Raw genomic sequence first — 72,089 nt, forward strand, 5'->3', positions numbered from 1 at the left:
TAACCATCGCAAAGTGACGCAACCCTCAACATCGCAGTCCATTGCGGGAAATTGACGCCATGTTAACTAGGCATTCACAACACGGCGGTACCATGTGATATTCCCCAGATAACGCGTCAACTGACCGCGATAGAATCAACGCTACGCCGCAAAAATGCAAAACGTGAACGCAAAAAAAGAAGCGATTAGGCCAATCGCCATAAAAATCTGCGAAAACCAGCTGCAGGACTGCAATTCACACGTGTCAGGCAGGAACAATCACCATAAAAGTAGAAAAAAACTGGCAAACAAATGCCAAACAACAACCAAGCACAATGGATGTTGCTGGAGCAAGTACGGAGGACAAACCCCCGGAGGACCTGCCTGGGACATCGGGGTCAGGGAAGGGCAAGGACAAGAAGAGTAGAAAGAAGCGCTTCAGTCCGCAGGAAAACCGGATCCTGATAACGGAGGTGGTCGAACACCATCAACTACAGCTCGTCACATCCACGGTGTCATTGGCAACAAAAAATGGACTATAGTAGTCCATCGTGGACAAGGTGAATGCAGTTGGAGTGCTGAAGAGGACAATGGAAGAGGTCAAGAGGCGCTGGAATGATGTCAAGCGCAAAACAAAGCTGAAACTCGCCAACAACCGGAAGGCAGCAATGCAGACTGGAGGTGGGAGTCCTGCGCCACAGGAGGAGCTGGACGACATGGAGGAATTAGTGTCCACAGTCATCAGTGGGGAGATGGTGGCAGGAGTCGGGGGACCGGACACAACAGCACCAGGGTGAGTAACAACCAGGGACTGGGGGGATGGGGGGAGATGGGCACAATGGCACACATGCACAATTGAGCTGAGCAGATTTGCGGACAAACTATGCCCCAGACCCCAACTCCCACCAAGAGAACAATGTACACAAGTATGCTACATGTCAGCACTGTACAAGCACAGACGTCAATGGCACACTGCATGAAAGGGATAAGGGGCAGTAAAACGGAGCAGCAGGGGCCACCCCCCCAATGCAGCACACACACATAATATGCAGAGCATATCAACACTGACAACAAAGTGGCACAAACCCCAACACGTCCACAACAGAACACATGACACAACTGGCGACTACTGGTTGTAGACTCTGGCCAACCACAAGTGGCATTGCAGAGAAATGTGAGTAGACAATGCACAAGGTCAAACACACATCCGTGATGTTGTCAAAATGTCCACTGTCCCACAGCAAATGGGCAGCCCCTCCAAAACAGCCATGATGTACACAGTCATGCAGTCTGTATGTGAACATGTACAATCCGACAACATACATGTTAACACATTGTCAAACTGTATCTCCCCATCACATTGCAGAGGGACAGTCAACACCTCCTGCAGAGCAGCCCAAACCTTTCTTCTCGATGACGAAGAGGACCACCACAGCTTTGACTCCGATGCCCCACCCCTGCAGAGACCACAGAGCGGGCAGCACCCACCACCACGGCTGCCTCCCAGAGAGCGGGCAGCACCCAGCACCACGGCTGCCTCGCAGGACCCCCACAAAGAACACATGGACTTCCAACGCTGTGTGTTGGGATGCCAGGAGCAGCTGGCTGAACAGGTGCGGGTGGGCTTCGACCGCATAGCAGACAAACTAGATGCCATATGTGGGTGTCTAAGTCACATCAGGGACCACTCACAGTCCCTAATTGACACCCACAGTCTGCTCCATGCACTCCAATGAACCATGGCTGACATCGCCAGAGTCCTGACTCTGAGACAAGAATGACTGTCTAGTCAGAGTGGCTCCAGTGAGCTCGCCCGGGAGTTGGGACTCATGCGGAGGCTCATGGAGAACATGGAGCGGGCCAATGCGGAAAGAGCGGCTGCCACGGCTGCACACCAGCGAGAGGTAGCTGGGTTCCATAATGACCTCAAAACCATCCTCATGGTATTGCTTCCACAAGGCCTGGCGCCGATGCATGCTGCTGCTACCACTACCTCCACATCTCCGCCCCCTGAAGTGTCAGTGCCACACAGTGCGGCAGACATTCCACCTCCGGCCCCTGAGGTGTCATTACCACACAGTGCTGGAGAAAGGCCATTACCACCCACACATGAGGCACATGACACAGCAGAGGACGATGATGCAGATGAAACCACCTTACTGGTACGGAGAAAACTGTAGCATTCATCTCCGCCACATGGCTGGTTTCAGCTTGATTCTGCCCTCTGCATCATCACCTTCCACTGTCCCCCGATACACTCTGCGACACTGACCTTGGACCTCGCAATGGACTGCCATTTTCTGAATGATCGCCAATGACACAGCTATCAGACTGTGGACTGAACTCTTTCTCTTCCTTTGGACTTGTTATTCCCTGAAGGACTCTGGCTGGACCTCCACGGGCCAACATTTGAAAGTGGGGTTTGCATGGCCCTGTACTGCTCCAGATGCAACACTCCACTGAATGTGCATTAAACATTCCGAATCACACAGATGTGTTGTGTCTATGGTTCCCAAGTGTGGTAGTATGAATGAATGTAGGGTCAGGGAATTCCTCTTACGTCCATGTGGCTCATGTCATTGGACTTGGGTCACAGGGTGACACATTACTGAATGTTGTCTGGGTGGCGGCGACACAACCACAGCGACACACACATTTGTTACTTCCTTGTACAGCCCCGTACGGAGCATTGCCCAGAGCCCCAGGGTCATTGTTCAAACCCTTACGCTGGAATGGCATACGCCAGGCCAGTCCACTCCACTTACGCTCACAGAGGGGGACGACAACGCTACATGTCCCAGGTCTTCCCTGTAGGGATCTGCTGGTCACAGGTCTAGTTGTCAGCATGCCACAGCCACTCCCTCACGGCTGGTGTACACCCACACCACACCCATCCAGCACACGCGTCACAGCACATGTGACCCTGCCAATAAAAAGGGCCGGTCGTACGTGCTCGACGCCATTTCCAACCTCTCTCGGGGTGTATCCGTGTGGTGTGCATGTAGGCATGGGGTCCCAGGGGCCTGCGACATCACATTCCGCAGGCCCGGAGGTGACATGATGGCGTCCGCACCATGGGACTCAATCATAAAGGGTCCATGGCTTGCGGTGCACAGACTTGTTGGCACCGTATACACTGCGCCAGGCACAGGCACACTGCCACGGGATGGTGACTTTCGGTGCACTGAGGTAGGGGCACCTTAAGTGCTGAGCGGGTGTGCAGGCTGCGATGATGCCCCGCACAGGCGGTCTGGACTGCTCAGGTTTTGTGTGCCCTGCTGGACCGCAGTGTAGGCCTGAGCCAGCGGATAGCGGGGGCCTACCACCACATGGCGTGGCCTCGCAGGTCACAGAGTTAGTGGCACCTCAAGGGCTGAGCGGGTGTGCAGCCTGCGATGAGGCCGAGTGCACTGGTATGTCCTCTGCCATGGCGAAATCAAGACCCAGCTCCAAAAGTGAGACCTGGTGGCCTGCGGAGCGGGGCTGCATAATGTGGAGGGTGACATGTCTGTGGGCCCCGGGCTTGTGGCTTGCAGCGGCTTGTGGTGGGCCCTCATTGCTACACGCCAAGGGCGGAAGGTGAGCAGTGAGGCCTGGGTGCGCAGGGGCAGGCATGCACCGCAGGGCAGTGGGAGGGGCTGGGGTGCAGCTGCCTGGGTATGCAGTGGGAGACAGGAGAGGATGTTGTAGTGCACTTGTATGTACTGTGCCATTCATGTACCTGGATGATGGGTCTGTCTCAGATGGGAAACCTGGTGGACTGCACTACATACCGGCACGTGGTTGGAGACACACTGGTGGCAGCAGGTGAGCAGTGTGGCCTGGGTGCACAGTGTCGGCATTCTCTCTCCCTGTCCCTCTCTTCTTTTCTCTATCTCTCTCTCCCCCTCTCTGTCCGTCTATCTCTCTCTCCCCCTCTCTATCCATCTATCTCTCTCTCCCCCTCTCTGTCCGCCTAGCTCTCTCTCCCCCTATCTGTCCGTCTATCTCTCTCTCCCAATCTCTGTCCGTCTATCTCTCTCTCCCTCTCTTTCTCTCTCTCTCCTTCACTCTCTCTCTGTCCCTTGATGTGCGCAGGACACACCTTCTCATCATGATTTTTGTCTTGCAGGCTGTGACCTATGGAATGTCATTTCTGTTCTGTGTTTATTTTAGTACATTTTCATTTGTTGCTTTGAAGGTGAATGTGTGATGCTGATTTTTGTGATGACACATGCATGTCACCAGATGTGATTGTGCGACATCAGACGGATTATTTGGTAGATGATTCCATGTAGTTGATGTGGCATGTCTTTGGGCGGGGGGGGGGGGGAGAGTGCTGGGAGGGGGGGTCCTGGGGGTGGTGGGTGTTGTGGCCCTCTTGGGTGTCCGGCATGCATGTTCAGTGGCAATATGGCATCTGTTGTTCTTCAAGTGTGGCTCTGGGCTGGGCTCCCTTTTCTGTTGCAGGCTGTCGTCCGACTTTGCACCAGGTCAGAGCAGGTGTTAGTTTTCTGCTGCTAAAGCACCTTATCACATGTTTCGTGGTCTTTTCACCGATGTGGCTGGTGGCTGAGATTGTTGTGGAGTGGTGTTGTTGCGGCTTTGTGCACAGGAACGCCTACTCTGCAGCTCATTAGCGATTGTTGCCGGGGTCATCTGTGGCGATGTTTTTTGCGGCTGCTATCGCAGGTAAACTGGTGCTATGGGCTGTTAGCACCAGCTTGTGAATCGGATGATAAATGTATCGCGAGTTTGGCCAAGTTAAAGTGCTGTAACTCAGTGATAGCTCCTTGAGAATATGGCCCAGGGTTTCTCAGTAAAGGAAGAGGGTTACAAATGTTGTAAGAAGTTTAGTACAGATACTCATCACTTCCCCTTGAGCTAAGCATGACTATTCTGAGCCAAGCTACTTGAAGGTTCAGCACAGGTTAATTAAGCGTTTGCTGGTGACTTCACCCTGGCAAGGATTGTGGTTCCTGCTTGAGTAGGGTTTCACCCCAGTAACCCAATTTCTTACATATACCCACCCTTGAAAGTCAATGAAACCAAGTGGAAAAGCACAATACTAGGCAGAGCTATGGAAGCAGCCATCTGCTACTTGTGGAATCTTTCAAAATTTCTGTTAGTGAAGTAGCATTTCTGCCCACAAATTGCAGTTTAAAAGTCAGTTTCAAGGAGCTTGTAGGTCTTTTAATGATATAATCCATCCACCAATTTAAAAATCCACTCTTGATATATAGGCACCACATGATCCCCATGGGAGAGGTTGCAGGCCCCTACATGAACGGTGGTAAGTTTAGGCACATTCCATACCTCCATTCAAAAGACTCCTGATGATTGGAGAGCATAAATGTTCTTTAGTCTGTGGTAGAACAACAGATCTGTGACACCATAGACATGAATAAAGTCATATGCATGTGACACAGAGGCATTATGACATGGCATGTGTGTCTTGCAGTTTATCAATAGCACATGTCAGCAGGAGGGAGAACCTACCTCATCTGCCAAGTTTACTGCAGCAGGAAGATTGTGTAAAAAGGCTTGGTCTTCCTCATCATCCCCACACTAATACGGTGAACGGGTCAGCCCGTGACCATGTCTGAAGCATGCTTTCTGAGAGATGTACACAGTATGGTTGACTACCTAAAAACAACTAAGTGCTCCAGTTTTACTTATTTTAACTTTACAGATCTGCATAGTCTTTGCACACTTCAGTGTTGCATATCTTTCAACACTAGGTCAGCTCTCGGAATTTCCTATCACTGCCAATGAAATCTCAAGCATTTTTGGCAACAAATTTAGACTGTGTTTCAGGTCCTCGTGCCAGCTCCCCCTGCAACAGTTATCCTGTCCAGCATGCCCCCAGTCTGCTACCCTCTGCAGCCTGTCTAACTGCTGCTCTCTGTTTTTGCCTCCTCTGCTTGTTTTGTGATTTGTTTTGCCTTTTCATCTAATTTTTCTTGCCTCTGTTTTGCCTTTTTATATTATTTATCTGACTTCTGTTTTGCCTTTCCTGCTCATTTCCTGCTCTCCATTTTGCCTTTTCTGTTTATTTGTCTACCCTATTGTTTGCCCTCTTCTGCTATGTTTTGCCTTTTTCTGCTTGTTTTAGTGCTCTCTCTTTTGCCTTTTCTGCTGGTTTTTCTGCCCTGTTTAGCCTTTTCTGGATGTCTTTCTGTCCTCTTTTTGCCTTTTTCTGCTTGTTTCTTCCCTCCGTTTCCTCAACACTTGGCTTTTCGATGGAGGCCTCGCACCCCAGCACCCAGATACACCCAGGGGTGGCAGTGCTGTGCTCCAAAAATGCTGATTGATTGATAGTGCACACATAATATAAAGAGGTATTCCAGGGTTTGTGTTGTGTATAGTTGGGGGATATGTAAGCTTTAGATTGTACATAGAATATTTCAGTGTCCGTCATATACATATGATTAGTTTTATTTCACCCATACCGTCCCTCACGTTCCACCTTAACGTGATGGCTAAGACGTCCAGACGTGGAAATTAGAAAATCTTGAAAAGGTGGTGAAGGTGTATTTCTCAGGTCTCAGAATATATTTAACTTAAACAGAAGCCACTGTCCTTGCCAGGAAAAGAGAATGTAGTGGGTAAGCTAATTACAAAAATAATGACGAAAATAAATAACACCAAAAGCTGAAGAGGCTGAAGCCCCGCCCTCTGCTCCCTGGTGGATGTTCATGAAGAGGTGCCAGGGAAAAATAGCATGTGGGTTCTTCATTGCAGCAAAGGGGTGGGGTCATAAAGGAGAGAAATAGAGAGGTGCAGGATCATTTAGGACCCCTAGCAAGCACTAGCCAATCAGAGGGGTCAGGCATTAGTGATTGGCCTTGTCACAACTTTTTTATCAACGTAGATTGCGTGTGCAATTTTAAGTATAAGAACTGATTTTAACCAAACAAAATAAAATCTGTGTTTTCGATGGAAATTGTAACTTTAAGACTACAACTTGATTCGTACCTTTTTAGTTTCATATGGCTGCTAGTCTGCTTTGTGCTGATTGATAGATATGTATCACTGATTCGGTCTTAATCAATGTGAAAAAGGATTAACCACATCCTATATGCAAATATGCAAGTCTCGTGTGCTGATACTACAACTGTGGGCTCCCAGCCTCCCACACAAACCTCGTCATCCATTTAATATTTGGCTGCAATTAACCCCTTCGGTGCTCATGACGGAATGGTTCCGTCATGACCCACGGTTGAGCTGTGCTCATGACGGAACCATTCCGTCATGACCACGCCCGCGCAAGATTCCGCCAGCACAGCGGCGGAATCTGCGCAGCATCGAAGGGGTTAAAGGGTTCAAGTATCTTTTGCCATGATACTCCCTCTATTTACATAATTTATCTTGCTCTGAATAGGTTTCATTTGTTGTCCTTGCAGAGTCTCTAATTACTAAGTTGCAGATTCTTTGTTCTATCAACTCCAGTTCAAACTGGACTGGCCAAGAAAGACGTACTATGCCACTAAAGATTCATACTTAATGTTGTCAACCCCCTGGCGTCTCCGGGACCTCGGTCTCAAGTACTCTATGCTTTATCCTGCAAGGCTCCGAGTGGAACATGAAGATCGGACTACCTTTTTTGACTCTCCTGCGACTGTGAGTGACTGGCTGGATTCGCTGCCGGACCGGGGTGACCGGACTGGGCCCTCTGCCGGTACCGAGGGTGGCGGGTCTCCTTTGGAGTGACTTATGGTCCCGGACTCTGCCATGTTGTACTGTTCGGCTGGGTTCTACTTCTTTTGTGCATTTTGTTTCACTATGTTGTGTGTGGGGAGCGGGCGGGGACGGGTCCCTTCCCTCCTCCGGGGTCTTTTCGTAGAATGGGGTTTGTAGGGCGACAGGCACACTGCAAGTTGGGGTGGTTTTTTGGACCGCAGGGGTGCAGGGTGGGGGGTGTTGGAGTTGGGGGGGGGTTGGTGGGTGGGTGGGGTTGTTTGGATTTGTGTTTTTTGTTTTCAAGGCGAAGTATTGGCTATGGTTCATCCTTGGGTGTTGAGCTCTTTGCTAGGGGGCCCTTGATCTACTGGAGGGGATGGGGGGGACGGGTTGAGATTGATGTCTTGGAACGTCAATGGATTGGGGGACCGTATCAAACGGGGTGTTGTGCTGCAATATCTGCGTCGTCTGACTCCTGATGTGGTGTTCTTACAGGAGACGCATCTGGTTGGCAATGTTTGTCGGGCTATGAACAGGGGGGGATATCGACTTGTGGCCCACTCTGGTTTCACCACTGGTTCGAGAGGGGTGGGCATTCTCTTGCGAGCTTCACTTCCGTTGGAGATCACCAGGGTGGTCCCAGACGATAGAGGGCGCTATGTGGCTCTGACTGGGAGGTGGGAGGGGCAGTCCCTTTCCTTGATCTCGGTCTATGTTCCCCCGGGCCTCCAGAACTCCACCTTTTCAGACTTGGGTCGTATGTTGCTTGGGCTTCCTGACAGTCTTTTGCTTATGGGTGGGGACTTTAATTCGGTTGTCTCGGGTGACCTGGACCGTCATCCGCCCAGGGCCATCCCTGCTGCCCAGGCGTGGCTGGGCGGGCTCCTGGAGACCTTCGGTCTGGTGGACTGTTGGAGGTTAATGCATCCGACACAGTGTCAGTACACCTTTCACTCTGGGGCCCATGGGAGTCTCTCCAGACTGGATTATTTCCTTATGCCCGCGGCCCAGGCTACTCGGATTCGAGAGGTCAAACACCTGGCCAGGGGTATTTCTGATCATTCCCCACTGTGGTTGCTTTTTGACACCGGGTCGCGGTCCGCTGGGCGGATCGCTCCTATTAACTCTTGGTACCTGCGAGACCCCAAGATCCGTGATAGCCTGATTAAGTCGATTGATCAATATTTTTCTGAGAATGAGGGGTCGGTGTTGTCCTCGGTGTCCCTGTGGGAAGCCTTCAAAGCAGTGCTCCGCGGGCATGCCCTGTCCCAGATAGTGGAGGCCAAGAGGGTTAAGAGAGAGGCGGTTGTGACGCTGGAGACTGAAATATCGGGGCTGGAGGCAGCCTTGGAGGCGGGTGTCACCCCGGATGGGCTGCATGCCCTCAGCCTGAAGCAGTTTGAATATAAGTCTCTCGTCACTGATGCTGCCAAGACTATGTATAGGGAGCAGCAGGGTAGGTTGTATGACGCCGGAGACAAGGCGGGTAAGCTGATTGCCTGGTTGGACAAGAAGGAGAGAGTGAATCGTGTGGTCCCGGAGCTTCGGGTGTCGGATGGAGTGTGTGTGACTGAGCCTGGTGAGATTGTTGAGTGTTTTGCTGACCACCTCCGTGCAGTGTACTCCCCGGTGTCTGATAGAGATGAGGACGACTCTCGTCTTCTGCTTCGGGATATTGCCCTGCCCGGCTTATCCGCCGAGGACCGCGAGCTGATGGATGCCCCTTTGTCTGTCGAAGAGATAGCTACTGCGATTCGCTCCCTCCGCTCGGGTAAGGCTATGGGCCCCAACGGTCTGCCGATTGAACTATATAAGTTGCGCCCGGATAAAATCGCGCCTTTCCTCCGTCATATGTTTCAGGAATCGCTCGAGAGGGGTTCCCTTCCTGACGACCAGCGTCTGGCTACTATAGTGGTGATTCCCAAGGAGGGTAAGCCACGTGACCGCTGTGCCTCCTATAGGCCTATTTCCCTGCTAAATGCCGATCCCAAAATCCTTGCTAAGGTCCTCGCCAATCGCCTGCTGAGCGTCATATGTGACTTGATACATCCGGATCAATGTGGCTTCATCCCACATCGTAATACCGCTCTCAACTTACGGCGTCTGCACGGCGTCCTCGCTAGGGCTGAGTACTTCGCTGAACCGGCCATATTGGTTTCCCTAGACGCCACGATGGCCTTTGATACCATTGAATGGCCATTTCTTTGGGCCGTCTTGGCGAAGTTTGGTTTTGGGGAGGGGTTCCTTAGCTGGGTGAAGCTCCTTTATGCTGGACCAATGGCTCAGGTGGTTGTCAATGGGCGGGTTTCTCGGCCTTTCGCTCTCGGGAGGGGAACTAGGCAGGGGTGCCCGTTGTCCCCGCTGCTCTTTGCTCTCGCCCTGGAACCGCTCGCTGCCTGGCTCCGTTGGGAGCCCTCGATTAGAGGGCTCCGGTGGGCCCCGGGCTTCGAGGATCGGGTTTCATTGTACGCGGATGATATTCTCTTGTATCTCACCTCACCGCGGAAGTCGCTCAATGTTCTCTTTGATGTCCTTACTTCCTTCGGGAAAAACTCGGGTCTGATAATCAACTGGTCCAAATCTTGTGTGTATCCTATCTCTGGTGGTCTTCCTCTCTTGCCGCCTCGGCTTCCGCTCCAAATATCTCAGTCCGGCTTTAAATACCTGGGGGTGTACGTTTCGTTGGATCCGGCGGTCCGCTATGAGCAGAATCTCCTGTCTCCACTCCGGCGTTTGAGGGCAGATACGGCTCGGTGGTGTAAGCTGCCCTTGTCTCCGCTTGGTCGCGCGGCGCTGTTTAAAATGATGTCCCTTCCCAGATTCCTTTATGCACTCCAGAACTCCTTCGATGTCATTCCTGCGGCCTACTTTAGGGAGGTGGAGAGTTTGCAGAGGAGACTGGTTTGGGACGGGCGATCGCGTATCGCTTTGGCCAAGCTGACTCTTTCCTGGTATGACGGGGGCATCGCGCTTCCTGATATTAGACGGTACTATTGGGCCTCCCAGCTGTCTGCCATTAATCATGCTACGTACGCTCCTGGTTCGAACCTGGCATATGAGATGGATAAATTCCTGCTCCCCGGCGGTAACTATAACCGAGCGCTTTACTCGCGGTCTGCTGGTAGGGCCCTTACGGGCCCTACCAGGATTGCGGTCCGGGTATGGAAGGCGGCTAACGTAGCGATGGGCTGGAGTGAGCGTTTAACGTGCGCCACTCCTCTATTCGACTCAGACCGCTTGGGAAGCCTCTGGACAACGAAAGGCTTCGAGCGCTTGGATACGATCGGCATCAGCAGAGTGGGGGACCTGTGGGTTAAAGGTGCGGTTAAATCCTTCGCGGCGCTTCAGCGCGAGTATGAGCTTAGTGACAGAGAGTTCTTCCGTTATGCACAGGTTCGGCACGCCCTGCTTTCGGTCTTTGGGGAGGGGACCACGGTCCCTTCTTCTTCGCCTCTCGAGGACCGCATACTCGATGGTCACGTCCCCGACAGTACTATCTCCCTGATTTACAAAAAACTGATAAACAATCGGGCTGACCTCTTGGTGCGTCTTCGGGAGGCATGGACGGGAGATGGGGTGGAGCTGGACGATGAGGACTGGCAGACTGCACTGTCATCCCCTAAGGAGGTGGCCATCCCGGCCCGTCTCCGCCTGATCCAGCTTAAGATTCTCCATCGTGTATATGTGACGGGCCCCCGCCTGGTCTCGATGGGGTTTTCAGACGACGGACTCTGTAAGCGTGGCTGCGGGCTCAGTGCTACCTTTCTCCATATCCTATGGGAATGCCGCGAAGTGGCGGAATACTGGCGTCGGGTGCATGATATTATGAGACGAGTCACCGGGGTCGCTCTGCTGCCGGAGGTGCGTCGTTGTGTGCTGAATGTATGGGAGCCCAATGACTGCAATGAGGCTCAGGCTCGGTGGGCGGCCTTGGGGAACATGATTGCAAAGAGAGATATTGCACAGCTTTGGGGTTCCCAGCGGCCTCCCACCGTGTCCATCTGGAAGGAGAACATGGACTGGTGCATGTTCAGGGAGAAAACGGTGTATGTGGCTCGTGGTAAACCGGGGGCTTGGGGTAGAATTTGGGGGCAGTGGAACGCGTATCGTGGGTCTATCTGTGCTCCCCCTTTGGTGGATACGTCCGGGGTTGCCTTGTCCCCCTGATCCTTGAGGGTTCCTTGTGTATCTCGTACTTTGGAGTACAGATTTGGTTCTCTCGTGGCCCCCCCTCCCTCTCAGGTCTTCTTTTATTGACCGCCCTCGGGTGGTTGGGTGTTGACTCCCCCGGCTGGTGTTCGCCGCCCTTCATAAGTCGTTTCGCCTTGTTTGTTGTATTTTTGTATTTTTCTTTTTTGTTGTTATTTATATTAAAAGTGTGTATTCTGATTTTCCTTATGTGCAGTCTGATCTACTGTGATAGTGCGGAGCCCCTGTGGGCCAGTCATTGTTTTCTGATATGCTGGAACACTTCGACTACTAGCGGCCGGCCCTGGTGGTTGTAGGCCCGAGTTTGTAACCCTTTTTATGCACAATAAAATCTTTTCAAAAAAAAAAAAAAATGTTGTCAACCCAGGTACCATTCAATAATCAGGATGATGTAGAATTTCCGTGTACATATAGCAAAAGTGTTACATTGCCAAAACTCAGCCCGTGCCAACTCTTTTACACCAGAGTTAATTTATGAATTTTCTTAATTTTATGTAAAGTGAAACGTGGAAATTTTTCACTTTTTCATGTAATGCAAATATTGCATGATTTTTTCCCAAAGCAGAATTGTCTGAGTAAAAAATGTATCACCGAGAGACGTTTTCGCCTCAAACCAGTTTCTGGCTTGTACTTTGCAATACTTATTTGTGAAAATTTCAGCGGTGACTCCTCTGTTAAGGCAGAGGCGCGTCACCCCACTGCTCTCCGAGCAGTTCAAAAAGGAAAAATAAAATGCTAATAATGCAACGTTATTATCTTTTTATTTTTTCGTTCTGCAGTGACTCAGTTTCATGTGGGGTGGGGATGGGCTGGAAAAAGCAGGGGGCAGGAGTGGTGGCACTCTAAGTGCGCATGACAGTTTGGCCAGCTGTCTTGGTCTGGCCAAACAGTAATGCCCACTTAGCATGTTCTCCACCTGGCTGTATTGCACAGACTAGGTGGAAAAAATGCACAGCCTCCCACTCTGGTGACAGCAGTGTCATGATTGGCTAGGGGAGTCTGGAAGCCTGTGTGCTTCCGTGGTGCTGGGAGTCGAGACAGGAAGAAGAAGAGGAGGACGGAGGAGAGGCAGGTGGCCGGCCATACCCAGGTAAGTGCTTATTTTTTCACCCCCCCCTTGCCCTCACTGTCCTGCCTCACCACCCTCGTTCGGTAGCAGCAGACACTGGAAAATGTATACAAATGTATCACTCCCTAGGAAAGAAAAAAACCATCTTACCTTTCACCGAAAAGACATTTGATCTCAACCCAAGGAAGAAGTATGATGCTAATACCCTCTGACTGCAATACCAAAAGATAGAAAGATCCCACAACACTGCTAAGTAATTCCACACACAAAGATAGTCCTGTGAAACATATAATTATTTGGAGAGTGCCTCTACCTCCAAGTGGGTGTTGGGCTATTTTCAAAGCAAAGGGTATGGGCTCTGTTTATTGAGTAAAGGATAAGAGGATGACAGGTATGGCCGTTGTAGATGCTGTCATCTTTTGCAGTACATTTTTGTAGTTTTGGGTTCAAAATTATGAACCAAAATACTACAAAAATACCATAAAGACGCAGTTATGTGCACACAAAAGATCGTGTAAGCATTTAAAAAATTAGCCAGCCTTAAATCTTTTTTTGCATTGTGATACAGAAACAATTATAAATACTAAGCTTCACCAATTGAGAAACATTGTAAAAAGCACAATCGGAACTTCCCAAAAGTAAACACTGAAATAAACAAACTATTTGTGTATTCCACATGAGTACGGTGACAAGTGGTGTAAGTGACATAATACGTTATGTACTTATGTATACAATCTGTTTTCTTGAAACACACCAAACTACACCAATATTCTCATCATTCAATCATGCCACAATCACAGAAGCCTGGCAGATGAAGGTGTAAAATATCTATACAGATGTAAGATGTGCTATTTTACATAACGGGACAGCATGCACAATGATTGAGCGCCGGTGGTGGCGATTTCAATAAAGATGTTCGGTGGCTCTTTGAGTTTATTTCTAACCTATGCATCTCAGAGCATAGATCACCTGTGAAAACATCATCAGTATAAAACTACCATATTGCCCTGCACGCATTGTGGCACATGTATGTACTGGTGCATGCATCTATTGAGATAGATGAGACAGTACTGCACCTGGTGCTGGCATCTAGACTGACTTGCATTTGCTGTGCCTGATGTAACGCTACTGGTCTCTAAAAGAGGCCCACTGCCAGAGACAAGAGTGCAGACTGTCTCTAGGCATGGACAAGGAGATCACTGGAGCAGGAAGTTTGTGATGTCAGTAATCTCTTTGAATACTTCTTAGCATTGCTTAATTTGTAAAAACATAAGTGCCAGGGCCCTAGACAGCAAGGCACTTCCGCTTGCACCGCCCATTGCAGATGGTAATTACATTTACTGCATAACTAATGACTGTCACAAGTCAAGTGTGACCATTCTGACAATTCTAGGACCCCAGAGTTAAAACAAATGGCTTTGACAGCAGGTATTAGTCATTCTTAATGCATATTGTACTAATAAACAAGTGTTCTTGTGCTGGTCTCTAAATTAAATAAACTGCGCCACCATGTGGCAGACTGCCATAGGTACCAGTGCTGACCTTTAAGTAGCAGTGCTGAGTACCAGAAACCACTGGCTCAAATTAAGCACTTTCTCTTAGTCAATTATGCCAAACGTGCTGCATTGTATGAGGACCCTCTCGTCTCAATTTGCTCGATGATGAAAGCCATCACAACACTAACTGTTGTTGACTCCGTGCAGAAAGACACAGAAAAAAGAGGAGCTGTTCTTATATATCCTATGTGTTGTGCAGTAGTCAGTGGAAAAATGGGCTGCATTTAGCAACTGGCCCGAGTCTCCTACATTAGTTCAAAGGTGTGTGTAATTTGTTGGGTGGGGTGTTCAACGTTTAGTGTGGATTACATGTGTCTCATCCAGAATTAGATTGGCATGATGTGCACTTAGCTTGTCCATGAGTGCGTTCAGTTTCTAAAAACATGGGGGCATATTATCAAGGACGGTGTTAAAATTATCGCCGGGAAACTGCCGCTAAAGCGGCGATAATGGGCTTGATAATTTGCCCTGGAGAATTCCAATTGAAGTCCAGGTTCACACCAGATCATGGGCTTCTATTGGAATTCTCTGCGGCATATTATCAAGCCCATTATCGCCGCTTTAGTGCAGTTTTCTGCCGCTAAACAGGCGATTATTTTTAACGCCGGCCTTGAGGATATGCCCCATGGACACTAATAAAAGTTGGATATGTTTCTCTCCTTTGAATCATAAACATAATATACCAAATACAAGGTGGGCTGCCTGAACCATTCTTGCATAAACCAAGCATTTCTCTCAGGAAAATTACCTTCCTTAATTATTTTTCTTTTTGTAGTGCAACCTATGCATTTCTATGCGTACCTTCCAGTGGGGTGTCAGGTCTTCCAATACTGGTGTCTAGTTACTACTGAATCCAAAAATGTGGGTGAGCATTTTAAATTTTATTTAAATAGTTGTCCATAATTGTAATTTTTAAAATACTCAAATGACATCTAAGTTAGAACCACGCCTTGTCATGCAGTTGGAGTTTCCAGATCAGTCTACGGACTGTAAATGGTGCACACAGCATCAGACCAGCCTCTGCAACAGCTTCTCCACCATCAGCACCACTGCACGACTCAGCAGCCGGGCCAGTCGAATTGGCCTTCCTGCGCTCCTGCATCAGCAACATCTCCAGCCAAGGGCACATCAACCATGGCCCTCAGCGATGCTTACTTTCAGAACAGGCGCAATATAGTGATATCACTAACAGCCTTGCACACCCTGCCATAATCTGTCATCTTCTTTCGAAGCAGCATTAGCCAACTCAACTTCAGCCTCATCAATTTCCCCCAGCCTCCTGGGAGTGCTATTCATTTACGTCATTTATGTTTTTTGATGTGTTCATCTACAATTTTTGCATAGACATTTCGAAATGTTATCACCCGTTCATTCTGAGTCCAACAAGTTGTTATTGGGAGGGGTGTGCGAAATACCCGCAATTGTCCTTTTCGTAATTATGCAACATTTTGGCAAAATTATGCATAATTGTGCAAATCTATCATTTGGCACTATGTTTTAGGGTGAAATGCATCCTCGTGACAATTTTTGATGCAAGGACACATTTTGCTAAAAAAAAAAAATACAAAAAAACACACCAGAATCGCAGCGAGCAGCACAGCTCATATTTTGCTGTTCCAGTACGTTCACTATATATACATTTTTACAGCGGACGCGCGTAAATTACATGAATTGGCATAAAGGCGTAATTTCAGGGATTTTGAGTAACAAGTATAGCGTGAAATATCCAAAATTAAGAGAATTACGACGGCTTAATAAAAATTACCCAGGTTTAGATTTTAGTAATTAGATTTTAGGCTCCACAGGCCTCAGCCCTCAGGCATTCTTTGATGAGTTTAACTGCGTGGTGCACTTTCGGTTCCCTTTCTAGGGCAGCCCATAGTCGTTTGGTGTCCTTACACTCTTTTGTTAGGATATTTGGGGGCATATTATCAAGACAGGCTATAAAATTATCGCCGCTTTGGCGGCAGAAAACTGCAGCTAAAACGGCGATAATGGACTTGATAATATGCTCTATGGAATTCCAATTGAAGCCCATGTTAGATGTTTAGGGCATCTAACCTGAGCTTCAATTGGAATTCCATAGAGCATATTATCAAGCCCATTATCGCCGTTTTAGCGGCAGTTTTCTGCCGCTTAAGCGGCAATAATTTTATCGTCTGTCTTGATTAATTTGCCCCTTGTTTCTTTCCAAGTGAACATTTTCCTTCCCGATTTTTTCGGATGTTATTCGGAGGACGGCAAGATCTCCAAAAATGTTTTAAGAAGGGAGAAGACCGATACAGGAGCCGAGCAAGGAATGATGGAAAGTTAGTTTGTTCCTTAGATTTTAAGGATCAATTTGTGTTTAAATTTAGGCTGGGTATCAATGTTCTTTCCAGACTTATCTTGCGCAATCTTCTTGCTCTGACACACACTCTCCGCACACAGCACTGCTGCCTCTCTCCAGATCCTGAATCCCTGGCAAGCCAGTGACTGATCCCATCCCCCTGCGGAGCGAGTTTGTGCGAGGCTGAGGAGCCTTCGCTTCCGGCACTGTGCCTACTGCCGGGGGAGTTCTACTCACTCTACTTCCCCATCTCCACTACATGCCCAGATCTCCACCCTTATTAGCTGAGCTCGCTTACACAGTCGTGACAGATCTATATACACTTTCCCTAGTAGACCCCACCCTGAGCCCTGCCTAGTGCACTTTGTGGCCGGTTCACTGACATAATATCGAAACCATTAATATCATGCCACCAAAATACTACGTCAAAAATAGCTTATCACAAAAATATTGTGTTTCTATGCATATAAAGTACAGTATAAAAATATCAGAAAAAACAAATATGGTTTTACATTAATATTGAAAAACGTATACAAATATATATGTATGTGAAAAATACTAAATATTAAATATTTAGTTTGTAACAGTAATATAATAGTAATTAACCCCTTCCATGCTCATGACGAGCTCAGCTCATCATGAGTCACAGTGGAGCTGTTCTCATGACGAGCTGAGCTCATCATAACGGCCGCGGCCCGCCCACGCGCGATAAATTCCCCGCCTGTGCGGGAGAATTAATCAGTGGGCGGGGTCGTGACGAGCTCTGCTCGTCATGAGCACAGCTCCACTGTGAGTAATGACGAGCTGAGCTCGTCACGAGCACAGCGGCGCCGCGGCCCCCCCATGCACCATGGGGGAATTACCCCCGCAGGGAAGGGGTTAAATATATTTAAATAATATTTACATATATATATATATATAAACATATACTAATTTAAACACACACACACATATATATTTATGTGTGTATGTTTATGTACACATATATAATGTAAAACTATAATTACAAATATTAATTTTTATTTATATTATGATTTTCTATTTTCTATATTCTTTTAATTTACTAATACTAATATATATGTGTGTGTGTGTATGTATATAGAAATAATACAAATAAAAACTATGAAAAATAAATGGGAAAAAACTTTTAAAACATTTCCAATTTAATTATACATAAAAAGAAAACAATAGAATAAATAAGTTTTACTAAAATATCTTAAACATAACATACATTACTTAATGTAAAAAATATAAAATTGAATACACAAACACATAATGATAATATATTAGGACACAGGCACAACCCATCTCCAGATTGGCACTTACATACCAGGAAGAGAGCTGCAAGTATTTAAACCTTGATAGGGAACCCAGTGTCCTGACTGTAAGTACTTCCCAGGATAATAACCCCTGCACTCTAAACACGTCCCCCCAGGTACCTATCGCAGCCTTCCTCAGGGGAGGTCTCAACCCATCCAACAAGCACTCTTGGGTGCCCAGGGAGTCCCAAAGTGGTGAAAAATCAGAGAAGTAACCAATGCCCAGTATCTTCCTGACCATAGACTAAGCGTTGCCTTTAAAGCTTTGATTGAACTTTTTGAAAACAAATTGAGGTTTCAAACTTATGAAGAAAGCCTGTGGATACCAGCTCCCTAGTCAAGCCCTGCTAAGATCACCCACAAGTTGAACTGTCCAAGGTTCCAAGGATCATCCTCCAAATTTGACATTAAAAAGCCATACAATACAAACTCAGGTCTGGTAAAGCTAGGCTACCTTTCTTCAACTTTCGCCTCACTTTTTTCCAAGCAAGCCCAGACCACCCCCGCCCCCGAGGCCCACATGTAGCTTGTTATTTTCCCCTGTATTTTAGCTATGGGCAATTTAGGGAATGTAAGTGGGAGCTTGGGGAGTATCAGCATTTCAATCAAGTTCACTCAGCCATAGATTGTCAGTGGCAAGTTCCTCCATCTGGCAAGCAACAGCTCAATCTCCTTCACCACCCTCCCTATGTTATGTGAGGGGACTGCATCCAGGGGATTTGCCTTAACTTCCACAACCCAATTAGCAATGTTCCTACACATGATCTCTGACTTAGAGTTATTCACTAAGTATCCCAAAGGAGCCCTTAACTCCTCTACCAGCCTTTCTGTTCTTGAGGTGGGTTGTGCTGGGTCTGATGTATAAACTATAACTATATTTGGCCAGTCTTTCAGCCACGATACCAGAAAAAACCTTAAAATCTGCATTTAATAGAGAGATTGGCCTGTAAGAGTCAGCCTTAAGCTTTAAAATCAAAACTAGTGTGGCTTCCCTCTATGAGTCTGGGATCTGGGTGTTCTCCAAATAAGTGGAATTAAAGGATTTCTCCCACACAGGTAAAACCACTTCCTTCAAGAGTTTGTAGGGCTCTAAGGGAAAGGCATCAGGACCTGCCACCTTCCCATTCTTGATATGTGTCAGGTGCTCCAAAATTCCCATCTCTGTAATCTGCACCTCCAGGCACTCCCTACCCGACTCTCTGAGCCCAGGGATCCAGGAGAAGAGCGTGATTTAACGTCCACCTAGAGTTTTGCTTGCTTCCTGGACATTGAAGGAGCATGGTAACTGCAGGGTGGTCAGGACTACGCCCAGGCAGGTGGTTAACCTCTTTTATCTAATCAGCTAGGTCATTATCAACAAACAGATAATCAAGCCTTGAGAAGTAACTGTTTTTCTTGCTGTGGGATATTTGCCCCCTCGTCAGGCCCTTTAGAGTAAGTCACTCATCTACCAGCCCCAGGTCCTGTAGCATACTTCTCAAAGCCTTCATAGTCCTAGGTGTATGGAGACAATCTCTCCTGGTGGATCTATCTAGGGTGATATTCAACAGAGTGATAAGTCTCCCCCAAAAAGTAGCGGTAAAGATGACTCCACCAGGATCCACTCTAGAGCCAATAAATGTGAGGGATCATCGATGTTCCGGCCACAAAATCCTGCATACAGAAATTCGTAACCAACAGATCTCATATCTGCAGAGACCCACCTGCCTGAGCTATCAGATTTTGAGGATATGACCTCCACCCCTACTCCTTTCCTCAACAGAATTGCAAGCCCTTTACAATACTCAGCTTGGTCCGAGACAACATAGCTTTCTATCCATCTACATTTAGAGAAGAGAGCCATACTCTAAATTACAGTTAGATGGGTCTCCTTCAGGATCATAACGTGGGCTGAGCTCTCTTCGAGATACCGAAGCATCAGCCTCTGCCTCCCCCCTGACATGAGGCCGTTAACATTCCAAGGTATGAAAAGTATCTCCTTACCTACCCCAATTTAATTCTAAAGGATTTCCACTCCCTTTTCCTGCAATAAGATTGAGGCCAATGATCAAAATGGAGTGCTATTTGGTGAAATTGAGGACATTGGTTTGCCCCACTGCTCCCCACCCAGTGCCCTTTCCCAAACCCCACCATAGGTAACTCTCCCCCAAACTTTAGGCGTTGTGAGTGCCTAAGAGCGTACCTGGGAAATGAAGATGTAGATGAAATCCATATACTAAACTGCAGTGTGCGAGCCCCCCACCCAACATGAATCCAGATTTCAAACATTTGTATCCCTTTTAATGGAGTCAATCAACACAGTCACATCTTCCGATGCACAATAGTTATGAATCTTATTGTTACACATAATGCGTAACGCTGCTGGTAATTTTAGTTGCACCTTGACCCCCAACTTGTGGAGTACTTCCATTCTCCTAAACCATCTCCCACTGTCGCTGGTCTGTTGCCTTACATACACCTGACCTGATGGCAAAGGAATAGCCTTTAGTGGTGATGGTTTCGCACTTCAGAGCGATACCCAGGATCTCTTTTACTGCATAAGAAAGGAAATTTACCAATATCTTCCTTGGTTTCTGTTGGAAATGGCCCTTTTTGACCAAATGGTTTGCTTCTTTCTCCTATTTTTACCTGAGCTTTTGTTGTTGGCTTTAGGACTCTGGGCACTTTACCACTGCTAATCAGTGCTAATCTGTATATGCTCCCTGTGTAAATTGTTATTATGATTGGTTATCCATGATTGGCATATTTGATTTACTGATAAGCCCCTAGTAAAGTGCACTGAGTGTGCCTGGGCCTTTAAATCAAATGCTACTGGTGGGCCTGCAGCACTGATTGTGCCACTCACATGAGTAGCTCTGAAAATGTAATACAGGCCTGCCACCACAGTGCCTTTGCACAGTTTGTAAACTGCCATGTCAACCTGGCAAGTGCACTCAGTTGCCAGGCCCTAATCTTCCTCTTTCTTACATGTTAGTCACCCCTCCTAATGGAGGCCCAAGGTACCCCTGTGGGCAGGGTACAGTGAATGTAAAAGGTAGGACATGCCCCAATGTGTGTGGCATGTCCTTATAGTGAAATACTGCCAACTTTGTTTTTCACTATTGCAAGGCTATCTGTTTCCATAGAATAGAATGGGGAGTTTGCTTATAACATCTGATAAACAGAACTACCCCTAGGAACAAGTTAGGAAAATCAAGTTTGGTATGCCAGATCACAGAATTTAAAGATGCATCTTTTAGGAATGGTGATTTTTACATTCTGTGTTTGAAAATACCACTTGTAGAAAGTAGGTATTTTCTTGCTTTTGTATTGACTGTCTGGCTTTGGAGTGACAGGGGCTGGGGAGGTGCAGTGGCTCCAGAGAGTCTGGATGAGTCAGCGCTAGGCTGAATAGGCCTCGTCTGCATTTGGAGTGGTGGGAGGAGTAGCACCTGCACCTGAATAGGGCTGTGTCTGCCTTCCACAACGATGGCCCGCCCCCCTGTGGTGTGTCTGGGGCCAGGGCTTACACTTACAATGGGGAGTGTTGTGCACTGTAAGGAGATTTTTAAGTGACCCCAGAACTGGTTTTGACTGGGCTCAGAGCCCTGGGCCAGGAGAGAACAAAGAGATTTATTGTACACAAAGAGGGGCCCAAACCCCAGACTTTTAGATCATCCCTGGAATTCAAGAGGACCCTTTGCCAAGGAGAAAAGCTGGAGAGACTAAGGAGAAGTACTGCCCCTTTGCTGTGTGGGGCTGGCCTGCAGTTGCTGTTTCTGCCTAGGAAAGAAGAAGGACTTTGCTGTTGTTGTAGGGATTCTGCTCATGCACAGAACTATGTGCAGGAAACCAGGACCTCGGTGTATGGTTGTGTACCAAAAAAGTCCCCTCTGTACCCAGAACCCCAATCCGACTAGCATTAGTGTCTCATTCGTTCTCCGTAATACAGCGAAGCTACCAATGATTAGACAGCCTAGAATATGCGACTTAGGAATAGTGGGAAACAAGAACACTCTTTCATTCACACTCATACTTGTCCACAACGTGAGAAATCAGAGACACTGCATAGTTTAAAATGTTTATTTTTAACTAACATGCTCAGAGGTGCAGTACTCTAGCCAATACGAGCAGCATAATGCATAAAACCAATATAATTAGCATTGTTACAATTCCATAAAGCACAAAATAGGAAATCATATTATAATGACAGTGGAAACAGGACTATAGCTCCTTTTACCACCCTCCCCGTGCTCATGAGCTAGTTTAGAATAATTATAGAAGACCTCTGGGCTTTGTCAGCGAGACCCCATACCTATGAGATCAGATGCAGTGATTTACATCTCAGGATCAGCACAGCTCTTCTATGTTGGAAAGGTTTTCTCCAAGTGCCTTATCATGCATGTAACGCCATGTTAAAAGCACCCAAGTTTCAGTTGGGCCGCTGTGCTTCATGTTATGTCTATGTGCGTGGGACTGACCAAAGTGAATCAACAGCATACATTTTTATTCGACCTTGAACAGGCTGTACAGGCAGAGATCGCGGTGCCCCGCTGGATATGTGAAAGGTAGACAGTTCGCATGTGAAGCAGCGCCAGCAAAGTATTTCACGAGAACAGAGCCCTGTCGTGTTGTGTGCAAAAGCAGAAGAATGGCAGCCAAGCATATACTACTTATGCTAACTTAGCAATGTCTGTAGTTAACCCCATTTCCTCACTACTGCTGTGTCTCCTGCTTGAAGGAGATCTCCAAGGGCCTGTGTGTTCTGCCCTCCTGTTCTGAAGTCTCAGGGACACAAAGACTTCAACCCCCAGCTCCCCTGAACTCTGCTGCTGTGAGGTCTGACCTGCCAGATGGTGCCTGTGCCAGTTTTGGACCTCTGAAGGTGGTTGCTGCTGTTTGGGAGCTGGAAGAAAGAAGAAAATTGAAGAACTTCAAAAACCGATGCATCGCTCTTATTGTGGCTGATATTCAGATGCATCTCCATGGCGCGAGAGCAATTTCCACGCATCGCCGTGCTGCTGCTTAAATCGACGCAGCGCCTGTCGCCGTTGCAAGAATCAATGCATCGAGGGATGGCGGCTGATGGAAAGCAACGCAGCACCATTCGACACCACCGCATTGATTACCAATGCATCTCGGATTTCCACGCATAGCACCTGTGTGGAAAGTTTACTCAATGCATCACCAGCAGACCTTAACCTTCACGAAGAATCAACACATCACTTCCCCCTACAGACCGGATTCAATGCATCACTTCTCCTGCGGGCAGCAGAACCATTGTATCGCCTCCCCAAGGTCTCAGGAACTGACGCATCTCTTTGTTTTTGACACTTCTTCACTCTGCGGCTATTTGGGCTTGTGAATTTTGATGCAACTACAGGTACTTTGTGTGAAAGTCACAAATCCATAGTTTTCTATAGTACAAGTTCTTTAAACCTTTTGAAAGTCTGTTGGATTTTTGTTGTTTTGGTCTTGTTAAGTTTAGATAAAGATATTTTATTTTTCTGAACTGGTGTGGTGTTCATATGTGGTGTTTTTACTATGTTACTGTGAGTGTTGGTACTAATACTTTACACATTGCCTTTGGAATAAGCCTGTCTGCTCATGCCAAGCTACCAAGGGGGTGAGCAGTGATTATCTAAAGTGTGTATCCCACTTACCCTGACTAGAAGCAAGGGTCCCTATTTGGACAAAGGTACCTACCTCTGCCAACTAAAGACCCCCATTTCTAACAGTTTCTGAAGTTGCAGATTCCATTTAAAAGGATTTCTGTGCTCTCTGTATCTCCTGTTCAAGGTTAACATCAGGCCTGTCCTTGAGAGCTGTATCCCATAAATGCGCTATTATGAAAGACTTCATATTGCCACCTTCCTCAGCCTCCGGGACATTTAGGATCCGGAAGTTATTCCTCCTAGAATGGCTCTCAATCCTCTCTAGATCCTCCATCAGGCCTTGATTTTGTTTGGTCAGCAGACTTATCCCGGTAGTGTTCTTCTGCACATCTTGTTTTACCAGGACGACCTCTTCTTCCGGTTTCTGGTTCAAGGTGAAACAGGAACTTTGACTCCCCAATTGATGAGCTTTGAATACCTCAAACCTGCTTTTATTTTCATTTTCCTCCTTAAGACTTGAGATGATACCTGCCAGAGATCTCTTTGTCTTCACCCCAGTCATCTCAACCCCATCTGGTCCACTTAATGCCCCAGAGTGTGGGACCGTCTACTGCTGATCTCCCTGGCAGAACTCGCCTGCCTGTTAAGGCCTCTCTAAGGAAGCTAGGATCTCAAACATATTACTAGTGGTTACTTGAGAAATGTTCTTAATAGGTCCATTCGCTCCTGGACAAGTTTCTGTGTCGAGTATGCCCATATTATTCTCACTAATCATACCTGCAGGAGCAAGAGAAGCTTCCATATTCTGACTCTGCCTTCCCATGGACTCCCCTGGGTTCCCCTTGGCACTCTGGATGGCATGAGAGGCCATAACTTTAAAGAATGAGTTCATGGAGGGTGTAACTTTAATCTGGAGGGCCAGTGTTTTTCTCCTCCTATGCCCAGATATCTTTTTTTGGCAGCTTTGCAGGCTTTCCAGATTTAGTGATTGAAGCTCCAAGGCCCCCCATGTAATACTGTGTTGAGGCTTCACTACAACTTCTGGGACTGTAGATGAAAATACACTCCAGGGCTTATACTGGAGATGGCTGAAGCGTGTGTACATAGTGTGTACCTTGAGGTCTTACCCAGACTATAGCCCCTCGTATCCATAGAAATGGGAAGCCGACTTCTCTTATTCTCCTCCACAGCCTTCCGTCTCCTCTGCTTCTGCCTCGCTATTCCCTGGGGCAAGGGGCTGCTGTGGGCCACAGTAGTCACTGGGGTACTTCTCCCCAACCCATTCATTGCAGCCAGGTTTCTTCTCCAAGTCCTCCCCTCAAGACCTGTGCTGATGGTGCCACTGTGGACTCATGCTCGGGCTGTCCTACTGTGCTGGAGTTCCTGCGCGTCTAGCTCCCAGCTCGGTATCCCAACACTGGCCGCTGTATCGAGAGACAGCGCCCCAATTATGCAGATCAGAAAAGTGAGCCTCGATCCCCCAACCCCACCGAGGGGTACTGGGGCTAATCCTTCCAGGTCGTGCTCGACAAAGCGGCAGGGGAACAAATACACCCATTGTGGCACAAAACGCTTCCCTCCCTGGAAGCTCGCAGCTACTTAGTTTACGGCCGCCATGTACCCCACTCTGCCTAATCGTGGCTGTGTATAACCATCTAGACCAAGTCCTATTCAGCTACACAAATTTTATGTGTAACCGAACATTCATTTTCCATTCAGTGTGAAATATTACTTCCTAAAATGAGCAACAAACATGCCTAATTCTGTCTTCAAGAAGATGTGCTCATGCAAAAATAAAAAAGGTGCCTTAATCTAGGGGTGGGGGAGACCAACAAATTAATTATCACGGAGAGCTCCTAGAGTCTAGCCAATGGTCTGGATATGCTCTAAATGCCCATAGAAGATCCAAGCAATGGAAATGTTTGTTGCATGAATTTTCAATTCATGCAACAAGCATCATGTAATAAATATGATGAAATCTCTTTAAAATAAAAATATATATATATTTCTTGAGCATACTAAAGTGTTTCACCTTAGTTCATTAGATTATGTCACTGCATTGAGAGGTGCTTACTAAAAGTGATCATGTTTAAGCATGACCTTAGAAACAATCACGTCCCCCCCACCATGACAATACCATTCATGAACTAAGAGGCAAGTCAATTCTCATGTGCACTCTACATGTTGCCTTGATTCTTATTATACTCAGAAGAGCAATATAGGGGCATATTCTCAAGGACGTGTGATAACCATCGCAAATTTAGCTTAACGCAACTTTGTATATCACAGTCTATCGCGGGAAAACAACGCTGTGTTAACGTTGTATTCTCAACCTGGCGGCACCATGCGATAAATTCAAAAGAAGGGGGGAGGTATTCTAGTTGTAGACATACAAAATCCGAGAACACGGATAAAGAACCTAGCAGTGGAGGTAGATTTTTTCAGTGTGATAAACATAATCTAGAAATGAAAGGAAAAATGTCCTTTCTTGAGTCCCCGCACTCACTGGGGTTTCCCCACGGTGACATGCTTCATCATAGGGGCCATCCCAACCCGCTGCGGGTTGAGACGTGCTGCGACTTGTGAAAATAAGTAGGAGCACTATAGTGAGGAACTATGTGTAGAGCAGTGGTGTATGTGGAGTGGGCTGACTTAAAAATATCTAACTAGTGGGCACAATTAACTTTATTCTGGCTCCTAGCTGATATATTAAAAACGGGGTGGGTCTCTAGGTTGCCTGGTTATAATGAATCAGGGGTCCGTGCGATAGTCCCACGATAACGCGTCAAATGACCGCATTAAAATTAATGCGACGCCGCAAAAATGTGAAACGCGATTAAAGTTGCGATGAGGCCAACCATGATGCAAAAATCTGCGATAACCAGCGACAGGTCTGCAATTCCCACGCGTCATGTGGGAAAATGCACTAAAAGCTGAACAAGAAAAACACTCTAACAACAAAATAATCTGCGTAGCAACATGGATGCACCCGGAACGACTGCCCAGGTCAAAGCGAACCCCACAAGCCCCACAGACCACCAGCAAGGAACCTCGGGTTCGGGGAACGCCAAGGAGAAGAGGAAGAGGAAGATTGGGTACAGTTCGCATGGCAACTGGATCGTCGTCACGTAGGTGACAGAACACAAACGACAGCTGTCCGTCACCTCCACCGTGTCATTGGCAACACAGACGGAAAAATGGCATTCCATTGCGAATGCAGTTGGAGTGTCAAGGAGGCCAAGATGCGCTGACACGATGTGAAAAGCAACACCAAGCAGAAATCCGCTGCCAACAGGAAGGCAGCAACGGCGAATGGACGTGGGAGCCCTGTACCACAGGAGGAGCTGGAGCAAATGGTGGCCACAGTCATCAGTGTGGAGACGGTGCAAGGAGTCGGGAGTCCGGACACTGCTTGACATGACCTGAGACAACCTCATCAGGGTGAGTAACGAATATGGACTGGGAGGACGGGTGGTGATGGGCACAATGGCACACATGCACAATGACATGTAGCACACCGCACACCCACAATGACCCTGGGTCATGTCCCTGATCCCCGTGGCACACTGCAGCACACATAAAAACATCAAGTAGGCCCATGTCCACCATGTGCCCAAAGGGGTCACACCCCACACATCACCAATTCCACAACACACACATGCACCCATGTGAAAAACAGCAAAGATGCGCATTTGTGAGCCACACTGACAATGCAAGTGACACCACATGACGAGCAGCATGGCTGGAGTACAATCACCATGACAGTGTGCACGCCACAACACTGAGGTGGCTGAGTGTGGACCACATCGGGAAAGGAGCAGGTCACACTCTGACACATCCACGTGCACAAACAACCACTGGCGTCAACAATACATCTGCAGACAAACAATGCACAAGAGTACAAAAACCGTATAAGAGCACAAATGACCCAAGTCGCCAACATCACAGCATGCTAAAACACAAAACCCAAAGGCACACCGCCTCCAAGGGATAACGGGCAGCAAAATCACAGCTGCAGGTGCGACTCTCCCACAATGCAGCACATCCAGATGGACGACAATGTGGTACACAGTGCAACACTAACACTGCAGATCAGAGGACACAACTGGGTCCACTTGTGCGTACAAAATCGACAATCAAATCTGACATAGCAGGAAACTGTGAGATGAAAATGTACGTGAACAACCTCACCTACGTCATGTAGTCCAAATGTCCCACTGCCCCGCATCAAATCTCTAAGTCCCATCAGAGACACATGCCTTAGCACATTTGTGGGGGGTGAATGTAGTCATTGGTGCTGGCAACAACTTGTACAGTGATTACAATTAAAGCAGAAACAGAAAACACCAGCATAACATAAACAACTGTGACGCGTCATGGTGGTAGCTGGAGAAAGTACAGTGTTCACCCAACATGCAAGCAGAATGGTCCATGATTTGTGGTGCACTGAGTTAGTGGCACCTGAAGAGCTGAGCAGGGTATCAAGCTGATGATGGCACCCACGACAGGTGTGAGCAACTCTGATAGTCTGGCAGTAAGACACTTCTGAATCTGGCACCTGTTGTTTGGAGTTGGTCCTGGAGGTGGTGGTGTGTGCATCCTGCGGTGATGCGAAGTCCGGGCAGGTCAGGACTCGATTCGATGTGTGAGCCCAGGTGGACCGCAGTTGATGCCAGAGGCAGCTGACAGCTCAGGGCCACAGACACATGGCTTTGATGACCCCCAGTCCATCGACCCAGAGGCCATCCAAAATGCTATCAGACAGGGCCAATGACTTGAGCTGCACAGAGTTAGTGTCCCCGGATGCACTGCGGCCGGCACAGGCACACCGCCACGGGGCGGTGACTTGCGGTGCAGTGAGATAGGGCCACGCGAGCTGAGCGGGTCCTCGTCGATGTCGAAAGTGAATGTAGCGGAGGGTTGTGGGGGACAGTGGAAGGTGTCCTCCAGGGCATGATGCAGAGGGCAAAAGCCGGCCGGAAGCGGCAAATGGAGGAGCGGAATGCTACAGCCTCGTTTTTGCCACAAAGTCAGTATCACCAACATGATGATGAAGACAACCCCCAGTCCATAGACTCAGTCGCCACCAAATTTCAACCAGTAAGTGTCCATGGATGTCGGGAAACAGACTTAGTGGCACCAGAGCTGAAAGGGGATGCAGTCTGTGATGAGGCCAGTACAATGATATCAAATCTGCCATAAATAAATCAAGACTGAGATCCCAATGTGTGACCTACTCGACCGCAGTGTAGGCCCAAGGTAGCGGTCTGTATGGGCCCACAGACATGTGTTGTTGGGATGCTGTGCACAGAGTTGCTGGCATCAGATCGAAGGGAGTACGGTGAAATAAAGGCTGCCATAAAGATATTGCCTCGGACATCATGAAATCAAGACTCAGTTCCATATGTGTGACCTACATGACCGCAGTGTCGGCCGGAGGCAGCGGTCAGCAGGGGCCCACAGCCACGGGTTGTTGGCCTGTGATGCACAGAGTTAGTGACTCCAGAGCAGTTGTTGGCAGTGTTCGATCACCTCCGTAATGATGATCCATTTCTCCTCCAGACTGAACCGCGTCTTCCTCTTGTTCGTCTCCTTGCGTACAATGATGTGAACTCCGCCATGCACAAATCAAGACTCAGCTGCAAATGTGTGACCTACTTGACCGCAGAGTAGGCCGGAGGCAGTAGTCAGCAAGGGACCACAGACAGGTGTCGTTCGCATGCTATGCACAGAGTTGGTAGCACCACATCAAAGGGAGTACACAGATATCAACTCAGCCATAAAGTGTGTACTCTGCCATTGCCTAATCAAGACTCAGTTCCAAATGTGTGACCTACATGACCGTAATGTAGGCCGGAGGCAGCGGTAGAGTACGCCAAAGAGAAAAGAGTAAAGCGGGCCTGTGTCGCAGAGGCCGTGATGGTCTGAGGAGGCTGCGAAGGTCGCGTGCCTCGGGCTTGGAGCTTGCGCCCGCACATGGTTGACCCTCTTTGACACACGCCGGTGTTGGCAGGTGAGCAGTGAGGCCTGGCTGCGCAGGGGCGGGCATGACGGGTTCGGGACCAGGGCTCGGGGTGCAGCAGGCGCACAGGATCGCAGGCCACACCCCTCACGGTGACGGCTTCGTCGCGGGGTGGGAGTCGCCGCCCTGGCAGACACGTTGGGCATTCCAGAAGAGAAACACGCCCAGAGCTATGTGCTTTTTATTCACACCCCTACGCTGGCCTGGCGTACACCGGGCCAGCCCACTAAGCACACGCTTAAAGGGGGGACGTCACAAGCTACATTTACGCGATCTTCCCCACTGGCTGGGGTGACATGGTTGCGTCCACTGTCCACTGCACTACAAACACCAGCAGTGCATGTAGACATGGATATGTCTGTGGTCTGCATACTGCAGTCTGTCCAGCACATCTCCACCACACTTGGTATTGTGGACACTCTCATTCATGGGTCACCTGCCTCCTTCACACATGCCTGGTTCCCACTTCTCCCCACATTTCGCTATTTTGTGGCTGAGGTGCCATGCCATTGATTCATGTACAGTAAGTTGTGCTGTCGTGTCTGGTGGGTGGGCATGTTGTCTGGCATGTTGTATGTGATTTTGTGACATGTGCATTGCCAGAGCTGTAAGTTGCATGATTGTGGAGTTGAGGTGTGTTCATTTGGTACTTGCCAACGAGCAGTGCATTCCCATAGGCGCCATTCTGGAAGCGCAGGTTGATGTTGAACTGTCGGAATATGAAGGTATCATGCACACTGCCTGGGTAGTTGGCTACTACATTGGTGAAGAGTCCCCGGTGGTCCACTATTGCCTGCACATTGATGGAATGTGTGTGTTTTCTGTTGTGGTAATTGTGTGTAGTGTTGGCAGGGGGCACAAGTAGGACATGTGTGCAGTTGATGGCCCCCAACACGTGCGGGAATCCAGCAATGGCTTATAGTCCTTGCTTGGTCTCCAGTTGTTCCTGCGCATTGTGGGGGACGTATAGGAACTGGGTACATAGCTGATGATGGCATCCAGGACAGGTGTGAGGAACTTGGATGGGGCTGGCTGAGAGCCTCCTCCGACTCTGGCGGTTGTTGGTTGGGAGATACCAGAGGCCAACAGGTGCAGCACAGCCAGCAGCTTTGTCTGAGGTGGGATGTTGCGTGCCCGCTGTGTTGGTACCGTCAGCCTGTGGGCAATGATGATCAGGATGTGGAGAATGGTTGTCCTTTTGAGCCTGTAGTGGGCATTGTCATTGTCTGGTGTTAGGTCTGTGTGGCTGGTGCATTTCCTGAAGGTCTGCTGTCTTTGTCTGCGCTGCCTCTGTGGTGGTCCGGGGGGGGGGGGGGGGCAGGGGGGCGGGGGCGGTCCTGGGGGTGGTGGCGGTGGACGTTGTTGCCCTCTTGGGGCTCGGGGATGCATGGTCAGTGGTTCCATGGCATCTGTTGTTCTTCATGTGTGGCTCTGGGCTGGGCTCCATTTGATGGTGCAGGTTGTCGTCCGACTGTACACCAGGTCAGAGCAGGTGTTAATTTCCTGCTGCCATTATGCCTTATCGCCTGTTTTGGTGTCTTATCGCCGATCTAACTGGTCATTGAGAATGTTGAGGTGTGGTGTTGTCGCAGATTTTTGCTTGGGAATGCCTACTCTGCATCTCATTAGCGATAGTTGGCGGGGTCATCTGTGGCGATGTTTCTTGCAGATGCTTTCGCAGGTAAACTGGTGGTATCGGCTGTTAGCACCAGCTTGTGGATGGGGCGATACATTTATCGCAACTTTGGCTGCGATAAAGTGCTGATAACTCGGCGATAAATCCTTGAGAATATGCCCCATAGTCTGTTAAATAAAATGCTAGAGATTTTCCTACTGCGGACACCCTGGACTCAATATATCAACATTTTTTTCATATGCAATTATGAAGGAAAAGGAGGCAGCGTGAAGTAAATTATTTGTCTAGGTTCACACAATTTGGTCAGGCGGGGTAGCCAGGATTGATCAAGCATTTCGCAGTTTCACAGTGTGGAATTCAGTCACTAGATGTATATCACTTTCTCTCTCTTCTTTTACATCAAAGGTTAATCTTTTGTGTTTAATTCTTGGTGTATGAGGTTAAACCAAGAGTGACCGGCAGAAGTCACGAGAGCTCGTCTCTCTTTAGCATTCAAAGGTCCAAAAGGACAAATCTCACCAATAACCTATTCATTGTAATCTGTTTGTTTTTCTCCCCGAGGCTTGTTTTAAATTGTGAATTAAATAAAATTGCACATTGCCTGTGTTTACAATGTTCCAATGTACCCAGCCCCATCATAACTTTTGTGAATCAGCTCCTGAATCAGTCCTTATGAAGTTATCAGACAACCAGACTGAACCACATTCTCTGCAATGTTTATCCACCTCACGACCTGATAATCAGCTTTGTTTAATTCAAACTTGGTGAAAAAATATGATAACTCGCCCTTTTCAAAAACCTCCCGGTATGGTAAAACTATTGTACATCTTTGGGCTGTTCAAATATTAATACTAGTTTTAACTAGAACAAAAATTAGGAAGGCATTCCTTCCAAATACGTTCCCACTGTTAATGAATACCATGGAATATAGTTCTGCAAATAAAAACGTTGACTGCATTCCTCAAATAAAAAAGTGTCAGATATGTCGTAGGAGTTTGAACTGTGCAACATGTACCACAAACCGAGGATCATTGAATAAGCAGAATTTGAGACTCCTAAAAAGTGAGTAAGCTGCATTCTTTATTCAGAAAGCAGCAGTAATGGAATATTTGTTAGACACTACAGGTTAAACATAAAAAAAGAAATAGCACCATCAGCCTTTAGTTGAATGTACTTGCTGTACTTGTTACCTGATTTCTGAGAATAGTGATTCTTCATTGGGCTTGGTGGATCCGCTCAGCTATTGTAAAAAGAATTACAGTGTTTTTTATCAGCTGCGATGTACTAGCTAACGCCGAGCATGAACATCACAAAGTGTTCTCATCCGTTCCTGGTCATGGTTCTGCCTTAGGATACATGAAATAAAACATAATTGTCATGAATAGAGCACTCAACTCTGTTTAACTCTAAAATATGATAAAAACAATATTGAATGGTGGAATTATTGGAAACTGGTAAAATATGTAACATGAATAATAGTAAATTGAAAGTAGGAGATATAACATACCAGATATTGCCCTACAGATACAGGAAAATGGAGTGAATGAAAAAAAACCATACATTTATTAGCAGAAACTAAATATGCTTCCCACACTTTTTGATACTAAAATACCATGGGCCAGATCTATATATTGCATTGTCCTTGCGCCACATTTAGCGCCAAGAAACCTCGGTATTCTCGCACATTACAAATGTTTTACTTACTCACTTACTTACACATGGTAATCCAAGGGCAACGCAATCCTTAAGTCAGATTTACCATGCCGTGCAAGACTACCTTGCGTGGGCCTGAGTTGCCTGGTAATTCTGGTGCAACACAAGGCAGTGCAAGTTGCTGCCTTGTATTATTCTCCACCGGCAAGGTGTTGCATGGGTTGAGCTGTGGGTGTTCCTGTGCATCCACCCATGTATTTTGGCGCATTCCCAGATTTAGCAAGACTGGTGTTGCAGCGCTGGGCCAACCCTCTTACCATTGTTATCCAGTGGAAATTTTCTCATCAACTGAGCAGGTGAAAGGAGTTATCATAAATCAATCACTTTAATTAATAGTGTAACCCATTTGGCTTCAAAATAATGGTCAGGAATCAGTGAGTATAGTTAAGAAGGTTTATTGCAAATTAGCAGCCAGTTTAAGATAAACAAATCTTAATACCATGCTAAAAAAGTACAGAATAACAACCGGGTAACTCAACCTCCTAAAGACGTTTAGGCGTGCCAGTATAATGCAGAGAAGAAGTTCAGTAACAGCACTACAAAAGGTTAACAACAAAATTTGGTGCTGAGAAAAAAGTTTCTGATTCTCTCACCTATACGTGAGGTAAGTCTAAAACCATCTAAATTACCGCCCAAACTAGGGAGGATGGTTTAGTAACCTAAAGGAGGTAAACAAATCTGGGAATTGTAGGAAAGTAGAAAAAATACGGGGAAGTGCAAGAAGGGACCCGCATTTCAGAAGCTCGGTCAAGAGTCTTCCTGAGACAGGTGTATAAGTGTCAGCCTAAGTCACACTCAGTAAAGAGTCTAAAGGGAAAGCATAGAGGTCTGTGCCTCTCACAGTCCAAAGGAAAGTAGCATAACTTCAGACAGTGTGAAGAACAGTTTTTTCTACCCAAATCTCCAGACCAAAAACCCCTCTGGTCGCATCATCAAAGGCTTCGCTGTCCCTTCCATTCTCATGTTGTGAGCTGCAACATTCACCAAATATCCCAGGCCACACATGGGAACAATATTGTCCTTATCTGCCTGTGGCTCATTGAAACATTAATAAATAGAAACGTTCAGTTGACGCTTTGGTTCGCCATGTTCCTTCTCAAGGACCTTTTCTCAGGCTCTCTGTCTGTCTATCGCTAGTACAGTGTTTTATCTGTTTTCGAACTAACAAACCATGTGAACGTACCTGCAAAAAACACATACATGCAAGCACAAAATACAAAACAGTATGTCATGCAGAAAGAAATACAGGCCTAGTTAGGACAACTTAAAGTATTAAATCAATAGTGCACATTTAATATGTATGTATGCATATTAAAACACAAATGAATAAAACTGTCATTACACTGGAATAATGTTAAGGTTTCATAAGGAAAAATAACTTTAAGTACACTTATATAAGTGTGACTAAGAACTACATTATAAATGCAAAAGTGAAACATTAGTGCACACATTACATAAATAATTTTTGTTTCTGAAGTAAATACATTTTAATAGTGTAAGTTACAAAGTAAATGTCCATGTTATACAATTATGGTACACAGTACACATGAATTTTCTAATTTTTCAGTGAATGCACTTTAATAATGAGGTCAAGCGCAACACTTTACATTAATATCGTAAGGGCACACCGATGGTTTATTCAATTAGTTACAAAGAAAATGTCCATGTTATACAATTATGGTACACCGTACATATGAATTTTCTAATTTTTCAGTGAATGCACTTTAATAATGAGGTCAAGCGCAACACTTTACATTAATATCGTAAGGACACACCGAGAACATGTGCTAAGTGCACGTTTATCTTGAGTGTTTGTGACGCGTATGGGTGGAGCCAAAATTACACTGCTCCACAGATAAACCTGGGAATGCATCAAAATGGTACGCCTTCCCGATAGAGGCTCATTATTTCCTCTTTCTAAGTGTGCTGTCTTTTGCAGCACACCTAGAAAGAGGAAAACGCCTCCAAGGATTGTTTTTGTGCTGGAGGTGTCGTTTTCTGCACAAACACAATAATAATGCAAGTGTGGCTGCGTTCGGCGCCTGGCTGCACTGAGTGTATCAGTGCAGGGAGAGAGCAGGAATGCGCCATAACATGGCAAATGTTTATAATTCCTGCCCACCCCATTTGACGGAGCGCAGAAAGGTGCCTTGCTGGGTTGTGCTGCGTCAAAGTTTGTTAAATCCGAATCTAAATTTAAAAAGTATTTTCGTGGATGGTTCCAGGATTTGCAGTGGTTTACGTTTCGTACCTCTCAAGCAGCCATTCAACATAAAACAACATGGAAGTATATTAGTACAAGAGTAATACTAAGCAAGATGACTAAAGACACTCAGACAATCTTCTAACAGGATACATTGAGTGAAAAAAAAGTTCAACTATGAACGTTTTCAGGGCAGGGCTGGCAGAGGGCTGTGATCAACATGTTACAATCAGCCTTTAATTACACACACCTCGCCACTGTATGTAAAATGTTTTTTGCATGTAGGGGCAGCAGGCCTTGAAACTTGTGCTGCATCACCAGATGCCATTAAATCATAAATAGCAACCCATTTCTGTAACTAGCAGCCTGATTTCCCAGAATATCCAGATTACTCAATCTCATGTAATATTCATTTGACATCCTGTTGCTATTATACCTGTGTAATGACTGCAGACAGCTGAGACAATGGTTGTGTCAGCGATGATTTACAGCTAAACTAGTATGCAAATTACAAAATGTACCATCAGTTTCTCGTAATGGGACTGCATTCTGGAAAAACAGAAGAAAGCAAGATGTGTATAACTACAGTGTTCATGTACTCTACTTTATATGTAACGAGTATTTTAGCAAATGAACAGGATGAAAGGGAGCAACTAGAGGATGTAATTCTAATACAACAATACAAAGCAAACAGAAGGTAAACAGCTAAATGAACCAGCTCACTGATAAGCAGAAAACCATGCCCTCACTCTAAGGAAGGTTGGATCAGAGCATCAATTGTCCTGCTTCCAGCACTAGCAATACTGCAGGTGTCAGTTGTTCCAGCCTGCACGAATACTACAGTTGTACTAGCTAGATCCTGAGATGCTGTCAGAAATGAGGGATCATCATGGAAACCAGTGTGCCCATGGTAATTAGCCATCTGGAAATTGCACCCGACTTCAGAAGGTGGAATGTCCATTGGGTGGGCGAGTAAACTCTGAGTCTGTGATAATCATGCATCACATGTAAGTCTCAATTCAGACAGGAACTTCTTTACTGGCTGAAGCTGGAAATTACTCTGCCCCTGAAATGAGGCCTGTAGATTCATGACCCATGGCATAGACATTTTTGGTATAATAAAATATATTAAAAACATGCTTTTGGTAAATACTACCAAGGGTAGTATTTGTTAAGAAAGAGATAGAACACACCAGATACAATTATTCTGATTCAATAATGTCAGCTAAAACAAAACCCAGCTATTATTGATGAGAAGACACTCAATATAAATATTATTATAATGTATAATGTAGACACCTGTATAGGTATTTGCGCGCTTTAAAAATAGCAAAAAACAAAAAATAAAATAAATAAATAAATAGAATAACTACATTTCTGCCTATACACTGTTTCGTGCCACTAATCAAGCCACTTGTCATATGACGAAAGAGAAATATACTATTACTATATCACGGCTAAGGTAGTTCTTAACTGATCCAAAAGAAATGAAATCAAATGATCAAAATTATAACTAAGGACGTGATTTAGATCTTGGAGGTTCGGGTCCCGCAGTCGCTTTTTCAGCTGTCTTCTCACCCTCCAGCCTGGTGGTCCGCCAGCCCTATTTAGATGTTGAGGGGGTCCATAGATGAAAGACTGACATGGTCCCGCTGACTACTCCAGAAAGTTCCAAACCATGTCGACAGAGGGATAGACTGAATCGGCTGTCGGTGGAACCCCAGCCCAGATTCCCGCCAAGCTCATGACGATATGCCTTTTCGCTGTGGCAACTGTGCGGGAATCCCTCATACTTTGAGTTGGTGGAATCACAGAAAATGAGGTAAAAAACACCTTTTTTCCTGCTTCGTGCTTCTGTTTCCATCTTATACCCCATTGTCCATGTCCCTCCTTTGCTACATTGACTCCACTATGATGCCAAACGACTCCATTGTTGCCGAGATCTACGGTAAGCTATTTTTACATTTCTCCAATGTATTCTGTATTGACAATTACTGTAACCGGTCTGCATTACTCTTACATGCAATATTTTCCTTAGGCGAAATGCAATAGTGTTCATTTTCCTACTAATCAAGGTAAATTGAACACATCTGTAGAGACATTAAAAATAACATGTTGTTGTGGTGCTTAGGGGTGTTGTGTTAGTGGGGCCAGTGGGTGTGCATTCAATAGTGTGTGTATGTTGTGTGAGAGGCATGCAATATGTAACACAAAGGGGCATATCACATTGCCTACATATTGTTTACATGCAAACAAGGCACATATGTGTATTGTCACAGTAATAAGTTGTACTTACTTGCCTCCACACCACAATGTATATCACTCCATCCGGACACCACCACCAGGACACTGCCAGCACAGCGGGAACATATAAATTGGCTCAGTGCCATCCCGCTGGCCTTTATGGCAGAAAAAACTATTGCAGTCACCTGTCTATAGTCGCAACATCTAAATATGGCGGGCAGGCCGCCAAAAGCTTGACAGAGTATTTAGGATCGCTGACACAGTGGAACGGCGGTAGTCCCACCAAGATCTAAATCAGGCCCTATTATATTTCATATAGGTACCCCGATATTGGTCTAGGTATCATCATGTTATGTTATGTTATGTTATAGGTACTTATAGAGCGCAAACAATCATCCCAGATAGGATATCACGGCGCTATTGTGGCAGTGCAGGAAGTGAAGGGAGGCACAAGAAGGAAAAATTTTAGTCAGGTTTAGGGAAGAGGAAAGTTTTCAACTGCTTCCTAAAGAGCAGATGGCTGTTTGTTAGTCTAAGATTCACAGGCAGCGCATTCCAACTGGTAGCCGCCAGGTGGGAAAAGGCTCGCCCGCCCATTTTTGTTGTTTTCACGCGTGTGGTTCTGGCTCTAGCTGTGGTTTGGGAGCGTAGATTCCTAGATGGGACATAGATTTGGACTTTGTTTTTTAGAATACCGGGGCCCGTGTCATGTAGTGTTCTATGCGTTATGCACAGTAACTTAAAGATAGCTCTTTGTCTCATTGGCAGCCAGTGAAGTTCTCTCATACCCTTCACCTACATTCTCTCCTATACTACATACATAATGAATTTGAAGGACTGACCTTTTAGCCAGTTATAATACTACACATAAGTATGTAGGGCTTTTCCCCGGACACTGGCCCCATAAATTATGTATGAGGATTCTAAGTTTCTTGAAATTACAGCAGGACCATCATCTCCTGCATAATAACTGTGTATAAAGTTCATTCCCGACATTGGCACAGCAAGGTAGAACCCCTGGGGATACCTTAGGGTATATAAACACCACATCTTGCTGAGATAGGAAGAAGAGATAATGACTTCCATGCCGACACACTGACGCAAGACGCTGAGGTTCCTGCATGCAGATAATCCAGCTCGCAGTGGTCTGACATCCCTCACGGGGTGTTCAGCTAGAGACCAGAATGGGGTCCCACATATCAGGTAATGGGATTGGCTTTATCCTACAGGGATTCTTGGGTTTACACCTACTCACATGCTAGGTACACTTAGGTACATCTAGTTAGGGTGCATCGTAGGGGTACGCATTTTATTGCCATGTATTTTATATACTCGCCTATATTTATGATTTTAGCAAAATGGTAGAAACCTACCATCTGTTTACTCTCTTAGTGCTGCTACTCATTTATATATGCTACTGTCTACTGGTGATTTCAGTGCACTTATATTACACTAGAATAACAACTGTTCAAATACTACTTATTGAAAACGTCCCAACCGTTTATTCTGTGTATGTAGCTGAGAAAAAGTGAGCACGAGTGACTGAGCGAAAAGTGAGTTACTGTTTCCATGGTCCTGAGGGATCAGGGTTGTGATGTTCGATAGTTGCCAAGAACTATTATCTCCTTGGTAAGAAGAGGTTATAGTGGCATTGCGAGCTAGCTGGTGCACACGCCAACATACCCGGTGGGGGTGTCTGAAATCAGTCTGGACACCAGTCCCGTAGTATATGTTGTCTAAATGCGCAGATCCTATATAGGTCTTATAGGAACTACACAGTTCAAAGTTCATTTTCAGGACAGGGATGGCAGAAAGCAGTGGTCAAGCTGTATTCTTAAACCCCACTTAGACATAGGCACAGCTCGCATGCACTGTGCATAATATTTTCACAAGCAACTTCACAGCTGTGACAGATGTGAATAGGCCAGTAATGGCTCTCATTTGCGAGGATTGTGAGCCTCATCTTACCATGAACTATTAGCAAGTTAGATGAAATACATTGTTTGAGACAGCTAATCCCCATTGGGAAGTAAAAACTGTACATTGGTGGAGAAACACTGCCCAAAACAGGTGGCAATAAATTTGCAACAGTAAGTTATTGCAACCAATGTTGCATAATGATGTAAATTATGTATTTATTATTTGAACTGCCAGCCCCCATTATGCAGTTATTTGATTTGACAACTTCTGAGGTGGTCCAGTGAATCCTCAGGAATAAATGTTTAGATTGATGACTCTTAAGTAGATTCCCATGTGAGTCATTAAAATGTGCTATGCTGCCTACAGAAATGTGGCAACCAGAAACATACACCTTCAGCTTGTCTCTGTGTCACGAGCTAAACATATGATGAGTGAGGGGCTGGCTTTGAAAGTCCCATTCTCCTGTTGCATCTGCTGAGGCAAGAACGTCTGTGAACACATAGAGCCTGCAGTAGCAAAAGAGAATGCAAAGTACATTGAAAAGTGTGACCATAAAGATTTACTGAAGTCAAGTAGTTGGGGCTGCACTGCAGGATCTATGGCTCGAGTGGATCCCGAGGCTCAGAGACATCACCAATGGCTGGAACACTCTCGCTAATAGGAGAGCCTGGGCTGCCATCCAGATTGCTCCATCAGCACCTCTGAACAGAAGACAAAAATCACTATTGTCAAATATGCCCTACTAATAAGGAACTAATAGATAAGGGCACTGTAATTTGGCACAGGTATTGGTAACAACCTTACTGGATAATACGTCTTACAAAGAAACAGATTCTTATAAACTCATGGTGCCCATAGGTACTACAAAAAAGTATGAAAGCTACTTCTACAGCTCTTAAACTTTATATAATTGTGTAGCACCTCTGCTAGCCCTAAATCTAATGTCTTGTTAAATAGCAAGTAATTGAAATCTATTGCTCAGCATCTCTATCATCCAAATAGTACATCTAGCAGTGCAAACGAGATTTACTTACATTCTGTACTTGCCATTTAACAGAAATTTGAAATCGTGATGAAGGCAATGGATACACCATAATTGAATCCTTTGGTACTTGGCACTCTCAAGTAATTTTCAGCCTGCAGAACTATTTGGAAAACCTGCTGTTAGAGAACAAAACAGCCTTGGCATCTTTGCGTGTGATATGATCAAGGTTATTATTGAAAATCTTGATTTTCAGATCTGGAGTACTCAGGTGATAGCATACATACCTAAGGCCAAAACATTTCATTGGACAGTCTGATGTGGTCAAGGGTGCAGGACTGTGTTATTGTTTAACCTAGATGAGAATATAATGTGTACAATCCAAGCATGGAGATATTTGAAACAATGTCCTTGTATTCGTTATCATGGATGACATTTATCAAGATGTTGAATCCATCTTGGTAGAAAGTCCATCAAAACTTGTGTTTGATCCACTATTTTCCTCTACATTCTTTTAGTTTATTTAGGAGACACCACCAGACTCAACGCTCTATTCTATGTCCTCCCTGAAACTTTCTCTACACCCCTTCTCTTCTAATCAGTGCCTCTTTCGCCAATATTTATGTTATGCCTATTCATAAGGATACCTAAAATACTCTCTGACAAAACCCTTCTTGTACTTCCTTACCACACTTTTCCATGTCTCTTATGACCATCTGAATATAATCCTCCCCTGCTTCCTCGCGCTATATTCCTCGTTTTTTACTTTCCTACTGCTTTTAATTTTCCCTCCCACCAACCATTTTTATCACTTTTACCCCCTTGCACATTCCTCCTTTCTTTTCTTCCATAGACTTTGCTGATCTTTCCTGCCTAGATTGTGGTAGAAATAGAAGACCCACTCATTGTACTCACTTTTTACATCTGACTCCTGAGATATTTAGCTGTCTCTTGCAAGTGTTACAAGCCATGCAAGCAGTTCAAATAGACATGTTCTATTTCATAACTTCTCCTGCAAGTATGCACGGAGCCACCATGTTCCCAGCCGCGGTCCGTGCACGTAACAGCGGTGGGGCCGGGTAAGGGGGGTTTTCGAGGGATGATGCTGAGGGAAACTTAATTATTTATTTAATTTTCCCTTTGCATCGTCCCTCGAAATCCCCCCATACATGGCCACATGCCCCACCGCTGTTACCTGCACAGACGGCGGCTGTATGTTCCTATTTGTATGTATTTCAGGCATACATTACAATTCAAGCAAAATGCGTTGGCAATACAAAACCTTGTTTGTCTTTGCTCATTCACTATAGGTCCCTTATTTATTAAAAATAAAATGTGCATCCAATTTCAATGCAGGACGGTTTTCTTTTATTTTCATAACAGCGCGGATGCAAGCCATAGCTTTCTCATGGAAAGAGGAGGTCACTCACATGTTGATTTTATAACGTGGTTGTTGCTGGCAGGTGAGTGCTCTAGTGGTCCATTTTAGTCAAGAGAACAGCCTTCCACTGCACATTATCAGTTGGAAGCACATAAAGATAGAAATGTAGTGGATTTTTTAAAAAGGAGTATAAACTTAATTTAATTAAGATGTTTATTTGGGGAAACTGCAATGAATAAGCAAATAGAAGAAAGATTTGAAACAACTAACCAAACAAACTATTTTTTAATTATTTAACCAAAATCCATCGTACACAAATCCTGGCATAAAGAAAGCAACAACCTTTCCTACCTGTAAAGAGTAACAAACAGCGCACATTCTTACTGATGTGTTCAGTAAAAAAATATTGTGTGCAATAATAAAAGTAAATGCAGAGTTAATTAAAAATAATGTGCATGGTGAGACCAGTATGTCTACTATAGTACATGTGTAAGCATCAACACAAATATGATCAAAACAAAATTAATGCATATACAGGAACACAACTGTTAGTGCTTTAACAAATTGTAGATAGGATTTTCGGCGCAACACAAATGTGTGCCAAATCAGCACAGTATTGCACAGAGGGGCGTAGCTTCAGGAGGGGAGGGTGTCTGGTGTGTTACACCCCCTAATACATGTATTTTCGGGTAAATAGTTAAGAACAGGTGCTTCAGTCAGATTTGGGGTGGTGTAAACAGATTTCACCAGGACCTTTACATACACACAGACAAAAATGCGCACACTCTCTCCCTCTCTCTGATTTTAAAGTCCTCAAAAGTGTTGGTTGGTTTGCAAAATATTTTGATTTCAGTCATTTAGCACCCCTACCAATCCACTTTTCAGTCCCTTTGTGCTGTCCTTTAAGACCCTCTCATGCACCCTGCTTGTAGTGTAATGTATTTTAACATTATATAGTTGGGAAATGTGAACTCATCCCCCCTCCCATTGTTACTAACCAAGCTACGCCCCTGATTGAACACCATAACACAAATGTTTGTAAAGGAACAGAATTGGTAATACCATAATACATCTGTCTACTGTGACATAAATCTGTGAATAGAAATACAGAAATGTGTAACCGAACTGTGTGTGCCTTCAACAATACATGAACTTTATCAAAGATATGGCTACAGTAAAATACAAAATAACACAAAAGTGCATATCATGATAAAATACTGTCAATTAATGAACACTGCTGTTAAGGTGAAGTAAATAAGGGAACAACAGTCACATCCTATTTTTAGCCTTTTACACTGGGACCCATTGACAAAGTGTGTGCTTTCAGCTCTTCTGCCTGCCTTTGACCACAACAGATCAGGTACAAGTGGCATCATGTTCAGATACAATGTTGGACAATTTCCAGGCCTGCATTGTATTCAAATCAACCCAATATGAATGTACCAAAGGAAAAAAGTGAAACAAAAACCTCTGTCTGGAACAAAGAAACTATAATCAATCAAACATTAGATGAAAGCCGACATCTTTGGACTGAAAAAGGCAACAGCTTAATGTGCAACACCTGAGATTATACAATACTGTAACGCTGTGCTCTTGCACATGCGTAAATCTCCAATTTCATAATTTCCATATGGAATCAGTTCACAAATGTATTTGTGCAAAGATCCAACCCACGATTTGTATTTGTGAATCATGATTGCTCCTGTGTAAGTCTCTTTTTTTTAGTGTAAGCTGGTGATTGTAGTTGAAGAAGACAAATTTAGATGGTTTTAATGTGCCATTCATAAACGCTGAGTATGTGCATAGGGATCAAAATATATAATGCACGCCTATATTGTGTAGAATTAAGCATCTCAGAAATAGTCACAAAGACAAACATAAAGGGCCCGATTCACAAAACTAACTTAAGACAAAATCCTAAACTTACTACCATTTTGGGATTCACAGAATGCACTTACTCATTTTGGTATTCACAGAAGGCACTTACTCATTTCGGTATTCACAGAAGTTAGGAGTCCTAACTTTAGGACTCCTAAATGCCTTCTGTGAATACCGAAAGTCTTAAAATTAGGATTTTTCTCAATTTAGTAGTAGTAAATTTAGGAGTTTTAACTTTACGACTCCTAAACTGAGAAAAATCCTAATTTTAAGACTTTCGGTATTCACAGAAGGCATTTAGGAGTCCTAAAGTTAGGACTCCTAACTTCTGTGAATACTGAAGTGAGTAAGTGTCTTCTGTGAATACCAAAATGAGTAAGTGCCTTCTGTGAATACGAAAATGGTAGTAAGTTTAGGATTTTGTCTTAAGTTAGTTCTGTGAATCGGGCCCTAAGACAGCAAGGGGCACTGGATGGCAACAAGATCCACCAGATGGAAACAACAAACACCAATGGACATTCACACAGCCCAGTACCTAAATAACTAGTGTTGCGGAGCTTTATTGACGTGAAACAGGTTTACCATGGAGCCAAATGCCTGCCGGGAAAGAGGAGTTTCAACTCCGGACCCAAATACCTCAATGGGAGATTTTCCTTCCACTTACCCAAAAGGAACGTCTGCTCTGCCGATCTCGCCCTGGCAGAGGTCCCCCGCATCCGCAGAAGCAAAGCAGGTGGGAGATCTTTCTCCTACATCGTGGCCAAGACCTGGAACGAGGTCCCTGTGAACATCAGACGCTCCCCGACCCTGCACACGTTCAGGAAGGACCTCAAGACCTGGCTCTTTGAATGATCTGGAGCTGCTCCGCCCCATGCACCTTGAGACCCTCACGGGTGAGTAGCGTGCTTTATAAACCCCTGGTTGATTGATTGAATGAGAAGAAGGCAGGCATAGAGGTTTGACAACCACTAGAGAGACAACCAATGTTCATGCTGCCTTTGAACAACCTCAGCGTAACAGAGAAGAAGAGTATGTGGCAATATGTCATCCATCTTGCGAAAGCCATACTGGTAGAATGGTGTACTGTGGGACACGCAGCAAGAGTGGCAGCTCGAGAAGAAGGATTTGATGGGGAACTACTCCGGGGTTCAGAGATAGAATCTGCACTGTCTGGTGGCAGCATTCTGTACTTTAACACACAAATACATCACACCACAAAGGTAGAAAGCTACCTAAATAAGCATCGTAGTAGCCTTAGTAGCCTTAGCCGTAGTGCTGTATCACTAAAATGCCTTTTGAGGCATTTTTATAACAGATAAGTAGTTAAATGAAATAGGAAATAACCCTCTGCAATTTAGAGTAAAATGCACAATAGCTTTTCGCAGAACGTTGCCTAACCCATTAATCCTAAAATATCCCTTAGTGAGATGTGCTGTCATTCAAAATACTTGCTTTGCTGGTTTATTGGTTGGACAGAAATAAAAACTTACTGTCCTAAAGTTTATAAACAACACCAAAGAGAGAGAGAGAGAGAGAGAGAGAGAGAGAGAGAGAGAGAGAGAGAGAGAGAGAGCGAGTGAGAGGGATACTCAACGGGTAACTTTGCAACAGAGGCCTACATTGCCATTGATGGGTTCTAGTGACATTTACATTACCACGAGGCCGAAGGGTCAATAGTGTTGCATTGTGAAAGGCAATAAGTTGACAAAGATTTACCAAGGATTCTTGTCTGCCCTCAATGCCCATTTAACTGGCATGATATACATTCATGAATAAAATGTTGCCATCCTATGAAAGATCCAGAGAGAGTCTTCCTTATTTAGGTAGAAAACCCCCAGGGTGTACATGTCTTTAACTTTTTACTTTTCAAAAAGAAAATACAGCTTTGGAAGATTGAGTTTTAAAATACAAAAGTTTCCTGAGCAGTGGAAGGAAACATGTTTGTCATTCAGCAAACCTTCCATGCAATCAGAGGAGCCACAATGGTGATGGATCCTCTGAGGGTACAGAGATCTGCTTGAGGTAAGTGGAGATCTCTCTCACTCTCTCTCTCTCTCTGTATATATATATATATATATATATATATATATATATATATATATATATATATATATATTCACTGAAAAAAACATAGGTTTCAGGGGCGTTATAGTTAGTTGGACATTTCACTCGTACAAAACCATTGAAATTCCCCTGTTATAGTTAGTTCAGCTAACTATAACTCACACGCCCGCAATGCACTGCTGATGACATCACATATTACATCACTCATGACATGGTCAGTGACATCACTCATGACATCACTGATGACATCTCAAATGATATCACTGATAACATCACTGATGACATCATCCTTGTGATAGAGTGGCAGACCTCCTCTCGCCCTAATATGCCATAGCAAACTGCAGTGCCATGACAGGGCTCCAGGAGGGGGGGGCCGCGCGGCCCCCCTCCCAACATTAGTAAAGCCCCGGGGAGGTGGCAGTCCCCGGGGCATGTGGGCACAAAGGTTAAGTTTAAAAAAAAAAACACAAGCCTTGGGGGTGGCGGTCCCCGGGGCTGCGGGGGGCCATGAGCCCCCGCAAAAATTTTCAAAAAGCCCCAGGGGGTAGCGGTCCCCGGGGCTTGGGGGGCCTTTTGAGATGTCATCAGTGATGTCATCAGTGATGTCACTGACCATGTCATGAGTGATGTAATATGTGACGTCATCAGCAGTGCATTGCGGGCGCGCGAGCTATAGTTCGCGTAACTAACTATAAAGGGGGAATTTCTATGGTTTTATATGATTCAAATGTCCAACTCACTAGAACGTCACTGAAACCTATGGTTTTTACTGAATTTCAAATGTTTTTCAAATGCTAATTCCTAACTATAACGTCTGTAAAACCTATGTTTTTTTCCAGTGAATTTCAAAGGTTTTTTAAATGTTCATTTCTTTAAAAATTATGTAATGTTTTATATCTTCAAAAAAAAATGTATATCTTTTTATTTTTGGGAGAAAACTGGAGTCCGATACCGGTAGTGTACCAAGCTCCATCAGCACACAAATCCTATCCGCCATATTGCTAAACTCGTAAATGAAGTGCATTTTGAAGCCGACGGGTTCATGGCACCACGTCCTGCGTAACATCATATACGTATGAGGTCGCGCCAGCTGCTACTTTGGTATGCGACGGGTACACAGTACCAAGCAACGCGTTACGTCATGAACGTATGGGGTCGTGCCCGCTGCGCGTTGCATATGCGATGAGTGCACGCTGCCAGGCCCTGTGTTACGTCATGGACGTATGGTATCACGCCGGGTATGCCATATCACTATATCAAAACTATATCTAAATAAGTTTAAAGTGTATATGCGAGCAAGCGATAATCTAAAATATTTTAAACATTTATATATTTGTGTAATAAACTTATATTATGGTAAATATATTTTCTCAAAATCGCGTCGGGTGCGGCCTTCTTGCACGCTCGGTGCGCGATTGCCATGTGACCTTAAAAAAAAGCATTTGATTGGTTCATGACATTTCCCATTGTAACAGTTGGAGGACCCCACCCATTTTAGTCATTCTCTCTACAGCTTTTGATGAGAGACACCTCTTCTGCTTAGAGAGCTTTTTTGAAAAGTTTTTTGCTGTGTACACATATCTTATACTACACACAACATGCAACGATCATCTTGATCAATATTCATGGTCTGTACAGTCGCCTTCCACATGTGATGGCCATGTATCTGAAACGTTACATCTAAAACAAATGTGTGTTACCCGATGCCCCTGGTGTGTGTGTGCGCATTATTGTGCTGCCTTTCGGCCTGGGTATTGGTGGCTCGAAGGGGTATTATCAGCCACGGGAATAGTGCACATCCTAGATCACATATGACAAACAGTAAAGAGTAATGTGTATATTTGTGTTGCAGTATGGTCTGTTGTCAGGCTTTACCAGTATAGTAGTGTGTCATATGTTAGACTTTCAGATTCACGTTTGACATGCATTGCTTGACTGTAATGAGCGTTATCACTGTGTATGACGTAGCCTCACTGCTGATCCTCCCTCCATCCCAGCACATTCACATGTGTGCGCTTCGTGATAGCAACCCTTTCAATAATACCGCACACCATTGACATGTGTGTCTGCGCATATCCACAAGCTTGACAACGACATGTGATGTTGGCCATTCAATGTTTTCGGATGTTAGCCATTCAATGTTTTTGGACAGCATCTCATTATCGATAGTTGCCGCCCTCCTGGAACATTCTACATTAATGTATATTGCGGATTGTGCGACGTCAAAACTGCAACAGGGACACATACATAAGTCCACTTCCTGGCCAGGCAGGAACTGAGCAACGCCCAGGTCCCTGGCATAATTATTCACACCCCTACGCTGGCCTGGTGTACGGAAGCCCAGCCCACTTTGCTTATGTATAAATAGGATAACGACGACACCACATGTCCCAGTTCTTCCACACTGCCTCAGGTGATATGGCCGCACCCACCTCGCATATCACAATGCACAATAAAAAAAAGGGATCCATGAGGTGTACACCATCCTCGCAATCAAAACTCCATTTGAATTGTGAACCCTGCTCGCCGTCGTGTTTGGACACACAACAATGACAGCAGGTGAGCAGTGGGGCCTGGGTGCACAGGGGCTGCAATTGAGCGCAGTGCTGCGGGAGGGGTGGGGTGCATCAGCCTGGGTGCACAGGTGCAAACAAGCGATGTTGCCGTGCGTAATGATGTGATCTCTGACCTCATTCAGTCACATCTCTGTCTCATTTGAAGGAACTGGTGGACTGTACTGTAGGCCTGAGCCAGTGGGCAGCGCTGCCCTACAGACACGTGGCGTTGGCTTTTGGGGCACTGTAGTGAGCTGATTACTAAGTGTACATGCACACAGGCTTGCGCCACTGCATTACACGCGCACATTATGCTTCTAGCATGCGCTCTGTTCCTTTGTATGTGAACGTTGGCATAACATATTATTATTTAACCATGTGTATTCTTGTACACTCCAACTCCTCTTTGAACCACGATTACCACTAACAGTTTCTAGATCGTACTTCAAGAAGGAAGGATGCACTCAACTGGTGTTCTCTACTAAGCTTGAAATAAACCTTCATTTACCTCAAGACGTTTCCAGCATTATATTATTTCTCCCTTTTCAGACACTGAGTTAGTTGCACCAAAATGCACGCAGCAGGTGCTCAGCCTGTGATGATGCCCTGGGCATTCTGATGCCTTCCATAGTGGTATCAAGACACCGTCCCCGACCGGAGACCTGCTGTGCCACCCTGAAAGAGGCACCCCGGAGTCGGAGCTCGCACCGGCATTTCGTTGGACACACCGGTGGTGGCAGGTGAGCAGTGAAGCCTTGGTGCACAGGAGCTGCAATTGAGCACAGTGTGGGGGAAGGGGCTGGGGTGCAGCAGCCTGGGTGCACAAGTGCAGGCAAGCGATGTTGCCGTGGATAATAATGTAATCTCTGGCCTCATTCATATCTCTGTTTCATTTTAAGGACTTGCTGAACCGCACTTTTCCTCGCGGACCCCAGCGTCCCAGACACTCGGGTGATGGGGGGTGAACAGTGAGGGCTGGGTGCAGTAGGCTGATGCTCTGTCTCCTCCCTCTGTTCTTTTGACTCTCCCTCCCCTTCTCCCTTCTACCCACTCGCTCTCTGTCCCATTCTCACTTTCTTCCTTTCATTCTGACTACCTTTCTTTTTCTCTTGGACATGGCACACATACTTATGTTTCTTTTTTGTCTTGCAGGTTTTGTACGCTGCTTCCGGAGGATTCCCACTCACTTGTTTCATGTTATACTGCTGTTTTTTCGAATAAAGTTTTGTTTCCATTTATTTGTGTTGTTTTAATAAAGATTATTTTTTTTACCAATAAATAAGTGTGTATGGGTCTTCTTTTTCTGACAACACTTGTCTGTGGTTTTTTGGGAAAATCGGCGGTTGATAGGAGGTTATGAGGGAAAACATTTGTAATTTTGCAGTGCACCTACCAAATATAAACCAACAGACTATTACAAAAATGAAGCCTGGCAAATTCTACAACTGCACGGGTTCTATGAGTGTATCACTTAATAACACCATGAGTACTGCCCGTGGGCCACCGAGGCTTCAGGGACTGGCGAGGCCCACCCTGCATATTTAAGTAAAGCCCCGGAGGTTGCCGATCCCCGGACTTGAGTTGGTCTCGAAGCCCCCCGAACAATTAGTATACAATACCCAGGGAGGTGGTCATCCCCTAGGCTGAGAAACGTCTCTGTGCTCTCCTGCGCCTAATTTACATGTGAGATTAAGGTCCCAGTGCTGCAGAGACCCCGCAATATAATAGGATTGGCTCCGGAACATTACCCACCAGGGGGCTCATTTAAATGAACGGGTGAGACCCCGCTTAATTTTTTTTCTCCATTTTTACCATCCGGATCCGCTTTATTGAAGGGATATAAGGTTTTCCTCCTCTCGCTTCAACGAGGCAAACATGGATTTGCTATCACAGGGTGGAAGCCATGCTCCCGCCCTGTAATAGCAAACATAAATGTCCCGCGGATGCACACACCGGGACATTGTATGAGCTGCGTCTGGGAGGTGGCGCTTCATAGGGCCATGATGCATTGGTTACTGCATAACTACAGAATTAGTATAAACGCATACTAACACTACTTGCACACGTCTAGTACAGCGACCAGAGTGTAGTGAAGAGGCAGAGGAAACACAAAATCAAAAATGTAAATCCTACCAGAGGTCGGATCACATAGTTTTTTATGTATTTTTTAATTTTTTTTTTGGAAAAGTTTTATTGAAATTAGACAAATCAAATAAGACAAAGGTAGCGGCTGTGCGAACAACAGAAAGCAAATAAGTAGCCACATTGTGACACTTCCGGTTCTTAGATAAACAATACCACATCATCAATGCAACAGACAACAAGACCCCATCTACCAATCCATCATCAACACTTGTCCGACCTGAACCAGGGGGATCTCTGACCAGTGGTCTGTTCCTAGGGTACCAAAGCCACCCCCCTCCCCTGCTCATATCTCGGCCATGGAAAAAACGCCATGTAGTACACAGCACCTGACCCCAGGAGCTAATTATCCCAGCATCCGCACCCTCACATGACCACTACATCTGCGTAACATTGGTATGGCACGACCTACCCCACCCCAGTGGGAGCTATTCCGGGATTCGAGGATGGCGGGGTTGAGCCAGGTAAGCCTGCAATGTATGTTTTATAAGGGCCCCAGATGTCCCTAGGACGCGCTATCGTGGCGAGGAGACTAGAGTAGATCTCGCTATTCGTGCTACAGAAAGCCATGGCCGTAAGCCATGTCTTGGACGTGGGAGCTGTTTTCCTCCCCCAGTGCCTTGCAATCTCCCTCTTGGCTAGCAGAAGCCCCAGAGAGGCCAATTTACGGACATTCTTAGGGAAATTGGCGGTATAACCCAACAATGCGACCTCAGGAACCAGTGTAAGTCCTAGCATCTCTTCCAGGATCTTGTGAACCTGTGTCCAGAATGTCTGCAGTCTCGGACACGTCCAGGACATGTGTGCAAAATCGGCATGTGGTGTAGCGCATTTCCAGCATGTGTGCGGCCGCGCGGGATCAATGGAATGGAGTCTATCAGGGGTCATATACCAACGGCGCAGGAATTTATAGTGTATAAGTTTGTGACGACTGTTCAGTGATACCGTGTCGGTGACCTTGCAACATGCCGTCCATTGCTCGTCCGTGATAGGCCTACCCAGGTCCGTTCCCCATTCCTCCCGCGCCCGATCGTCCGCACAGGGGACCCGAGCTGCGCACGCCTTGTACAGCTTGGAAACAATGTGTGTCCCTGTATCGTTGTCAATCAGGGTGGTGAGGGGTTCAAAGGAAGCCGGCTCGAGGGGAAATCCCTTGATCTCCGCTCGCGCGGCGCAATATAGCCGGCGAAGAACGAACTGGTCCATGAATGTAGCAACACTGAATCGCGCGTCTTCCGACGCCGAGAAAAAGTGCCCACCCGGGTATAAGTCCCCGATCCTGGTGAGGTCGAATTTCCTTAACGTTCGTTGCACCAGTGCCTCCTCTGTGCCCGGCAGCAACCCAGGGTTGGGTATCGGGAGGGACGAGGAGTACAGCAAAGGATGAGCCAAATTGCGCGAGAGCCTGCTCCAAGCCCAGCTGGTGGTAGATACCGTTTGAATGTCCATCGGGTCTCTGGGGACACCTTTGGGCAACACCGCCGACAAGCGACCCAGGAGGACAAAGTCCGCCTCTGGGCGAAGGAATGGGATCCGAGCGTCAGGGTGATACCAGGCATAGGCATGTGCGCACTGAGCGACTAGGTAGTATAAATATAAATCAGGCACTCCAAGGCCTCCTCGATCCTGTGGGAGTATGAGAGTCGCCCAGCGGATCCGGGGGTGCTTCCCGCCTCAGACCAGTCTAATCAGGAGGGACCGCAGGGTGGAGAAAAAGGCTCGGGTAAGAGGAACAGGGATGTTATTGAAAAGATACAAAAATTTAGGGAGCACTATCATTTTAAGAATGGCTATCCTTGCGGACATAGAGAGCGGGAGCCGCAGCCACCCATCTACCTGAGTCTCCAGTCGCGTAATCGCGCGGCCATAGTTGAGGCGGATAATTTCGTCCGTGTTCAAATGTATTTGTATGCCCAAGTACCGCACCGAGTCCGAGCACCATTCCAGAGGGAACTCACACTGCCATGGGGAGGTGCCACTAGTCAATGGAAAGATGATGGACTTATGCCAGTTTATGCCCAGACCCGAGTGGCTACCGAAACGAAGGATCTCATGTATCAAGGGGGCAAGGTTGGCCTGCGGCTCCCTGACATACAGGATTGTGTCATCGGCATAGAGTGAGGCCAGCAATGGGCCCGTCCGAAACTGGAGACCCCTGTGGAGGTGCCGCTCCTGGAAATGCCGAATCAGGGGGTCCATTGCTAAAATGAACAAGAGTGGTGAGAGCGGACAACCCTGCCGCGTACCGCGCGTGAGCGAGAATGGGCGAGATAGCGTGCCGTTGATACGCAAACAGGCCGTAGGGCGACTATAGAGGAGTCTAACAGTAGCTAGGAAGTTCGCAGGCATGCCCATGCGCTCCATGACGGAAAGAAAGAAAGGCCATTCTAAGGAATCGAACGTTTTTTCGGTGTCTAGGAGGATCGCTGCAGCCGGTGTGGTCGGGTTAATTCTGTGCAGAATCGTGAAGAGCGTACGCAAATTCAGCGAGGTCGAGCGGCGGGGGACAAAGCCAGACTGTGCGGGCGATATAATGAATTCCATCAGTTGGGAAAGCCTGTTGGCCACTATTTTGGCCAAGATCTTATAGTCAGTGTTTAAGAGGGAGAGGGGCCTGTACGACCCACACAACGTCGGGTCCTTATTTGGCTTCGGGAGCAGCACAATGACTGCCTCACCCAGAGTAGGCGGGAGGGAGCCACGCTCCAAGGCCTCCGCATACACCTCTATTAGCTTGGGCGCCAGCAGATCAGAAAAGGCCTTGTAAAAGTCAGCGGAGAAGCCATCAAGGCCCGGGGCCAAAGAGCCCCGAAGCACTTTGATCGCCCCCCGCACTTCCGCTACCGTTATAGGTTCCGCCATGAACTCCTGCATGCCCCTATCCAGGAACACAAGAGCGATTTCCGCGAGATAGGCCGCGGAGTCACCCAGCTTGGTGGTATATAGATCAGTTTAGTAGGCCAGGAATTCGTCCCGGATCTCAGCGGGCGTTGTGCGGAGCGCACCATCCGTGCCCCGCACTTCGGCGATCAGGGACTTGCTGTATGGTGGTCGCAGGGCCTGCGCTAGTGTGCGCCCTGGCCTGTCCCCCTCTCCGTACCTACGCGCAACCTGGTATTTCCCCAGATAAAGGATCTCCCTGTCCGCGGCTTCCCGGAAGTCGGACAACAGGCGAAGGTGCCTGGAAAAGACCTCGTCAGAGGGTGCCCGTTGTGCCTCAGTGTCTAGCGCATCTAGCTGTGTCTCCAGTTGTGTTATTGTTGCGCGCAATACCTTCAGGACCCCCGCATGCTTGGCTATGCAAACCCCTCTGATGTATGCCTTGAACCCATCCCAGAGTACTGCCCACGAGTCCACCGAGCCTGTATTTATGGTGAAGTAGTCCTCTATCACCTCGGAAACCTCGTGTACAAAAAGGTCATCTAATAGCGCCCTCCCAGGGAAGCGCCACTGCCGCTCAAAACCCTCAGGCCGAGGAACGTCTAGGCCAAGTAGGACCGGGGAATGGTCCGAGTATGTTCTCGGGAACGTCCTCAACGCGCGGAACCAGGGGGACAGGCCCGGGGAGAGGAGCCAGTAGTCAATTCTGGTCCAAGTATTGTGTTGTCCTGAAAAGTGTGTGTAGTCAGTAGTGTTCAGATTTCACCTGCGCCATATATCCGTCAGCGAGAACCGACGGCAAAGGTCCAAGAACGCGCGCCGTGCCCTAGGCTTAGAATCTGTGGCCCCAGAGGTGCTATCCAGCCCTACATCAAGCAACATGTTGAGGTCGCCACCCAGCAGGACGCCGGCCGGCGCCAGGGTTACCAGTTGGGCCGCAAGCGCATGGAAAAAGTCCGGGGAATCAGTGTTGGGAGCATACACACAGACAAGAGTGACCACATGGCCCATCAAAACCCCCTTTACAATACAGTAGCGCCCCTCCCTGTCTCCCAGAAACGTCTGGCACTGAAACGGGACTCTCTTATGGATCAGCACCGCAGTGCCTCTAGCGTAATTACTGAAATTGGCAAAGTATCGATGAGCGCCCCAGGAAGCTGCAAAGCGGGTGGTCATTGGAGCATGCAGATGAGTCTCTTGAAGAAAAGCAATGTCCACATGGTGCCGATTTAAGTAGTGCAGCATTTGTTTGCATTTACTCCGGTTGTTTAGGCCCCGGACATTCCAAGTCATTAACGATAGATTGAGAGGAGCTTCATTCAGACCTATATGGGCCATTGATGCCAGTTAGCAGGTGATGGGAGCAACAAAACCGGGATGTCACTGTGTATCAGTAAAGTTCGTTCACACATAGCCATATCAGAAAAATCAAAATTGCTTACCCCTACCCCCCTCCCCCCACCCAGCCAAACCACGCAAACGTGAGGCAATCCCAATCCTGGAAAAAAAGAACATAGCTCTAGACAGTAATACCAAGTATAACCAAACAGTAAAAAACAGAGCATCGCAACCAAAATGATCCCAACGGTTTCAACCAAAGGGGGGTGACAACGATCCGCAATCAACCCAGCGCTGCAGCACAAATATACTCCAAATGTTAATACATCCCCAAATAGCCAAAGTCCAACAGTACAAAGTTAGGTGACGGGCGCCGCCTCAGCCGACACCGGAGGTCAAGAACAGGTCCTGGCTGCCCGCAGATCCACTACCAGGGGGAGACCGTCCACCCTCATCCCCCCCCCGGCGGGCCCCTGCGCGGCTTGTAGTTACGGCAAAAATCCTGCACCGCAGCGGGATTGTCAAATAGCCGAGCTCGCCCATCAACCTCGACCCGGAGCCGGGCCGGATAGAGCATGCCATATTTGAGGCCCAAGTTCCGGAGCGCCGCCTTCACCCCCGCATACTTACGCCTGGCCTCCTGGACCATGGCAGTAAAGTCTGGGTAGAGTGAGAGTCTTGAGCCCTGCCAGGTAATCTCGCCCTTCTCTCCTGCAAGCCGCAAGGCAGTGTCGCGGTCTCGGAAGTTCATAATGCGGGCAATCAGCGGGCGAGGCGGAAGCCCCGGGTTAGGTCTCGGACCCAGGGAGCGGTGAGCACGCTCCACCACGAAGCCAGGATTGAAGGATTCTCTCCCAAAGATGTCAGCCAACAGTTGTTCCACGAAAACATCAAGCCTGCCCGTGGCTGTGGACTCCGGAACCCCAATAATTCGCACATTGTTGCGCCGACTGCGCGATTCCAAATCTTCGTTTTTGCTGGCCACTTCCTTCAATATGCGCTCCAGTCTGTCCACCCTTTTGACCTCTTGCACCGATTTATCCTCCATTGCAGAGATCCGGGCCTCAGCTTCTCCCAAACGCTTGTCGTGTGCCTGGATTTTGGCCCCCATAGTTTCCAACGTCTTATCTAGGGCATCAAAGCGACCATCCAGGGCCCTGAAGCCGGCACGCATCTCCTGCAGCCAGTCCGGGGACAGGGCACGGGCCGTCGAGCCGCCGGTCGCTCCACCAGCCGGGTCCGGCATGTCAGGGCGGGTTTCCGCGGGCTGCTCAGATAGTTTCTCGAACTGCAGCGTTTTCTGTTTAGGGTCCTTGCGACCCATGCCCACAACCGCCAGGCGGCTACCAGCCAGCCGTGTGTAGAGCAGGGGAGGCGCCGGTACGATGGAGCGTCAGTCCTATGGCGCAGGCCAAACCTTAGCCAAGCTGCTCCGGACCCCGGGCGTTGTTGTGCCCACCGGGCACCGGACAGATCTCGACTTCACTGTGCAGTAGGCAAGGGCCACAACTCTATGGAGCCAGCAGGGTCCCAATGGAACATCCAGCGCACCAGCGCGATGTAGTCAGCAGCCGCGACTCGACGCCGCCGGAAGGGGCAAGGGAGGAACGCACAAACCGGCCGCAGAGCACATGGTCAACCCAGGGAGGGCCCAAGGATCGAGGCAGAGACAACCCGGGTGCCAGGCCCCGCGCCGAGCCCCACCACCCCCCCCCCACCGCTAGCAGGCCACCACGCCACCCCTCCCAGGCTCCCCGACCAAATTAGCCCAGGGCCCCCGGGAGGAGACAACGAGCGAGGCCGCGCCCGGAGCGCAGGGTATGAGCCGAGCGCCCGGTCGTCCTCCGGTCCGCAACGGCACAGGGAGAGAAGCAGGCCCCCGCCAGACAGCACCACGGTGCTCAATGCCCCCCCCTCTGAGCCCCCCGGGTACCTGTCTCTTGGCCGGCCACCTTCCACGCACTCGCGACCCCAATCCCCGGATCAGCCCGCCATCTTAGGCCTCAGGATGATGTGGTCGGCGCCGGACGTCCCCGTGGCTCGGGAGGTCCGTTCTGCATCCCAGCGCACTCCTGGGCCGTGGTAGGGTCAGCGGCGGTGTCTGGCGTCCCGCGCCCGCATCAGGAGGGCGAGGAAAGCAGGGTTTGCGCCGGGTCGATGGCGGAGCTTCAACGCCGTGCGGCCATCTTAGCCCGCGGCTTGGCCACGCCCGTAAGAGGTCGGATCACATAGTTCGATGAGCCGACGACCCTGGGATGAGTAGAAACAGCTTCACGAAGAAAACGGGTCTTCAGCAGAACGCAAGGAAGCTCGAAATATTGGTGAGTGCTGCCTTCTTTTTACCTTCTCCCGCTCCTCACCAAATTTATGTAGTGAAGAGGCAGACAACAGTGAATCCAATAAGTAGATTTATTACAAGAAAACAAGACACCTGAAACAACCACCAACAGGAGCAGACAGCAGTGGATCCGATAAGTAGATTTATTACAGGAAAAGAAGACAGCTTAAACAGCCACCAACAGGAGCAGACAGCAAGGCAACCGTCTTCTCCAGCACCGTGTACAAACTCCCCAAGATTCCCCTCATGACAGCCCTACATTCTAACATTACATACTTACATTCTAGTAGCATTACATACTAACATTCTACTATGACTTACATTGGAATACTACACAGAGCACATGACTTTACAGCAATGAGCTCATGGTTTCATCCATGAGTCTTGAGACCGGTAGGGGTGAGTAGTTCGCTTCCCACTCCCTGTATGGTATAAACGCCTACTAACACTACTTCCACAGGTATGCTACAAAGACCAGAGCACATCACTTTACAGCAATGAGCTCACGGTTTAGGCTCTCGGTTTCATACCCGAGTGTAGCAGCATCTCATCTCAGCACCATGTCAATCTGAGCAACACCGCACTTTCAGACCCGTAGGAGTGAGTACTTCGCTTCGCACTCCCCCACAGAGGTTACAGTGCACCTATCCTCCTGTTTCCTACTCTTTTCTCCCTTTTTTCCCCTTACTCATTTCAATGGAATCACAAAATGGCTGACCAAAGTTACTTAGTTGCAACAGCTCGCAGCCAATAAGCAGCAAGCTCGTGCTCGTAACGCCTCAGCCAATCATATGGCAGAATTCCCAAATATCGATATCTGTAAATTTCGATATTTCTCCAAAACTACTGAATGGATTTACACCAAATAAACAAAAGTGTGCTTTTTAGACCAAGACCCTTCTCCCTGCCCAATTTGGGGTAATTCCGTTTACCCGTTCGACCTGTAGCCTTGTCTAAAGTTTCCTATGGAAATTGCATGGAGAAAACACGTTTTGGGACCCCCCTTTTTTCTCAGCCCCCCGTGACGAATCAACCCCAAACTTTCAACATAGGAGCTGGTATGAACAAAGAATTAGTTTGGAAAATGTCATGAAGATTCATCAAACTTGGTCCTAACTATAACTACCTACTGGTGACAGTAGGTAATATATATATAACGATCCAATATGGCTGAAAGGGGCAAAAATGGAGTTCAGAGAGCGAGTGACCTATTAAATGATGACTCAGAGTCTTTATACAGCAAAAAAACTCCTGAGATTACTGGAGAAAGAAAGAAGAGAACCATTCTATGTGTCATCAGGGAATTACAACAAACTCGCATTCAGGAAGTAAATAAATGGTGGGAAAAGGCAACCTTAGAGAAGTATATTGAGTTTAAAAGAATCCAGAGGGGACTACAGATTTTAATTATGCCCACCCTGAATGACCTTGATTCTGACCTGATTAAACAGTGGCAAATAGACACTAATGAATGCTCCTTCAGATTGATGAATACCTTAATCTCACATGCTGAACGAAATTTGGAAAAGTTAATCAGAATAATCAAAGAATTGGAGGAGGAATTGAACCAATATCCTACAGATGATGAAAACAAAGAATTAATTGAAACAAAGGAATGGAAAATTAACAAACATGAGGCAGATGTTGAAAAGCGCAAAGCTAGCAAATTCAACAGAGACAGACTGGACTATACGAACGGTCGAATATATACTTTCGCAAGAAAATATGACATGTACAGAAATCGTGCAGTGATGGATAAACACAGTGGATATGAGACAACTGGAACAATAGAGAGCTCAGACTTAAGCTCGGCAGATGAGGAGCAAAACATATCAAGTTTGGATTTTTCTGGGGAAATGTGCTTGATGCAAATGATCATGCGACAAAGAGGAAGAGGCCGAGGATCGACATGGGGGAGAGGACAAAATCCCAAACCGAAGACAACGAAGAGGGGGCAAAACCCAAAAAAGGAAGAGGAAGGACAAAGCAAAATTAAAAAGAAACCTCCTCAAAACCAACCTGGTTATTAACATCTCGAATAAAACTTTAAGTGCAGCTCAAACATCACTGCTTAACAAAGGACTAGCGTTTTGCCCTAATAAAGACATCAATACACCTAACATACATATCGACCTGTACAAATTTTGTCAAAAAGTCTAACTTAAAAAATATTTTGAGGAGAAATCATTCATGACCAGACTGCCGACAATCTTGAGTCAGGAAATATCACCTTTGAGCATAAAAGATATTCCAGTTCTGAGAGCCATAACATCTTTGCAGACTGGGTCTGAAACATGTGCAGAATCAAACCAATCCTCCCAAGAGACCAACCTAGAATTTTGCCAAATGATGGGATATGAAACAAATAGAGGTGGCAACAGTGGTCTAAAAATGAGATCAACCTTCTGTACCCGTCTTCCCCCAGGAAATAAGATTGACTTATTCTATGGGGTCATGGTGGAGGAGATCAACAAAATGTCGATCAATAATCCCACAAAAATCAACAAAAAGAAAAAAGCAAAAAAGAAATCATGGAATCTCACATTAGAGGAACACAATGCACTTAAAGAATTAAGAGAAGACCAGAGCATAATAATAAAGGCCTCAGACAAAGGTGGAAACATCGTTATCCAAAATCGTGAAAGCTATATAGCAGAAGCCAACAGACAATTGGATAATAGAGATCATTATGAAAAATTAAAAATAAATCCGATAACAACTTGGACGGAGGAATATCATCAAAAACTATTGGTATGGAAAGAAAAGAACCTAATTGACTTGGAGGAATACTTGTATCTGAAAACTGATCATCCAATAACTGCAACCATCTACTTTCTTCCGAAAGTACATAAATCAAATCAAAATCCACCAGGAAGACCGATAGTTAGGTTCCATTGGTTCTCTGTTGGAATCAACATCAGGTTCATTGACATCTTCTTGATGAACTATGTTACAGCACTTCCCTCGTATTTGAGGGATACGATGGACTTTTTGAAGAAAATCGAAAAGATCATCTGGGAAGATAATTACATCATGGCCTCGATCGACGTCTCATCATTGTACACTTCCATCCTCCACACCGAAGGAATAGCAGCAGTAAAACAGTTTCTGGAAACAAGATCCATAAGCCATCTTGAACATACGGACATGTTAACACAAATGCTTACATACTGTCTAACACACAATGTTTTCCTATTCAAAGGTGACCTTTTTATCCAAAAGCAAGGAACCGCTATGGGGACATCTTTTGCGCCAACGTATGCCAACTTACTGATGGCTGTGTGGGAGATGGAGGTTCTGAAAAATGAAAAATCTGGGAATATCAATTTGGGTCAAGATACATCGACGACCTTTTTATTGTTTGGGAAGGTAATAATGATGACCTTCAGAACTTCCTACATTCTCTCAACACCAACAAGTATAATTTGACCTTCACTTTCACTGCAAGTGCAATAAATATCATCTTCCTGGATGTAGAGGTCTTTATTCAAGGTAAAAACAATTGCACTAAAATGCACAGAAAGCCAACTGCTAGCAATAGCATTTTACATGCGAACAGTGGGCATCCAAAAAATCTAAAATGGAGCTTCCCCTACGGGGAAATGTTGCAGGCAAAAAGGAACTGTTCTGAAGTCTCTGATTTGAACTTACAAATAAAAGAAATGAGTGAACGTTTTTTACAACGAGGATATCCTTTGGAGGTAATAACCACTGCAAAAAATAGAGTCACCACAAAAATAAGATCTGATCTTTTACAAACAAACCAAGAGAATCTAGGAAAAAGTAGAAAAATGGATGAGACGATGATCCGATTAATCATTGACTTCAACAACCAGAGTAACAACATTAAAAGGATCATTCGAAAACATTGGGGCATTCTGATGTTAGATGAGACCGTTCAGAGAGTATTGTCTCCCTCACCAAAAATAACATATAGAAAAACAGCTTCTTTGGGAGACATACTAACACAGAGTCACTTTGAGTCCAAAAGAGAGGTAATTTCAACTTGGCTCAATACTCCAGGATTCTCAAAAATGCTCAAAGTGCAAAGCCTGTGAACACGGCCAAAACATGACCACATACCAGATTCAAAATGGTCACATTGAAAAAATCATGGATCATATAGCATGTGAATCAAAATTTGTTATTTATCTTCTGGAATGCCCGTGTAAAAAGTTATACGAAGGAAGTACCATCAATAAACTCAAACTACGAATCTTACAACATCTACGTGCTATAAAAAACAAAGATTTTACATATCCAATGGCAAAACATTTTCATAAATTTCACTCTAGTGACGGTAAGCAACTAAAGTACTCAGGAATTAAGATCGTAAAACAAAAAGAAAGAGGAAGCAACAGAATCCTTGAACTACGAAGAACTGAGTCCAGAACAATCTTAGCCATTGGCACAGAGAATCCGCTAGGACATAATCTTGATGCTGAATTGCACGTACACTTATGACAAAGGAGGAGAGACATTGATTGACAAAATCCCCAATGAAATTACATCATTTGACACAGGAATCCTGACTTATCATGAAGTTAGAAAAACATTATTACTGCTATTTAAAAACTTGCCCTCTGATATATTTGAAACTGATGGGAGAGAGATCAAGAGAAATGATGGTTTCTCAGTATGGACTAACCTCATATATTTTCTCCCTTTTTTTTCTTTTTTTGTTGGAACCATAAATACATGCATCTCATTGGCATGAACAATTTGACTCTTTAAAATCCAACATTTATAATGGAGATTTCTCTTCAAAAAGGCTGGAAACAAGAGATTCATGTAATGGCTGTTTTCCTTAAAGGGATAAAAGTATAGATAATTGACATCATTTGGAATAAGGGTCATCAATATACACATATATATATATATCCAACACAACATCCTCTGTTTACTGGGGGCCACCGACTCTGCAGGGCGGGCTCAAAAGTTGCAGGAGCGGAGAAGCCTGCGTGTTCAATGCTTCAAAAATAAAGCCCCACTCCGACTTCTGTGCAAACACGAGACTTTATTCGTCTGAGGCAGCATATATATAACTCAAGTCCTGACCGGTTTCGGCGTCACCACGCCTTGCTCACAGATGAGTTCAATATTTACCATGTGGTCACGAGGCCATAGGATCAACTACACGCCCCAGCATGCATCATCATTGCTTTGTAATCACCCGTTACTCAATATTCCCAGGAATTTCCAGACAACATAAAACAATACATAACGGGTTTTGGTTAAACATAAATCAATAATTCAAAATTTGAAATACAATCCTCACCTAACTAACTATACTAACCATCCTCTGCTACCAAGAAAAAATGATGCAGCGAAGTTTACCAACTCTATACATACATACACACAACACTCATTTGGGCCCATAAACATTCATACATTCAATAAGCTGGTAAATATCCGCTGGACATCAATTTTGATTTACCTTAGAGAACCTTTAACACCAGTATTCTTAACAACCCTGTCTCCTAAGTAAATGTACCTGTCGAAAGATCTAGTAGTAGATTTGAATAGGGAGGAAACGATAATAGAAATAACAATACATTCAACCTTTATTCAAAGAACCACAGACTCAGTAGGAGTTTTAAAGGTTTATCTGAATTAATAATTTTGTGAGTCAAATCAAATACAAGTAAACACATCAAGATTCTCCATCAGGAAAAGTAGTTCAATTAGTTTATAATTCAATTCACATTAATTAATCTCATGTGATGATAGTACCTGAGGAGAGAAAGAACAGAGAGCAAATACGAAGAACAACCCCACAGAACTATACTTATCTAGAATGGTGTGAGGACCTAGACATCAGAGTATCAAGAATTCAGGACAGGTTCAGGACCGGGACGGTGACCTCTTCTAGTGTAATGCCAGCGTTACACCCCTCTCTGGTGCTACTCTCTCCGGCTCTGGCTCGTCCGGATTGCAGTAAAATCGGGCAGCATCTCAGCATAGCATCGACATCTTGTGGGTCAAGTGCGTCTAACTAACTAGATCTTACCTCTGTTATACCAATTCAAATGTATGATCCACCCCCAATTGTTTCAATTCCATGTACACCCCTCAATTTGATTGGGCCAGGCAATGGGGTGAGGACATCACACCATACTAAGTGTAATAACTTTCTTTTGTTCTATTGTCTAATTCCACGCCCCTTAATTTTAATAGCTACAAGCTTTCTTCCCACTAACATTTCATATGTGGATCGATAAATCTGTAATACAATGTTTCAGGTTCTTCCTCTCGTAGGGTCAGGAGTTGTTTTTCCCATGTCCTTGCTGGGCTTAGGGTTTGGCAGCCATTCAATGATCTCATTGGTCTCAGGACAAGCAAATGTTGCGCATGCATAGTTTCCACAAGGAAACTGCAACGTGGTCACCCTCCAAGGCCCAAATATGAGCTATTATTAAAGTCACAGAAGAACATGTTAGACTACAAAATTAAATGAATTCACTGTATATCACTTACTTCCACTCTAACCCCCTTTACTTAATAAATCTTTTGCATTAAAGGTTTAGTAAAATTTGCATAGGTTTGTTTCAGCACAGCATGTGCATTAGTGCGAGGGTTTCAAGCAGCCATATTATAAGTTATTCCGCAGCTGCAAAGATTTCCCCCAAGCTACAGAAGATGTCATACCACGTAGATGTAGTAGATGCATGCGCAGAAGAGTTCCCACGTTTTTTGACGGCCATTTTTAGGACACTCGGGTTATTCATTAGTGAAGCACATAGAAAAGCTTCCTCTAGATACGATATGTAAAATGTGGTGTAAAATGAGTACTTACAGACAGGTTGGGTATAATGTTACAAGCTATTTGAGAGGATTGCATAAGAGCAAGTTTATGAAACCTTGCTCCATCACCTTCTATAAATTAAATACATCCATTCATTGCTAAAGAAATAAGTTAAAAACTCAAAGATTTTTTTAACCTTTCCCCATTTAGTTTACTGAGATTCGTTCTAGCGCAGGAAATCAGTGACAGACCTCTGACCTCCTGGTCAGGGTAACCGCTCTCCCCTCATGCAACTCCGTCTTTAACCCCTTCGATGCGTGTGACGGAGCGGTTCCGTCATGCGCGTCGGTCACGCTGTGCGCATGACGGAACCGCTCCGTCACGGCCCCGCCCGCGCACGGAACCTTCAGCATGGCGCAGTAATCTGCGCCGCGCTGAAGGGGTTAAAGCACTGCCGCCTGCACCTTCTAGTCACCAGGTAGGTGTTCGAGGCTGTTCTCCACCCGCAGGCTACTGTCTGCGCTTCATCCCTGGTTTTCCAGTAGGAGAGACATGCTCTTCTGCTGGTCCGCTATGCCAGCGTTTCAGTTTTTTCTGCTTTTGTCTATTTGTGCTTTTCTGTCTAATTATGCCTTCTTGTCTATTTGTTGCCTTTTTGTCCGTTTGTGCCTTTTTTTCAATCTGTGCCATTTTTCTGTTTGCTGATTCTACTGTTTTCTTTTTGTTTTCCCATTGACTTTTTTCGTGCCCTTTCCCCCCGCTGCTGCCCCTGCTGCCCCTTCCCCCTGCGTGTTCCCACTCCAGCCTCCCAGCTGCTCTCCCCAGACCCCTACTTGGTGGCAGCCACTGTACAGCCACGCCGCTGGCCTGCCAAAGGTGCACCAAAGGCAAGCCCGTCTGTGCCCGTCCGCGACCCAACCGTGAGCAGCGCCAGGGATCCTGGTCCTCCGACCCACCACCACTATAACCCAGCAACCCTCCACACACTCAACCCTGGGTGCAAAAACATCTGCCAGCTCTCGACCCGAGCATCATTCCAGGTCAGTTCTTCAGCCGACTCTGCCGCTGCACCTTCACCCACCTCCGGACCCCGATAGCTACCGCCAACCCACTGGACACCAGCGCACCCAAACCCCTGAGCTGCATACTTCTCAACGTACGCTCCCTGCATAGGCACCCAGTAGAAACCTAGGACCTCCTCAACACCCCTCTTGCCTGACATTGCCTTCCTCACAGAGACCTGGACCAATGCCAGCTCCGCACCGACATCGCAACCGCAATCCCTGACAGGTACAAGATCCAGAGGAAAGACCGCTCCAACTACCCTGGAGGAGGCCTTGCTATCGTCCACAGACGCACCCACCAACTGATAACCTCCATCTCTAACGACTCCTTGCCCCCTATGGAACACATCCACTTCCAGAACCAGGTCTACCTCAGAACAACTCTACATGGAACTCTCGCCTACAGACCTCCCGGACCCTGCACTCTGTTCACTAACACCATCGCAGACCACATTGTGCCCCACGTCCTCGCCTCCACTGACTACGCACTGCTTAAACTTGAATTTCCACCTTGACAACCTCAGCGACCCCAACTCCACTGCCCTCCTAGACGGACCACCACTGCGTCCACTTCTCCTTCTCGAAAGCCACCGCCACGCCACACTGCAGAAGCTGCAGCAAGATCACAGAAGAGCACCTCGCCTCCGCCATCAACCACACTCCTCCCCCACAATGACTGACACCAACTCTGCAGTCAACAAACTCCACAAAGGGATCGTACGGATATGCCAACATTCTCGCACACCTCCAGAACGTGGATAGACAACACACCACGAAAGCCACCTGGTTCACCACAGAACTCCGAGAATCCAAGCGCTGACGACTTGAGAAAGCATGGAGGAACAGCAAAACCCCAGAAGCACGCACCACCTACAGGACCGCCACTACAGCACACCACCAACTCTTTAGATCTATGAAGAGGAACTTCATCCAGGACAGAATCCTCTCCTACTCCCGCAACTCCAAGGAACTCTTCAACATCATACAAGAATTCACTAGACCCCCCAGCTAAACCTCTGACGTCCCTACCTCCCAGGACCTCGGCAACAAACTCAGCTCCTTCTTCCCACACAAGATCAGGGCACGCTACGACAACTTCAATGAACATGACCAAGGCACCAACCGACCAAACACCTTCCACCAGCAACGCCACTCAGCCGACCATCCTCACCTGGACCTCTGTCACCAGAGAAGCCAGTGCAAAGACCACGAGCATACACTCCGGAACACCCAATGACCCCTGCCTGCTGCACATCTTCCACAGGGCTGCCTCCACCATTGCACCAGAACTACATCGGACAATCAACTGCACCCTCGAAACAGGTACCTTCCCAGACAACTGGAAATGCACAGAAGTAAAACCCCACTGTGAGAAGCCCTCCACAGAGCAGACGGACCTCAAGAACTACAGGCCCATCTCTCTCCTCCCCTTTGCCGCCAAAGTCACCAAGAAGATCGTCAACATCCAGCTAACAAACATTATACAATCCAACAACATCCTCGATATCTCAATCCAGCTTCCGCAGCAACCACAGCACCGAGACTGCCCTCCTAGCTGCCACGGATGACATCCGCACACTTCTCGACCAAGGCCACACTGCAGCCCCCATTCTACTAGACCAGTCAGCAGCCTTTGATACCGTCTCCCACCACACACTAGCCACCAGACTCCACGCTGCTAGCATACAGGGAACTGCCCTAGACTGGATATGCTCAACGCCAGCCAATCTCAAAGAATAAGACTCCCGCCCTTCCTCTCTGAACCCAGAGAGATCAGATATGAAGTACCCCAAGGATCCTCCCTGAGCCCCATGCTCTTCATCATCTGCATGGCCCCCCTCACAACCATCATCAAAAAACATAGACTCAGCATAGTATCCTATGCTGACGACACCCAGCTCATCCTCTCTCTCACCAAGGAACCCGACATCACCAGACACACCTTCCTGGAAAGAATGAAGGACATCACATCCTGGATGAGCAGCAGCAGTTGACTGAAGCTCAACTAGGAGAAAATGGAAGTCCTCATCCTCGGATCCACCCAATCCATGTGGGAGGACACCTGGTGGCCCCTCCACCCTCGGCAACCCTGCCACACCCACGGACCGCACCTGCAACCTCAGCATCATACTTGACTCCTCCCTCACCATGAACCAACAGTTCAAACCTGTATCCCCAGCATGCTTCAATACCCTCTGCATAGTCTGCAAGACCTTAAAAGGGATTCCCTCCGAATCCTTGAAGACTGTCACCCATTCACTCATCACCAGCAGGCTGGACAACTGAAACACCCTCTACACTGGAATCAACAAGTCTGTACTCCACAAACTCCAGACCGTCCAGAACGCTGCAGACGGACTTGTCCTCAGCATCCCACACACAGACCACATCACTCAGCACCTTTGAGTCCTCCACTAGCTCCGCGTTGAAAAAAGAGTGACCTTCAAGCTGCTCACACACGCCTACAAAGCCCTCCACAACACAGGACCCCAATACCTCAACAAAAGAATCTCCTTCTACGCCCTCAAGAGAAATGTCCGCTCTTCTGACCTAGCAGGAGGCAGATCCTTCTCCTACATTGCGGCCAATACCTGGAACGAACTCTTCCTCAGCATCAGACGAAGCACCACACAGCAAGCATACAGGCAGAGTCTCAAGACCTGGCTGTTCGGATGACTGGAGCTGCTGAAATCCCCCTCCCCCCAGTGCCTTCAAACCCTCAGGGGTGAGTAGTACACTCTACAAATCCCTGATTGATTGTTGATGGTTAATTGATTGATAATGCCAAACCCAACTGTCTTATGCTTTGTAGGACCCCCCATGAAAACACTTCTAAAACCTGATGCACTGTGTCAGCCTCTACGTGGAACACAGTGCAGAACTCTTCCTCAGCTGTGATGCTGAGGCCTTTTTAGGTTGCCTCTGGGTAGTTATAGTTATGCCAGTTCTTCCTTAGGAAAAGCAGTTTATGTGTTGCTAAAGAATGTGGCACTGTTTGACGAATCAGCCACGAAACATTCACAAAAGGTGTTACTTTTTTACTAGTTTGTGCATGGAAATTTTATGGGTGATCCACCAACCAGAAACCGAGAATAAGGGGGGGTCCCAAAATACAAAATCCCCATGCATTTTCCATAGACTTCTGTAGGCAGACCTACAGCCAAAACTGCTGACCAGAATTGCACCAAATTTGGTAGAAAGCTAAATCTTGATCCACTGAATTTGCTTTTTGTGATTTAGTGTAAATCCGTTCAGTAGTTTTAAAGAAATTGTGGGTAAATAAATATTTGCATGTCTGGATAGTTGAGACTCTTGCTGGAGTGTCAATTTAAAAATGGAGCTTTATGATTGGATCTGAATTTTGGGGTCTTAGCGACTGTGAACAGACTGTTCACACCAAGACTCTGCCACTGCCGCCGATGACCGCATACGTGAACCTCTGATGAACCTGACTCTTCGCACTAGAGTGACCGCCTGCGATGACTGGTAATGCCAGTGCGACAGCAATGACAGCTCGCGGTGACCGTCAATGCAAAGCTCCAGCAACAACCGTCAGTTGGAAATGGCACTTTCTTTAGAGACATCTAAAGCATTTTGCCTTCCTTCTCCCCTTTTTGCTGAATTTGTTTTTGTTGGCTCTAGTACTCTGGGCACTTTACTTCTGCTACACATTGCTAAAGTGCATATGCTCTGTACTATAAACACGATAACATTGGCTTATCCACAATTGGCATATTTAATTGACTTATAAGTCCCTAGTAAAGTGCACTACATGTGCCCAAGGACAGTAAATTAAATGTTACTTGTGGGCCTGTAGCAGATAGAAAATTGAAGTTTGGTGTCTCTAGACTCACAATTTAAAATCACAATTTATGGTGAAGTCGGATTTTAAATTGTAAGTCTGAATTGCCACTTTTCAAAAGTTGCCATTTTTGTTCTTTAACCATTCTGTGCCTCTGCCTGTCTCCGAATACACATCTGGGCTGGGTGACAGCTGGGCTTTATGCATTCCTTCTAGACAGTAACACAAAGGGAGAAGGGGTGTGACATTTGTATCCTGATGGCCTATCACCAGTCTGGTGGACCTTCCTGAGGTAGATTGGGAAGGAGAAGCTGACACTTGTACCTGAATAGTGCTGTGCCTGTCGCCACACAATGAGCTGCATACACTCCTGTAGTTTGTCTGGAGCCAGGGCAGGAAAGGCAGGGACCTTGTGATCTATTAAAGGCTTCTTTGATGTCTCCCCCAGAGGCTCATTAGGTGTAAGTACTGGACCCCTGACACCACCAAATCAGAACTCTAATGGGACCAAGGACATTCTGCCTAGAAGAAGAGTTGCTGTGCTGTAGAAGGGGCTGCCACTTTTCTAATTGCTCTGCTGTGGTGGCCTGCTGCCTGCCAATTGTTGTGCTACAGGAGGGACTGCCACTTTGCAACTTGCTCTGCTGTGTTGGCCTGCTGCCTGCTGCTTCTTGCCTGGGAGTGAAAGAGACTGGACCTGCTCTCTACATCCTTGAACCCAAGGTTCTCCAAGGGCTTCCCTCCTCTTTTCAGAAGTCTCAGGGACACATAAGACTTCTTGCAACTCTGCTGTTGCTGCTGGACTCTGCAATCTGTGAGTCCTACCCTTGTCTGAGGTGCCCCCTCCAATCCTGGGCCTCAGAAGTGTGTTCTGCAGTTGCTTTCTGTGAAAAGTGGCACATTGACCTGACTGTGTGAGAAAAATCGACACATTGCTCGTCGATGCCAACACAGTGCTGCATTGAAAAATGCACTTTGACGGGCTTGTGGCATGGCTTTCATTTTGAAAAATCAATGAAATCGTAATCAGTTGCATTGCAAACTGTTAATATAAATAAGGTCACAAAACCTTCAGTGGGGGCCGGCATGGCTCGCGGGTGGCCGGCCAGGCACAGGTGGGGTTTTGTGGTCGCAAGGAGGCATTGCGCGGGTGGCGGGGTTGCGTGGGCACAATATAATTATTTTTTTAAAGAATAAACGTATCTTGCCGCTGGGTCCCGCGTCTCTGCTCCTGCTCTCCTTTCCGAACTTGAGGAATAGGAAGCACAGCCAGGCCGCACTGACCAATCACAATGCTGCAATGCAGCATTGTGGTTGGTAAGCACCCAGGCTCCCCTGACCAATCATAACGTTGCAGTGCAGCATTGTGATTTGTCTGAGCATCATGGTCGTACATTCACCCAGGAAATGGGGGCCTAGGCATGTTCTCCATGCAGGTTGTAATGCAGCCTGCACGGAGAACAGGAAAAGTGTGCATGACCGTTTTGGGTAGCCTGAGAGGGCCGGACAAACAGTCATGTGCCCTTAGGAGTGGGCAAACCACTCCTTCCCTGACCTGCTCCAAGAACAAAGCAGCCTCACCCACCCACCTGCCCGCAAAGCAGCACAAGCATAAAATGATAATAACTCAAAGCCATTATCATTTTATGTTTCTACTTGCACTGCATAAAAGCAGTGGGACAACGTTTCTTCACCATAGCGGGGGAGCTGCCACAGAAAACCTTAAACCTACTGAATATTATTGGGGCAGGGGGCATTGTGACACCAGCTGTGTTTGCAAACTCAGGAAGAGAGGCCTGTGAAGAACAACAGACCTCCGTACCTGCATTCACCTTCATTCCAAGTGAAACAATTTTTGTTTTTTTTAAATGAGCATTTCTGCTTTACAAATAGGAAGGGGACACGCCCATTATGCCCAATCCTATTTGAGATTCAGAATGGGTTGCAAAAGTTAGTTTGTGAGTTGGAAAGATATTTCAAACTTTCAGAGTAACTTTTGTGCATTTCAAAGCCCTCTATTGTGTCAGAAAGTGTATGATGCTTTGGAAAATCTCTTTTAGAGCACATTCCACATCACAGATTCCCGAAGATGGCAACAAGGACAAACAATTTTTCCTGAAGAAGCATTTCTTATTTTGTTATTTACCATTCTTTTTTAGCATATTTGACATGTTGTAAGTAGTGGCGGCTGGCACGGCTTATGGGTGGTGAGGCAGCGGGGGAATCCATGCAGGTGCGGGGGGTGTGGTTGAATGCGGGTCACAATAAGTTTTAAAAACTAACCTTCCCGCCGGGTCCCGCGCGTCTCTGCTCCTGCTCTCATCTTCCAGGAACAGGAAGCACCCCGCACACAGGCTCCCCTGACCAATTACAAAGCAGCAATGAAGCATTGTGATTGGCCAGGGGCTGTAGGGACGAGCATGTTCTCAATGCAGGCCGAAATGCAGCTTGCATGGAGAACAGGGAAAGTGTGCATGACTGTTTTGGCGGCCTTAGAAGGCCGACCAAGCAGTAATTGTGCACTTAGTAGGGTTGTACCCTCCTCCTCTGCTCTTCAGCCCCGCCCTGCCCCCTCACGCAAGCTTCCGCAGCAGCAGGAGGAAAAAATAAAATGATAAAATTAGGTTATCATCATTTTATTTTTTTCTTTCTTTTCCTGCCTGCAGGCAGTGGGGTGACGCTGGTTGTAAGCTCAGAAACTGCAGGCTTTCTTGTTTAGTCACAGATAGTATTTTTAACATTCACCAAACATGATAGTAAACTGTACACTAACTAAGACTCGACCTACTAATACCAAATCGCAGTGGGGCACAGAACGACCTGCCTAATTAGTATTCAGGGCATTTGGCCTGAATATGAATTCATGGCCAGTAGAAAACTTTTTCTGTGATTATGTTTAAATAAAGATATACACCCTTATGCATCAAGCCAAAATCCAGTCGGTAAAATACCGATTCGGTAATAGCTCCCGGTACTGTGTGAAAAATACCCAATCCCAATGCATCAACCCAAAACCCGAGCAAATAACGAATCGCTAAATAAATAACCTCGAACATACCGAATCGCTAATACCCAAAATGCTAATTTACCGAATCGCTAAATACCGATTTCGCTATTACCGATTCGGTAATAGCTAATTCGGTATTACCGAACTCGCTATTAGCCAAATCGGTATTACCGAACTCGCTATTTGCTAGTGAGGCCGTTTGCGTGCCCCGCTATTAAGGAATCGGTAAATTTAGCGATTTTTAAGGAATCGCTAAATTTCACCGAATCTGTTGATACATGCCAATTACCGATTCCTTAATGGCGATTCCTTATTTTTCGCTATTAAGGAATCGGTATTAGTTTGGTTGATGCATATGCCCCATAGTTTTGTGTTTTTTAAACTAAGCCCGTTTTCCTTAAAGGAAGCAGGACTGCATTTAAACAAAGTTTTTTTTTTGTAAAAAGATTCAGTGAGGG

This window comes from Triturus cristatus, chromosome 8, assembly GCF_964204655.1.
Source record: "Triturus cristatus chromosome 8, aTriCri1.1, whole genome shotgun sequence".
Classification (NCBI taxonomy): domain Eukaryota; kingdom Metazoa; phylum Chordata; class Amphibia; order Caudata; family Salamandridae; genus Triturus; species Triturus cristatus.